Below are 72,089 nucleotides of genomic sequence, written 5' to 3' on the forward strand. Positions count from 1 at the left end.
CCATCAGAGCCTATCTTACATCTGATTCCCCATCAGAGCCCCCCTTACATCTGATTCCCCATCAGAGCCTCCCTTACATCGGATTCCCCATCAGAGTCCCCCTTACATCTGAGCCTCCCTTACATCGGATTCCCCATCAGAGCCTCCCTTACATCGGATTCCCCATCAGAGCCCCCCTTACATCGGATTCCCCATCAAAGCCTCTCTTACATTGGATTTCCCTAAGAGCCCCCCTTACATCGGATTCCCCATCAGAGCCTCCCTTACGTCTGATTCCCCATCAGAGCCTCCCTTACATCGGATTCCCCATCAGAGTCCCCCTTACATCTGAGCCCCCCTTACATCGGATTCCCCATCAGAGCCTCTCTTACATCGGATTCCCCATCAGAGCCCCCCTTACATCAGATTCCCCATCAAAGCCTCTCTTACATCGGATTCCCCATCAGAGCCCCCCTTACATCGGATTCCCCATCAGAGCCCCCCTTACATCTGAGCCCCCCTTACATCTGATTCCCCATCAGAGCCCCCCTTACATCTGAGCCCCCCTTACATCGGATTCCCCATCAGAGCCTCCCTTACATTGGATTCCCCATCAGAGCCCCCCTTACATCGGATTCCCAATCAAAGCCTCTCTTACATCGGATTCCCCATCAGAGCCCCCCTTACATCGGATTCCCCATCAGAGCCCCCCTTACATCGGATTCCCCATCAGAGCCCCCCTTACATCTGCGTTTTACTTACATAAGGGCAGCCTCCCTTCTATGTGTCACCCTGCAGTGGGAGGGGCAGACTCTCTTATGTCTGTTACCCTACAGTGGGAGGCACTGGCTCCATTCTGCCGGTCCCACACTGCCGTAAAATGGGCAGATTCTACCCTGCAGTGGGAGGGTCAGACTCTCTGTGTCACCCCAAAGTGGGAGGAGTCCATAAATCCCTTCTTGCTTTATTGCAGTAAGCAGGGTCGCTGTGTCATGTACATACCTGTAGTTGTGTTTTGGGCATCTGTGATTGGAGGAGAGAAGTGGAGGGGTCCAATTTCATTGGTCCAGATGATTTCATATGAGACAAATAAACAGAATATTAGGCACAGGAATAATATATACAGTATATTAAAGTAAATAAAACTTTACAATAACTCCCATTAATAAGCCAGAATGGACTATCCAATGGTAGATCTCAGAATTTAATAAATCTGAGCTCTGCTCAATAATATATTTTTATTTATAATAGAGATAAAAATTACTTCCAGTTCATCCCTGTCTTTGGATCTCCCCTATATAGAGGAAATATTGCGCCTCTTATCGTCAGAAAATGTAATAAGCCGAGGGGTTGTGACAAATTAAAATCAGTATTTTTATTATTAATTTATTAATGTCTACATTATATAAAATAATATATATTAAATATATAATAAAATCTATATCGAAATGTATATCTTTTATATTCAAAAGAATATAAAATAATATCATAATAATAATGAAAAAAAAGTAATATAAACCAAACTCAAAGAATGTAAACTAATGTTAAGGAATCTAAATATCAATAAAAATAATGAAACATAAACTAATATAAACTAATCTGAAATCAGCTAAGCTACATTAAACAAAATCCAAAACAATATATAAAATAATGAAACATAAAAAAATGTAAACAAATCCAAAAGAATATAAACTAATTTCAAAGAATCTAAAATAATAATATCATAAAAATAACGAAACATAAAAAAAACTAAACGAATCCAAAAGAATATATACTAATTTCAAAGAATCTAAAATAATATCATAAAAATAATAAAAACCAACCTCAAAGAATATAAACCAATTTTAAAGCATCTATATATATCATAAAAAATAGTAAAACACCAAGTAATATAAACTAATCTGAAATTGTCTAAACTAAACTAGTTTAAACAAAATCCAAAATAATATATAAAATAATGAAACATAAAATAATCCAAAGAGTATAAACTAATATAAAAAGAATACAAACTAATATCACAAAATAAAATAATGAAATATATATATATATATATATATATATATATATATATATATATATATATATATATATATAAAACGTGGGACACGTTCTCCAATGCAAAATTGTGTTTATATCAAATTCTCTTCAAGGAATAAAATAGTTACATGCTGTTTCTATTGAATATTGGTGGAATATTGGGAGTCAACCCTGACACTGATCTCTACGAAAACAATCAGAGGAGCAGAGGAAGTAACCCACCCTATTTTCTTGTATATATATATATATATATATATATATATATACACATATATATATATATATATATATATATATATATATATATATATATATATATATATATATAAAGATAATATAAAATAATGTGATATAAAATTATACCTTATAAAAATGTAATATAAACCAGTATAAAAAAATGTATGAAAAAAAAATATAAAATAATGTCTTCAAAAAGTTTATGTTTAATAGAGTTAAAAAAGTGAGGAAACTTTTTGAAGAACCCTCATAATATGAAATAATAATAAAATAATATAGTATCATACAATAAAAGAATGCAATATAATAAGTTCAACTGCTATAATAATATAGAAAATAATATTATTAAAAAAGTAATAGGAACTAATATAAAATAATATACTAGAAAAAAATATATTATGAAATAGAATATAAACTATTTTAAAAAGAATCCAAAATAATATCATACAATAAAAGAATGTAATATAAAAAGGTAAACTAATATAATGTTATATAAACGAATGTAATATATTATATTATATTTTACTATATATATATATATATATATATATATATATATATATATATATATATACTATATACTATATTTATACTATAAACTATATACTATATAATATATATATATATATATATATATATATATATATATATTATATTATACAAAAATGTAATTTAAACGAATAGAAAAGACAATAAGGGGAAAAAAATATATAAAATAATGTAATATGAAATGCAAAGGAGTATGATATAAAATATCATATAAAAATAAATATAAACTAATAGAAAAGAATATAGTATTATAGTATTATTTAAAAAAAAAGTAATACAATAATACAAACTTGCGTTAACTAATACAAAACAAAGTATGCAGTAGTCTCAATAGAGCTTGATCTTTTACTTTTTATATAGTTGTATAATTTGCCTCCCTCCTGCCCCAGGAACTGTCCTAGAACCCTCCTTACCCCAGGATTCTGCCCAACCCCCACCCCACCCTAAGAATCTTGCCAACCCCTGGAATGTGCCTTGGTACTCTCACCTGCCCCCTGCAGGCTCAGGAAGAGACACACAGCCAGCAGACACAGGCCAGCACTAGATTTGGTGCGTTGAGTCTCCATGGTTGAGGCTGGTACAGCTGTTGGTGCTCTTCTTACTCTGGGTGTTGATGGTTTGTAATCCAGGCTGACCTCCGTTTAATATATATACCCCCAGCCCTAGCACACTCACCCCGTTTACAGGCGATGAGCTGTATGGTCCCGGGTGACATATCCCCCGGTTATGAGGGACTAATAGAAGAATTAGTGTGTTAAGAGAGGAGGGGTGACATTTATGGAGACCGTCATACATCTTACAGAGGTTATTTAACCATAACAATCCTACCGGAGGACGGGACATGAAAGAGACGAGGATTATGACTTCAGCCTTAAATAAACTCATCCGACAATGACTCAGCCCCGCTCTGTAATCACTTCAATTGGCGCACAATGCCGGGAATACCTGAAGGTTTCGTCCAGTCTTCTACCTGAGAGAAAAGACTTCTGATCTTTTCTAAACAAAATGAATATTGACTTTATATATAAGACCCTGGGGAAGTGTGAGGCTTCAACCCAGGGGGTTTTAAACTAGTGGCCCTTCAGCTGTTGCAAAACCATAAGTCCCATAAGGCATTGCAAAGCTGATAGTTACAAGCATGGCTGCCCCAGGCAGAGGCATGATGGAACCTGAAGTTTGACAACATCTGGAGGGCCACCAGTTTGAGACCCTTGCTTCAACTGAACCAAAACAAGTCAGTGGTGTGGGGCCCTCAGGTAGCCAAATCTGGTAACAGCAATGAGCTTCAAAGGCCAACTCTGGTGGAAAATAATTGTAATGCCGCGTACACACGACCGGACGTTTTGACAGCAAAGGTCCGACGGAACGAGTCCGTCAGACAATTCGATCGTGTGTGGGCTCCATCGGACCTTTGCTTGCCAAAAATGTATGCTAGTCCGACGGACAAAAACCGGCGCGAGGGCAGCTATTGGCTACTGGCTATGAACTTCCTTATTCTAGTCCAGTCGTACGTCATCACGTTCGAATCCGTCTGACTTTGATGTGATTGTGTGTGGCCAAGTCCGTTCATTCGGAAAGTCCACCGGGAAGACCGTCGGACGTAGTCCATCGAAAAAGTCCGGTCGTGTGTACACGGCAATACTGTATGAGGTAATATATTCAATGATGTTCTTTATTATGCAAATTATTATTTTTTTATCACCAGCCTTCATATTTTTCTTCAAATTTACATTTGAAGAATCCAAACTGGTGACCAACCAAGGTGACAGTTACAGGGGTTGGAACAAACCATATAACACTCCTGGGGGTGCTTATAGTGGTCAGCTTTTATTCATTTGGTTTAATCCCATTATTTAAGAGAAAAGAAAAGGAAGATGTAACTGCCTAGTTTGCTAGGGTTAGGCTTTCATTTCTTTGCATTAGGTCCATTTAAGCACTTAATCCCCGGACCATTTGGCTGCCTTAAGACCAGAGCACTTTTTGCGATTCGGCACTGCGGCGATTTAACTGACAATTGTGCGGTCGTGAGATGTGGCACCCAATCAAAATTGATGTCCTTTTTTTCCCACAAATCGAGCTTTCTTTTGGTGGTATTTGATCACCCCTGCGTTTTTATTTTTTGCACTATAAACAAAAAAGGATCAACAATTAAAAAAAAAACGCATTATTTTTTACTTTCTGCTATAATAAATATCCCCCAAAATATATAAAAAGACATTTTTTCCCCTCAGTTGAGGCCGATACGTATTCTTTATTCTTCTACATATTTTTGGTAAAAAAAAAAATCGCAATAAGCGATTATTGATTGGTTGTCGAAAAAATTATAGCGTTTACAAAATAGGGGATAGTTTTATGGCATTTTTAGTAATAATTTTTTTTTACTAGTAATAGCAGCGTTCAGTGATTTTTATTGTGACTGCGACATTATGGCGGACACATCGGACATTTTTGGGACCATTGTCATTTATACAGCAATCAGTGCTATACAAATGCACTGATTCCTGTGTAAATGACACTGGCAGTGAAGAGGTTAACCAGGGGGGTAGCAGTGTAGGGGTTAAGTGTGTCCTAGGGGCGTGTTCATAACTGTGGGGGGCGTGGCTGTGATTTACAGAACACTGATCTCTGCTCCAATCACAGGGAGCAGAGATCAGTGTCACTTGTTGCTAGGCAGAACGGGGAGATGCTGTTTACATCGGCATCTCCCGTTCCCCCTACCCGTGAGACGATCGCGGGTATCCCCATAGCGATCAAGTCCGCGGGTCCAGCGGTCGGACTCACAGGGGTCCCGACCGGCACACGCCTGTGCCGCTGGCTGCGTACGCGCGATGGCACAGGGGCAATTTTAAATAGACGTACCTTACGCCAATTTGCCTGCCCGTACCATTCTGCCGACATACATCATTGTGTGCTGGTCGGGAAGCGGTTAAAGTAAAACTGAAATGAATATACCTTTTATTTGGAATTCCTCCTGACATAAAGCAGTGCCCTTCCTGTGCCTAGGCACTCCTGATATCAATGCATTTCCTGTGCCTAGGCAGGCCTGCTATCAGTGCACTTCCTGTTCCCAGGCACGCCTTATATCAATGCACTTCCTGTTCCCAGGCACATCCTATATCAGTGCACTTCCTGTGCCCATGTATGCCTTATATCTGTGCACTTCCTGTGCCCACGTACACCTTATATCTGTGCACCTCCTGTTCCTAAGCACCTCTTATATCAGTGCACTTCCTGTTCCCAAGAACGCCTTATATCAGTGAGCTTCCTGTTCCCAAGCACGCTTGATATCAGTGCACTTCCTGTTCCCAAGCGCGCCTTATATGTGTGCGCTTCCTGTTCCCAAGCATGCCTTATATCAGTGCACTCCCTGTTCCCAAGCATGCCTTATATCAGTGCGCTTCCTGTTCCCAACTACGCCTTATATCAGTGCGCTTCCTGTTCTCAGGCACGCCTTATATCAGTGCACTTCCTGTTCCCAGGCATGCCTTATATCAGCGCACTTCCTGTTCCCAGGCACACCTTATATCTGTGTACTTCCTGTTTCCAAGCACGCCTTATATCAGTGCGCTTCCTGTTCCCAAACACACCTTATATCATTGAGCTTCCTGTTCCCAGGCACGCCTTATATCAGTGCTCTTCCTGTTCCCAAGCATTCCTTATATCAGTGAGCTTCCTGTTCCCATGCATGCCTTATATCTGTGCGCTTCCTGTTCCCAAGCACGCCTTATATCAGTGCACTTCCTGTTCCCAGGCATGCCTTATATCAGTGCACTTCCTGTTCCCAAGCACGCCTTATATCTGTGTACTTCCTGTTCCCAAGCACGCCTTATATCAGTGCGCTTCCTGTTCCCAAACGCGCCTTATATCATTGAGCTTCCTGTTCCCATGCATGCCTTATATCTGTGCGCTTCCTGTTCCCAAGCACGCCTTATATCAGTGCACTTCCCGTTCCGCAGCATGCCTTATATCAGTGCCCTTTCTGTTCCCAAACACACCTTCTATCATTGAGCTTCCTGTTCCTAGGCATGCCTTATATCAGTGTGCTTCCTGTTCCCAAGCACGCTTTATATCAGTGCACTTCCTGTTCCCAGGCATGCCTTATATCAGTGAGCTTCCTGTTCCCAGGCATTCCTTATATCAGTGCACTTCCTGTTCCCCAGCATGCCTTATATCAGCGCGCTTCCTATTCCCAAGCGTGCCTTATATCAATGCACTTCCTGTTCCCCGGCACTTCTTATATCAGTGCCCTTCCTGTTCCAAGGCACACCTTATATCAGTGCACTTTCTGTTCCCAAGTACGCCTTATATCCGTGCACTTCCAATTCCTAAGCACGCCTTATATCATTGGGCTTCCTGTTCCTAGGCACGCCTTATATCAGTGCGCTTCCTGTTCCCAATCACGCCTTATATCAGTGAACGTCCTGTTCCCAAGTACGCCTTATATCAGTGCACTGCCTGTTCCCAAGCACGCCTTATATCAATGCACTTCCAGTTTCTAAGCATGCCTTATATAAGTGAGCTTCCTGTTCCCAAGCATGCCTTATATCAGTGCACTTCCTGTTCCCAAGCACGCCTTATATGAGTGTGCTTCCTGTTCCTAAGCACGCCTTATATCATTACAATTCCTGTTCCAAAGCACACCTTATATCAGTGTGCTGCCTGTTCCCAAGCACGCCTTATGTCAATGCACTTCCTGTTCCCAGGCACACCTTATATCAGTGCACGTCCTGTTCCCAAGTACGCCTTATATCTGTGCGCTTCCTGTTCCCAAGCACGCCTTATATCTGAGATTCCTGTTCCCAAGCACGCCTTATATCTGTGCGCTTCCTGTTCCCAAGCACGCCTTATATCAGTGTGCTTCTTGTACCCAGGCACACCTTATATCTGTGCACTTCCTGTTCCTGAGCACGCCTTATATCTCTGCGATTCCTGTTCCCAAACACGCCTTATATCTGTGCGCTTCCTGTTCCCAAGCACGCCTTATATCTGTGCGCTTCCTGTTCCCAAGCACGCCTTATAGCAGTGCGCATCCTGTTCCCAAGCACACCTTATATCAGTGCACTTCCTGTTCCCAAGCACGCCTTATATCTGTGCGCATCCTGTTCCCAAGCACGCCTTATATCAGTGTGCTTCTTGTACCCAGGCACGCCTTATATCTGTGCACTTCCTGTTCCCAAGCACGCCTTATATCGCTGCGATTCCTGTTCCCAAACACGCCTTATATCTGTGCGCTTCCTGTTCCCAAGCACGCCTTATATCAGTGCACTTCCTGTTCCCAAGCACGCCTTATATCTGTGCGCTTCCTGTTCCCAAGCACGCCTTATATCAGTGTGCTTCTTGTACCCAGGCACACCTTATATCTGTGCACTTCCTGTTCCCAAGCACGCCTTATATCTCTGCGATTCCTGTTCCCAAGCACGCCTTATATCTGTGCGCATCCTGTTCCCAAGCACGCCTTATATCAGTGTGCTTCCTGTTCCCAAGCACGCCTTATATCAGTGTGCTTCCTGTTCCCAAGCATGCCTTATATCGGTGTGCTTCCTGTTCCCAAGCACGCCTTATATCGGTGCACTTCCTGTTCCCAAGCACTCCTTATATCTCTGCGATTCCTGTTCCTAAGCACGCCTTATATCTGTGCGCATCCTGTTCCCAAGCACGTCTTATATCAGTGTGCTTCCTGTTCCCAAGCACGCCTTATATCAGTGTGCTTCCTGTTCCCAAGCACGCCTTATATCGGTGTGCTTCCTGTTCCCAAGCACGCCTTATATCGGTGCACTTCCTGTTCCCAAGCACGCCTTATAACAGTGCGCATCCTGTTCCCAAGCACGCCTTATATCGGTGTGCTTCCTGTTCCCAAGCACGCCTTATATCGGTGTGCTTCCTGTTCCCAAGCACGCCTTATATCGTGTGCTTCCTGTTCCCAAGCACGGCTTATATCAGTGCACTTCCTGTTCCCAAGCACGCCTTATAGCAGTGCGCATCCTGTTCCCAAGCACGCCTTATAGCATTGCACTTCCTGTTCCCAAGCACGCCTTATATCGGTGTGCTTCCTGTTCCCAAGCACGCCTTATATCGTGTGCTTCCTGTTCCCAAGCACGCCTTATATCAGTGCACTTCCTGTTCCCAAGCACGCCTTATAGCAGTGCGCATCCTGTTCCCAAGCACGCCTTATAGCAGTGCGCATCCTGTTCCCAAGCACGCCTTATATCAGTGAGTTTCCTGTTCCCAAGCACGCCTTATATCAATGCACTTCCTGTTACCAAGCATGCCTTATATCAATGAGCTTCCTGTTCCCAAGCACAACTTATATCAGTGCGCTTCCTGTTCCCAAGCATGCCTTATATCAGTGCACTTCCTGTTCCCAAGCATGCCTTATATCAGTGCACTTTCTGTTCCCAAGCATGCCTTATATCAGTGCACTTCCTATGCCTAGCTACACTTCAGGGGCGGCCCATCCATCAAGGGCGCCAACCCCCCCCTCCCATCGCTGCCGCCCCTATCCATGCTTCTGGCCCGTTTCAGGACACCAACTCATGGATTCCAAGGACTGTTTTTTTTGAGGCACCGATTAGAGCCAGAGGCCAGGTGGGCTCGGGTCGCAGAGAGTGCGCTCTGAGCCCACCCAAGTGTGTAACAAGAGCGAATCAATATGCACTGTTGTAACACTGATCCTACTCCCGGCCAGTCGGGAAGCGGGTTTTGACATTGGTCTCCTGGTTGGCTGAAAGGACAGGTGATCCTATTGGACGCCTAGGAGGAGTTAGAAGCCGCCATGGAAGAGAAGACTCAGAGCTGAGCCGCTGCACCACACTGCCTGCCGCTATGATGGGGTAAGTGCTGGACCGACTGGCAAACAGCAGGGTGGTGGGTGTCACTTGGGGGTTGATGGGTGGCTTTTTGACGCCCCCCCAAAAAAAAAAAAAAAAACACCAGCCGCCACTGGTACACTTCCTGTTCCCAATCATCCAGTTCCGAATGGCTATTATCTGGATGCAGTCAAAGTAAGCAAGTTCTTCAACATATTGACTTTGACACTAAGGCCGCGTACACACGGGCGGATTGTCTGCCCAACTTAGTCCGCTGAAACGTGTTTCAGCGGACAATCCGCTTGTGTGTGGGCTTCAGCTGACTTTTTCAGCGGACAGTCTGACGGACTTAGGCCGCGTACACACGGGCGGACTGTCTGGCCAACTAAGTTCATCAGACAATCCGACAGACAGTCCGTCCAAACTTTTGAATGAACGGACTTGCCCACACACGGCACTTTTTGAGCGGACTAATACGGCGGACTAAGTCCGCCATACAATCCGCTCTACTTTTGAAATGAACGGACTCGCCCACACAGCGGAGGAAAGTCCGCTCATTTCGAGCGCGTCTCCAGGTAGGCGGGGCCCACGAAGGAGACGTCGCTGGCCCCGCCGCCTGGAATGGACTTAAAGGGGAACCCCAACGCCGAAAAAAATCGGCGTGGGGGTGCCCCCCAAGTCCACAACAGACCCATGTCCGAGCATGCTACCCGGCCGGCCAGGAAAGGGGGGCGAGCGAGCGCCCCCCCCTCCTGAGCCGTACCAGGCCGTGTGCCCTCAACATGGGGGGTGCCTTGGGGAAGGGGGGGCCACACGGCCCCCCCACCCCAAAGCACCTTGTCCCCATGTTGATGAGGACAAGGGCCTCTTCCCGACAACCCTGGCCGTTGGTTGTCGGGGTCTGCGGGCAGGGGGCTTATCGGAATCCGGGAGCCCCCTTTAATAAGGGGGCCCCCGGATACCGGCCCCCCACCCTATGTGAATGAGTATGGGGTACAATGTACCCCTACCCATTCACCTGTAAAATAAAAGTACCAAAAAAAAACACAACACACGAGATAAAATAATTTATTGCACAGCTCCGGGGGTCTTCCGTCTTCGGGGGTCTTCTCGCCGGACTCCTCCGCTATCTTCTTGTAGCTCTTTTGCTAGCGGAGGAGTCCGGCTTTCTTCCTCCCCGCCGCCGGCCTCTTCTCCCGACTTCGGGGGTCTTGTCCCCCTCTTCGGTTCTTCTGCCGGGCCACCGCGCCTTCTTATAGCTCTTTTACAGGCGGTGGCCCGGTCTTCTGTCGCCGCCGCCGCCTTCCATTCTTCTTCTTCTCCAGGAGATGTTGCCTCGACGATCTCTCCGGCCGGAATGCCAGAGCCGCGCTGCGCGGCCACTTATATAGTGACAATGGGGCGGTGTCACATAGTATATGTCACATGGGCTGGTCACATGGGTTGATGTCACATGGGGACTATGACATCGTAAGGGGGCGGGGTCACCATGTGACACCAACCCATGTGACATATACCATGTGACACCGCCCCATTGTCACTATATAAGTGGCCGCGCAGCGCGGCTCTGGCATTCCGGCCGGAGAGATCGTCGAGGCAACATCTCCTGGAGAAGAAGAAGAAGAACGGAAGGCGGCGGCGACAGAAGACCGGGCCACCGCCTGTAAAAGAGCTATAAGAAGGCGCGGTGGCCCGGCAGAAGAACCGAAGAGGGGGACAAGACCCCCGAAGTCTGGAGAAGAGGCCGGCGGCGGGGAGGAAGAAAGCCGGACTCCTCCGCTAGCAAAAGAGCTACAAGAAGATAGCGGAGGAGTCCGGCGAGAAGACCCCCGAAGACGGAAGACCCCCGGAGCTGTGCAATAAATTATTTTATCTCGTGTGTTGTGTTTTTTTTTGGTACTTTTATTTTACAGGTGAATGGGTAGGGGTACATTGTACCCCATACTCATTCACATAGGGTGGGGGGCCGGTATCCGGGGGCCCCCTTATTAAAGGGGGCTCCCGGATTCCGATAAGCCCCCCGCCCGCAGACCCCGACAACCAACGGCCAGGGTTGTCGGGAAGAGGCCCTTGTCCTCATCAACATGGGGACAAGGTGCTTTGGGGTGGGGGGGCCGCGCGGCGCCCCCTTCCCCAAGGCACCCCCCATGTTGAGGGCACGCGGCCTGGTATGGCTCAGGAGGGGGGGGGGGCGCTCGCTCGCCCCCCTTTCCTGGCCGGCCGGGTAGCGTGCTCGGACAAGGGTCTGTTGTGGACTTGGGGGGCACCCCCACGCCGATTTTTTTTCGGCGTTGGGGTTCCCCTTTAAGTCCATACCAGGCGGCGGGGCCCGCGACGTCTCCGTCGCGTGCTCCGCCTACCTGGATACCCGCTCGAAATGAGCGGACTTTTCTCCGGGCGGGAAAAGTCCGCTCATTTCGAAAGTACAGCGGACTGGCACACACACGGGCGGACTGTCCGCTCAATCCAAGTTTGGACGGACAATCTTACGGAAATTCCGTAAGACTTTGTTCGTCAGACTGTCCACTGAAAAAGTCCGCTGAAGCCCACAGACGAGCGGACTGTCCGCTCAAATGTGTTTCGGCGGACTAAGTTGGGCAGACAGTCTGCCCGTGTGTACGCGGCCTTAGTCTTTCGGAATTTCCGTAATTTTGTCCGTCCAAACTTGGTTTCAGCGGACAGTCCGCTCGTGAGTAGGCAAGTTGGACGGACTAAGTATGGCGCATGCTCAGAAAGGACTTACACGCCGAAGGTTGCATTGCAGTGTATTGGACGTCGTATTTCTAGTCCCGTCGTACGTGCTGTACACGTCATCGCGCAAGCGTTCATCGTGTGTGGTCAAGTCCGTTCATTCAAAAGTTGAACGGACTGTCTGTCGGATTGTCTGACGAACTTAGTTGGGCAGACAATCCGCCCGTGTGTACGCGGCCTAAGAGTACCTGAACTTCCTTTCCAACCCTCTGATCCCAAGTTAAGAGACTGTTCATTGTCTACGTTTTTCAAATAAAATCCATTCAAGTGGATCTTTTGTCAGTCTTTCGAGTTGCTGGGCCCTTTATCACGGGACATCCCCTAGAAACAAGGAGAACAGAAGGTAACGGTAAGCCCAAATCTAACCAGCAGCTCCTTCGGGGGTTAGTGCTACCACATTTGCAGCAAAGTCCGCATTGCATGGCCTCAGATTAGCTTTCTTTGCAAACATTCTGCAAGTTCTGCTTCAGGTATATTGTGCAATATAGTCATCCCACCACAGGGGGGCACTGTGGCTGGATTTTCATGCTGAAGACTTGCAGAGCTCTTGCTGTAGACTCACTACTGCAACTTTGCTCTTGCTAGAGACTTACCGCGCAAATTTGCAACGAATTGGAAAAGTGTCATTGAGAATTTGTGCTTCAATTGCTCTGCAAGTGTGCAGCTTGCCAGTGAAAATGAGCAGCAAGTTAACAGGACTTACAATTCAACACTGTCAGAAAGTTATCCTTGCTATCTGGGAGGGAACTTCCTGGGATTCCCATTGATTTCAATGGCCCCTGTTCACACTGGAGGCATTTGTCTGACGCTTTAGCCACAGCTCCCAACTGTCCCTGATTTGGAGGGACTGTCCCTGATTTGGAGCAATGTCCCTCTGTCCCTCATTCCTCCTCATTTTGGTCTGATCTATATAGATGTATATAAAATGCACTTTTTATCTATCAAAAAGTGTTTCCCGGTGCTAAACCTTTCATCCGATTTCTAAATTCCATCATTTGTAAATTCCAAAAGCCAAAATAAAAGAAAAGAAGCGGTAAAAAAAAAGAACTTGTGGGTTTAATCTATCTTTTTTTTTGTTGTACAATTCTCCTTTAACCAGTTCAATACCAGGCACTTACACCCCCTTCCTGCCCAGGCCAATTTTCAGCTTTCAGCACTGTCGCACTTTGAATGACAACGCGGTCATATAACACTGTACCCAAACTAATTTTTTATAATTTTTTTCCCACAAATAGAGCTTTCTTTTAGTGGGATTTGATCACCTCTGCGGTTTTTATTTTTTGCGCAACAAATAAAAAAAGACCAAAATTTTGAAAAAAAACAAACAAGTTTTTCTTTGTTTTTGTTAAATTGTTTTGTAAATAAGTACGTTTTCTTCTTCAATGATGGGCAATGATATGGCTGCACTGACAGGCACTGATAAGGTGGTGCTGATGGGCACCGATGAGGTGGCACTGATGGGCACTGATAGGCAGAAAGGGTGGCACTGGTATGCGGCACTGATGGGCACTCATAGGTGGCACTGATAGGCACTTGTGGAGCAGCTCTCCACCCCTAATTTCCTCTCCCCCCATGCTTTCTATTCACATAGATTGGACTTGTGTCTTTTTTTCAACCTCCCCTACTATGTAACTATTGGCTAAACAAAAACGCCTGAAGCGGTCAAATGCGCTTCTAAAACGCTTGTAAAAAGCTACAAAAACGCTTTAAAAACACTTTAAAAATGTGTGTAAAAGGCTGCAAAAGCGCTTTAAAAACGTGTGTAAAAGGCTGCAAAAATGCTTTAAAAACACTTTAAAAATGCGTGTAAAAGGCTGCAAAAATGCTTTTAAAATGCTGCAAAAACGCTTGTAAAAAGCTGCAAAGACACCTGTAAAAGGCTGCAAAAATGCTTTAAAAATGCTTGTAAATGGCTGCAAAAATGCATGTAAAAGGCTGCAAAAACGCTTTCAAAATGCTTGTAAAAAGCTGCAAAAACACTTTAAAAACGTATGTAAAAGGCTGCAAAAACACTTGTAAAAAGCTGCAAAGATGCGTGTAAAAAGCTGCAAAAACACTTTAAAAACGCATGTAAAAGGCTGCAAAAATGCTTGTAAAAAGCTGCAAAGATGCATGTAAAAGGGTGCAAAACTGCTTTAAAAACTCTTGTGAAAAACTGCAAAGATGCTTGTAAAAGGCGGCAAAAACTCTTTAAAAACGCATGTAAAAACCTGCAAAAACTCATGTAAAAGGCTGCGAAAATGCTTGTAAAAAGCTGCAAAGACGCTTGTAAAAGGCAGCATAAAACTGTTTAAAAACGCTTGTAAAAAGCTGCAAAAATGCTTTAAAAACGCTTGTAAAAAGCTGCAAAACGCGTTAAAAACGCATGTAAAAACCTGCAAAAACTCATGTAAAAGGCTGCGAAAATGCTTGTAAAAAGCTGCAAAGACGCTTGTAAAAGGCAGCATAAAACTGTTTAAAAACGCTTGTAAAAAGCTGCAAAAATGCTTTAAAAACGCTCGTAAAAAGCTGCAAAACGCGTTAAAAATGCATGTAAAAGGCTGCAAAAACGCTTGTAGAAATCTGCAGAAATTCTTGTAAAAAGCTGCAAAGATGCGTGTAAAAGGGTGCAAAAATGCTTTAAAAACTCTTGTAAAAAGCTGCAAAGATGCTTGTAAAAGGCGGCAAAAACTCTTTAAAATCACATGTAAAAAGCTTCAAAAACGCATTTAAAAGGGTGAAAAAATGCTTTAAAAACGCTCGTAAAAAGCTGCAAAAACACATGTAAAAGGCTGCAAAAACGCTTTAAAAACCCTTGTAAAAAGCTGCCAAGAGGGTTGTAAAAGGCAACAAAAATGCTTTAAAAACGCTTGTAAAAAGCTGCAAAAATGCTTTAAAAACGCTCGTAAAAAGCTGCAAAAACACTTTAAAAACGCATGTAAAAGGCTGCAAAAACGCTTGTAGAAATCTGCAGAAATTCTTGTAAAAAGCTGCAAAGATGCGTGTAAAAGGGTGCAAAAATGCTTTAAAAACTCTTGTAAAAAGCTGCAAAGATGCTTGTAAAGGGCGGCAAAAACTCTTTAAAAACGCACGTAAAAAGCTGCAAAAACACATGTAAAAGGCTGCAAAAATGCTTGTAAAAAGCTGCAAAGACCCTTGTAAAAGGCAGCAAAAACGGTTTAAAAACGCTCGTAAAAAGCTGCAAAAATGCTTTAAAAACACTCATAAAAAGCTGCAAAAACACTTTAAAAATGCATGTGAAAGGCTGCAAAAATGCTTGTAGAAATCTGCAGAAATTCTTGTAAAAAGCTGCAAAAATGCGTGTAAAAAGGGTGCAAAAATGCTTTAAAAACTCTTGTAAAAAGCTGCAAAGATGCTTGTAAAAGGCGGCAAAAACTCTTTAAAAACGCATGTAAAAACTCTTTAAAAACGCATGTAAAAGGCTGCAAAAATGCTTGTAAAAAGCTGCAAAGACGCTTGTAAAAGGCAGCAAAAACGGTTTAAAAACGCTCGTAAAAAGCTGCAAAACACTTTAAAAACGCATATGAAAGGCTGCAAAAATGCTTGCAGAAATCTGCAGAAATTCTTGTAAAAAGCTGCAAAGATGCGTGTAGAAAGCGGCAAAAACTCTTTAAAAACGCATGTAAAAAGCTGCAAAAACGCATGTAAAGGATGAAAAAATGCTTGTAAAAAGCTGCAAAGACGTTTGTAAAAGGCAGCAAAAACGGTTTAAAACGCTTGTAAACAACTGCAAAAATGCTTTAAAAATGCTCGTAAAAGGCTGCAAAAACGCTTGTAGAAATCTTCAGAAATTCTTGTAAAAAGCTGCAAAGATGCATGTAAAAGGGTGCAAAAATGCTTTAAAAACTCTTGTAAAAAGCTGCAAAGACACTTGTAAAAGGCTGCAAAAATGCTTGTAAATGGCTGCAAAAATGCATGTAAAAGGCTGCAAAAACCCTTTCAAAACGCTTGTAAAAAGCTGCAAAAACACTTTAAAAACGCATGTAAAAGGCTGCAAAAACACTTGTAGAAATCTGCAAAAATGCTTGTAAAAAGCTGCAAAGATGTGTGTTAAAGGGTGCAAAAATGCTTTAAAAACTCTTGTAAAAAGCTGCAAAGATGCTTGTAAAAGGCGGCAAAAAACTCTTTAAAAACGCATGTAAAAAGCGGCAAAAACGCATGTAAAAGGGTGCAAAAATGCTTGTAAAAAGCTGCAAAGACGATTGTAAAAAGGCAGCAAAAACGGTTTAAAAACGCTTGTAAAAAACTGCAAAAATGCTTAAAAAACGCTCGTAAAAGGCTGCAAAAACACTTGTGGAAATCTGCAGAAATTCTTGTAAAAAGCTGCAAAGATGCATGTAAAAGGCGGCAAAAACTCTTTAAAAACGCATGTAAAAAGTGGCAAAAACGCATGCAAAAAGCGGCAAAAACGCATGTAAAAGGCTGCAAAAACGCTTGTAAAAGGCGGCAAAAACGCTTTAAGTCCCTTTCACAGTGGGGCGGGAGGTGCGTCGGCGGTATTTTTAGCAGCGCTTTACCGTCAGATTTGCGGTGCTATCCGGCTGCTGGCGTGGGGCGTCTTTTTTTCTTACCGTCCTGCCAGCGCACCGCTCCAGCTGTTTCAGGGCGCTTTGCAGGCGCTATTTTTAGCGCTGTATTGCTTGCAAAGCGCCTCAGTGTGAAAGGGGTCTAAAAACCCTTGTAAAAAGCTGCAAAAACGGAAAACGCTTTAAAAAAAATGCCAGCGAATCGCTGCGCTCGGTGTGAATGGAGACTATGAAAATATCATCGTGTCCTCCTCCTCTCCAGCGTCCCAACTATGAATGGCCTGCCCACCCCTTCCCATGTCACATGACTCCCAGCACAGCTGATGGCCAATGGAGCCAAGGACTACACCTCCCAGAATGCTTTGCGTAGGGGGGGGTGACATCACTTCCTGTGTTGGCAGCTGCTGGGTGAGTAACATGGAAAGTGTCACATTGTATTTGCAGATCTGGATATTATTTGCGGCAGGAGCGTGAACTCTGAACGCCCAATCAGGGGGTGGGGATCTAGAAGGTGAGGATTGTGTTCTGATTGGACAATTTAGGGTGATCACACCTTCTCTTCATTCATTCTACCACTTCATTGAGTTCCATTTGTACAGAGAGTTCATTGATTAAAGGGGGGAAGTTTAAAAGTGATGGGGGGTCGGCGATTAGAGCGTCGGACAAATGACAAAATATAGAGGAAGTTACGGACCCTCCCCGAGGGTTCGCCCTCCAAGGGCGAATGTTGGGATCCGAGCTGCGAATGTGGCCCAGAGAGGAGAGCCGGGGGAGACGCTCTTCTGAGTCATGAGTTTTCACATTGGGATTGTAACGTAGGTCATGTGATCGTGGGTGGAGTCAGGGCCTGAATGACCGAGTGGAGATGAAGGGGGCCCATTCACATTTGTGCAATGCACACATTGATATAACGCATCGCATTAACCATTTATTGTCAAAGGCGTCCTAACATGTTGTACTAGGGTTCCCACCTCATCCCTTTGAACCCGAACAAATTACACGGGTTCTGAGGCTGATTATGATGGTTATTAAACTCACTCAGTGCCTTATCTGCATTAAAGTGGAGGGCCACCCTAAAAAAAAAACAAAAAAAAAAAAAAAACAGCATTTATAATCATAAAAATAAAAATTGAAGAAAATTTTTTTTGGACCTTACCAGAAATCCCTGTTTCTAGGCAGTCTTCCTAATCTGCCTCCCCCTACTCCACGGTGATCTTCGGTCTTCTCTCCTCATCGCGTTGTCTTCTGGGTAATGGGGGGCGATTTGTTCTGGGAACTGAGTGTGTTTCCTAACACAGCGCGTCCCACGCATGCGCAGTAGGAAACGGGCAGTGAAGCTCCACTGCCTGTTTCCCTTAGTGCGGATGGCAAAGCTGGAACCTGAGAGCCGCCGGACGGCCCGGCCTCGGGCGCCATGGAAAGGTGAGTGTTCCTATTAAAAGTCAGCAGCTACTTTTTTTTTTTAGCTGCTGACTTTAAAAAAAAAATAAAAAATTCCCGCTGGAACACCCCTTTAAATTAGCCTCAGAACCCGTGTAATTCATATGTGTTTGGATTTAAAAGGATGAGGTGGTAACCCACCTGCTCTATGTGCGATTGTGAATGGTACCCCAATAGTAGTGCACTACGTTGTCATTCACTGTGACTGGTACCCCAATTGTAGAGCGCTACATTGATTGTGGATGGTACCCCCACAGTAGAGCACTACATTTCCATTGATTGTGAATGGCACCCCAACAGTGCAGTGTTAGATTGCCACTGATTATGAATGGTACCCCAATAGTAGTGCACGGTGCTGTCATTCACTGTGACTGGTACCCCAAATGTAGAGCACTACATTAATTGTGAATGGTACCCCCACAGTAGAGCACTACATTGCCATTAATTTTGAATGGTACCCCTACAGTAGAGCACTACATTAATTGTGAATGGTACCCCAATATTAGAGCACCACATTGCCATTGATTGTGAATGGTTCCCCCACAGTAGAATGCTACATTGCCATTGATTGTGAATAGCACCCCAACAGTACAGTCTTACATTGACGCTGATTATGAATGGTACCCCAATAGTAGAGCGCTACATTGCCATTGATTGTGACTGGCACCCCAACAGTAAAGTTTCAACTTGCAGTTGATTGTGAATGGTACCTCCACAGTAGTATCCCCCATGTTGCCCCCCTATGTTGCCATTGATAATGAATGGCACCCCAACAGTAGTTCACTATTTTGTCATTCACTGTGACTGGTACCCCAAATGTAGAGCGCTACATTGCCATTTATTGTGAATGGTACCCCAACAGTACAGTGTTACCTTGCCACTGATTATGAATGGTACCCCAATAGTAGTGCATGGTGCTGTCATTCTTTGTGAATGGTACCCCAATAGTAGAGTGCTACATTGCCACTGATTGTGAATGGCACCCCAACAGTACAGTCTTACATTGCCACTGACTATGAATGGTACTCCAATAGTAGAGCACTACATTGCCATTGATTGTGAATGGCACCCCAACAGTAAAGTTTAAACTTGAAGTTGATTGTGAATGGTACCCCCACAGTAGTATCCCCCATGGTGCCCCTTTATGTTGCCATTGATAGTGAATGACACCCCAACAGTAGTGCACTACGTTGTCATTTACTATGACTGGTATCCCAAATGTAGAGCACTACATTGCCAATTATTGTGAATGATACCCTAACAGTGCAGTGTTACATTGCCACTGATTATGAATGGTACCCCAGTAGTAGTACACAGTGCTCTCATTCACTGTGAATGGTATCCCAATTGTAGAGAACTACATTTTTGAGTGCCCCCCCCCCCCCGACAGTTGAGCTCTACATTACTGTTGGGATGCCATTCACAATCAATGGCGATGTAGCGCTCTACTGTTGGGGGGGCCACTCAAAATCAATGGAAATGTAGTGCTCTACTATTGGGGTACCATTCATAATCAGTGGCAATGTAACACTGTACTCTTGGGGTATTATTCACAATCAACGGCGATGTAGCGCTCTACTGTGGGGGTACCATTCACAATCAATGGTAATGTAATGCTGTACTGTTGGGTTGCCATTCGCAGTCAATGACAACATACTTCTCTACTTTTGGGGTGCCATTCACAATCAATTGCAACATAGCACTCTACTGTTGGGATGCCATTCACAATCAACAGCAGAGTGCTACGTTGCAATTGTGAATGGCACCCCAGAAGTAGAGCGGTATGTTATCATTGACTGTGAATGGCACCCCAACAGTACAGCATTACATTACCATTAAATGTAAATGGCACCCCACCAGTAGAGTGTTACATTCCAATTAATTGTGATTGGCACCCCAACAGTAGATTGATAAGTTGTCCTTGATTGTGAATGGCACCCTAACAGTAGACTGCTACGTTGCATTTGATTGTGATTGGCACCCTAACAGTAGAGCAGTATGTTATCATTGAATGTGAATGGCATCCCAAAAGTACAGAATTACATTAGCATTGATGGTGACTGATACCCCAATAGTAGAGCATTACATTGCCATTGATTGTGAATAGCACCCCAACAGTAGAAGACTACATTGTCATTCGTTTTGAATGCCACCCCAACAGTAGAGCGTTATATTAATATTGATTGTGAATGTCACCTCAACAGTAGAGTGATACATTGCCATTAAGTGTAAATGGCACCCCAACAGGAGAGCACTTGGTTGTCATTGATTGTGAATGGCACCCCAACAGTGGAGTGCTTTGTTGCAATTGATTGTGAACGGCGCCCCAGAAGTAGAGCGCTATTTTGTCATTGCTTGTGAATGGCACCCCAACAGTAGAGCGTTATGAAGTCATTGACTGTAAATGGCACCCTAACTGTAGAGCACTATGTTGTAATTTTTTGTGACTTATACCCCAACAGTAGATTTCTATGTTGTCATTGATTGTGAATGGCACCCCAACAGTAGAAGACTACACTATCATTGATTTTGAATGGCACCCCAATAGTAGAGTGCTACATCTGTGTTGATTGTGAATAGCACATTGATTGTGACACCCCAACAGTAGAGATTTACATTACTGTTGATTGTGAATGACACCCCAACAGTAGAGTGCAATGTTGACATTGATTTTGAAAGACAATCCAATAGTAAAGCTGTACATTGCTGTTGATTGTGCAATGGCACCCCAATAGTGATAAGTTGCCATTGATTGTGAATGGCACCCCAGAAGTAGAGCAGTATGTTATCATTGACTGTGAATGGCACCCCAACACTACAGCATTACATTACCATTGATTGTGAATGGTACCCCAACAGTAGAAGACTACATTGTCATTGATTTTGAATGGCACCCCAATAGTAGAGTGCTACATTTTGTGTTGATTGTGAATGGCACGACAACAGTGGAGTGTTATGTTGCCATTGATTGGGAGTGACACCCCAACAGTAAAGTGATACGTTGCCATTGATTGCAAATGACACCCCAACAGTAAAGCTTTACATTACTGTTGATTGTGAATGGCACCCCAACAGTAAAGTGATACGTTGCCATTGATTTTGAAAGACAATCCAACAGTAAAAGCCGTACATTGAATGAATTAATGAATGAATGAAATACTTATATATAGCGCACAATGCGAACTGAATCGCCTCTAGGCGCTGTGGCGAGCTTTGATCATCTGCTAAAAGAGGAAGGTCTTGAGTTTTTTCCTAAAAGCCAGGTGATTGCCGTTGCCGTTGATTGTGAATAGCACCCAAGGACGGACTGACCATTCGGGCACTCGGGCACTGCCCGAGGGCCCCATGCCACTAAGGGGCCCCATCAGGGTTGCCAGCCTCAATAAAACCAGGGACAGTATGTAAAAATCAGTGTTTTTTAAAAAAATCCCAAGATTATAGCTGCAGTACCTTTTCAGTGTGTGTGTATTCTGTGTGTGTGTATACTGTGTGTGTATATTGTGTGTCTGTGTGTGTATACTGTATGTGTGTGTATACTGTGTGGCCCCATAATCTATTGCCTGGGGTCCCCATAATCTCCTATTGCCCGGGGGCCCCATGAGTTGTCAGTCCGCCTCTGACAGCACCCCAACAGTAGAGCGCTGCTTTGCCATTTATTGTGGATGGTTCCCCAACAGCAGAGCACAATGTAGCACAGTACACTGTAATACATATACCATGCATTGTGGTGTGCTGCCTTACTAAAAAGGGTCAGGCGGATGTTTTCATTCCATTGTGGTGCGTTGACAGCCCTTTCATAATAAATGCATGCATTAATGCAGTGAAAGGCTTTAGTGTGAATGGGTCCTCATAGTGGACTGGGACATGATTAGTGGTGTGAAGGTGAACTGCCGACCTCTCTCATATAACCCCCATCATCCTCTCTGTGCAGGCGGTATGGCCGGGCTGTGGCGCGGGTACCAGAGGTTACTGGCTGCTCACCCCTGGAAGGTACAGATCATCACCGCAGGTCAGTCCCTCCTCCTCTGTACTCATCTTTATGTCTTCAAAACTAACCTCCAAAAAGTTTTATTTTGCAGAAAGAGTGGTGGATACCTGGAACAGACTTCCAGCAGAAGTGGTGAGCCGAGAGTAAATTTTAAACATGTTTGGGGCAATCGGATTATAAACAGCACAAAAAAAGTTTAAGGGCTGGTTCACGCCACGTTTCCCGCACCACTTTCAAAATGCATTGTCTTTGCTACGGGTGCCAATACGTTATGGTTGGCACCCTAACTTCAGTTCGCAAACCCCTGGGATAGAATACCTGACTAATATCTAACAACTAACTAGATACAATATACAATAGGGAACACAGAGGAGCAGATGGGAAGGGGGATCCCACACAGGGATCAGGAATAAGGGAGAGCAGGTACAAGGCAGCGGGGTGCAGGGCAGGAGCAAGAACAGAATCCATGGCAAACAGAATCCGACAGCAGCAAAACACTGGAGCGGGAGGCAGTGGCGGAACTACCAGGGTCGCAAAGGTTGCACTCGCCAACGGCTCCTGGTGTTCCGCCCCCTTCCCCCACTGAAAAGGTGCCAAATAACATCACCGTGTACCTGACCAGTGGAACACCCCGACTCCTCCTCCCCCCCCCCCCCCCCCCCGCACCCAAGCGGATTAGTAATCGACTGAGCTCTGCTCTGTCTCGGCTGGACTGGGCTCGGGCCGCTGGTCAGCTGAATTTGAAATCAACTGCAAAGAGGGGGTGCTGGGGGGGGAGGGGTAGAGGAGGGGGACCAAAAGACTTAAAGGAGGTCAATATGTGACAGCTCCAGGCCATGCAGTCTGTGGGGCAGTCGGTCACTCTGTGGGGGAGTCACTCACTGATGTAAGTGGGAGTAAAGACCCTAAGGTGGGGGGGTCACTGATGTAAGTGGGAGTAAAGACCCTAAGGTGGGGGGGTCACTGATGTCAGGGGGAGTGGAGACCCTAAGGTGGGGGGGGCCGCTGATGTAAGGGGGAGTGGAGACCCTAAGGTGGGGGGGCCGCTGATGTAAGGGGGAGTGGAGACCCTAAGGTGGGGGGGGCGCTGATGTAAGGGGGAGTGGAGACCCTAAGGTGGGGGGGCCGCTGATGTAAGGGGGAGTGGAGACCCTAAGGTGGGGGGGCCGCTGATGTAAGGGGGGGTGGAGACCCTAAGGTGCGTGGGTCGCTGATGTAAGGGGGAGTGGAGACCCTAAGGTGGGGGGGCCGCTGATGTAAGGGGGGGTGGAGACCCTAAGGTGCGTGGGTCGCTGATGTAAGGGGGAGTGGAGACCCTAAGGTGCGTGGGTCGCTGATGTAAGGGGGAGCGGAGACCCTGAGGTGGTGGGGGGCCACTGCCGTAAGGGGGAGTGGAGACCCTGAGGTGGTGGGGGCCACTGATGTAAGGGGGAGTGGAGACCCTAAGGTGGGGGGGCCACTGATGTAAGGGGTAGTGGAGACCCTAAGGTGAGGGGTGTCACTGATGTAAGGGGGAGTGGAGACCCAGAGGTGGGGGGGGTCACTGATGTAAGGGGGAGTGGAGACCCTAAGGTGGGGGGGTCACTGATGTAAGGGGGAGTGGAGACCCTAAGGTGGCGGGGTCACTGATGTAAGGGGGAGTGGAGACCCTAAGGTGAGGGGGGTCACTGATGTAAGGGGGAGTGGAGACCCAGAGGTGGGGAGGGGTCACTGATGTAAGTGGGAGTAAAGACCCTAAGGTGGGGGGTCACTGATGTAAGGGGGAGTGGAGACCCTAAGGTGGGGGGTCACTGATGTAAGGGAGAGTCTAGACCCTAAGGTGGGAGGGTCACTGATGTAAGGGGGAGTGGAGACCCTAAGGTGGAGTGGAAATTCTAAGGTAGGTGAGGGGGCACTAATATAAGGGTTCGCCCTTATACCAGTGTCCTCACTCCCCTCTTACAGCAGTGCAAGCCTTTACCTTTATGTATTCACTCTGGAGTCAAGGGGAAATCTAATATAAGTGGGGTCTTTGGTCACCAGAGCTACCCCCCCCCCCCCCCCCACATCAGCGTTCCCAGCATTCCCCCTAATTCAGAGTCAGCAGAAATCACCCTTACAGTGCAATGGGTAACTTTGCGTATTCAACTCTGAGGTAAAGGGAAACTCTGTTGTGAGGGGGAGGGGGACCAGAGAACCTCTTACATCAGAGCTGCCCTCTACATGGGGGTCAATAGAGTTTCCCTCTACATTGGGGCCCACAGATTTGCCCTCTACATCGGGGCCCCCGGGGTTGCCCTCTACATCGAGGTTGCCCTCTACATCAGGGCTCACAGATTTTCCCTATACCTCGGGGGAGGCCCGGGGTTGCCCGCTACATCAGGGGGGGGCCCCCAGGGTTGCCCGCTACATCAGGGGGGCCCCCGGGGTTGCCCGCTACATTGGGGGGCCCCCGGGGTTGCCGCTCGCATTGTAAAGGGGAACCCTGTGCACTTCTGATGTAAGAGGGGCTCTAAGAATGTTGGGAACTCTGGTGTAAAGGGGAACTCTATGGATTCTGATGTTAGGGAGAACTCTGTAAAGGGCCCCGGGATGAATGGGAACGGCCCCAGGCTCGGGTCATGGGGGCACCTTTATGGTTTCTTGCACCGGGGGTCCTGAGGGGTCTAGTAATGGCTTTGGGGGAGGCACAAATAGGTGAAGACCTAAATACCCTCCCAGCAGCCAGCATCAGGTGGAAACTGATTAGTGGAATCTGCTGGTTGCTGAGACACCCGCTGGTGGACACTGGAATTCCCTCCACCCAGGCAACCACAGTGCCACCAGCTGGTGATCCAGGTCCTGACACAACCAATGTGACCAACCAGAGCATCGGGATATAGACTTGTGTAACGATAATAGGTGTTCACAAACTAAATAAAGCGCTTGTTACTGTGGTGATCTCCATCCTCCTCTCTGACTGCTGGCAGTATAAGTGTGAGGATACAGAGATCAGAGATGATTGCACCTATCTTTTAGAGAGAGAAGACTGAGGATGGAGGTGAGCGGAGAGTATAAAATATTGTATACAGTCTTTGTGCTGCACAGTGATCACTTATCTTCACAGGCTTTTAGTCTTTAGGTTGATAGCATTTTTAACTTTTAGGCATCCTTCTAATGTGGCACTGAGCCCCTCCCTCCAGGAACCTCTTTCCCCTCCCATCTTCTCTCTTTCGGTCCCTCCCCTGCAGAACTCTTACCAATCCTGTCTTGTCTGCAGGGTCTCTGATGGGGGTGGGAGATGTCATTTCCCAGCAGCTGGTGGAGCGGAGAGGAGTGCAGGGTCACAGTGTGGAGAGGACGCTGAAGATGATGGGGGTCGGACTCTGCTTTGTGGTAAGAACAACTCGTAATGGCTAAATATTTCCCTCTTCACTCCAGTGTTACCTGACATCGTGGTAAGATGTGCAAAGGAGAGACGAAGGAAGAGGGCCAAATGGTGGAGTAAGGGCAGGAGACCAGGGGGGTGGTGTAGGGAGTGGGGGGAAGAGGCAGAAGTGGTGTTGGTGGGGGGGGGGGGGGGGGGAGACAGACATACAGTGCCTTGAAAAAGTATTCATACCCCTTGATATTTTCCACATTTTCTCAGGTTACAACCAAAAATGTAAATGTCTTTTATTGGGATTTTATGTGATAGACCAACACAAAGTGGCACATAATTGTGAAGTGGAAGGAAGATGATAAATGGCTTTCAACATTTTTTACAAATAAATATGTGAATAGTGTGGGGTACATTTGTATGGCACCTCCTTTCACTGCAAGTCTTTTTGGGGATGTCTCTACCAGCTTTGCACATCTAGAGAGGGCCATTTTTGCCCATTCTTCTTTGCAAAATATCTCAAGCTCTGTCAGATTGGATGGAGAGCGTCTGTGAACAGCAATTTTCAAGTCTTGCCACAGATTCTCAATTGGATTTAGGTCTGGACTTTGACTGGGCCATTCTAACACATGAATATGCTTTGATGTAAACCATTCCATTGTAGCTCTGGCTGTATGTTTGGGGTCGTTGTCCTGCTGGAAGGTGAACCTCCGCCCCAGTCTCAAGTCTTTTGCAGACTCTAACAGGTTTTCTTCTAAGATTACCCTGTATTTGGCTCCATCCATCTTCCCATCAACTCTGATCAGCTTCCCTGTCCCTGTTGAAGAAAAGCATCCCCACAACATGATGCTGCCACCACCATGTTTCACAGTGTGGATGGTGTGTTCAGGGTGATGTGCAGTGTTAGTTTTCCGCCACACATAGCATTTTGCTTTTAGGCCAAAAAGTTCAATTTTGGTCTCATCTGACCAGTGAACCTTCTTCCACATGTTTGCTGTGTCCTCCACATGGCTTCTTGCAAACTGCAAAATGGACTTCTTATGGCTTTCTTTCAACAATGGCTTTCTTCTTGTCACTCTTCCATAAAGACCAGATTTGTGGAGAGCACGACTAATAGTTGTCCTGTGGACAGATTCTCCCACCTGAGCTGTGGCTCTCTGCAGCTCCTCCAGAGATACCATGGACCTCTTGGCTGCTTCTCTGATGAATGGTCTCCTTGCCCGGCCTGTCAGTTTAGGTGGACGGCCATGTCTTGGTAGGTTTGCAGTTGTGCCATATTCTTTCCATTTTCGGATGATGGGTTGAACAGTGCTCTGTGAGATGTTCAGAGCTTGGGATGTTTTTTGATAACCTGACCCTGCTTTATACATCTCCACAACTTTATCCCAGACCTTTCTGGTGTGTTCCTTGGCCTTCATGATGCTCTTAGTTCACTAAGATTCTCTAACAAACCTCTGAGGGCTTTACAGAAGATCTGTATTCACACTGAGACTAAATTACACACAGGTGGACTCCATTTACTAATTAGGTGACTTCTGAAGGCAATTGGTTCCACTAGATTTTAGTTAGGGGTGTCAGAGTAAAGGGGGGCTGAATACAAATGCAACCCACAGTTTTCAGATATTGATTTTTAAAAAATGTGAAAAACATTTATTATTTTCCTTCCATTTCACAATTATGTGCCACTTTTGTGTTGATCTATCACATAAAATCCCAATAAAATACATTTACATTTTTGGTTGTAACATGACAAAATGTGAAACATTTCAAGGGGTATGAATACTTTTTCAAGGGACTGTAGTATATGTAATGGGGGGGGGGGGGGCAGATGTGGTGTAGGGGGAAGAAACACACATTGTAGGGAGTGGGGGGTAGGCGAGAGACACATTGTAGAGAGTGGGGGAGGGGAGACACGTTGTAGGGAGTATTGGGAGGAGACAGACATGTTGTAGGGAGTTTTGGGAGGAGACAGACATGTTGTAGAAACTATTGTTGGTCTATCACATAAAATCCCAATAAAATACAATTACGTTTTTATTTGTAATATCACAAAATGTGAAACATTTCAAGGGGTATGAATACTTTTTCAAGGGACTGTAGTATATGTAGTGGGGTGGGGGGGGAGAACAGTTGTGGTGTAGGGGGAAGAAACACACATTGTAGTGAGTGGGGGTTAGGAGAGAGACATTGTAGGGAGTGGGGGAGGGAAGACACGTTTTAGAGACTATTGGGAGGAGACGGACACGTTGTAGAGAGTGGGGGAGGGGAGACACGTTGTAGGTACTATTGGGTGGAGACAGACACGTTGTAGAGAGTGGGGGAGGGGAGACACGTTGTAGGGAGTATTGGGAGGAGACGGACGTGTTGTAGGGAGTATTGGGAGGAGACAGACATGTTGTAGAGACTATTGTTGGTCTATCACATAAAATCCCAATAATATACATTTACGTTTTTATTTGTAATATGACAAAATGTGAAACATTTCAAGGGTTATGAATACTTTTTCAAGGGACTGTAGTATATGTAGTGGGGGGAGGACAGTTGTGGTGTAGGGGGAAGAAACACACATTGTAGTGAGTGGGGGTTAGGAGAGAGACATTGTAGGGAGTGGGGGAGGGAAGACACGTTTTAGAGACTATTGGTAGGAGACGGACACGTTGTGGAGACTATTTGGAGGAGATGGACATGTTATAGGGACGACTGGGAGGAGACGGACACTTTGTAGGGACTATTGGGAGGAGACGGACACGTTGTAGGGACGAATGGGAGGAGACGGACACGTTGTAGGGACGAATGGGAGGAGACGGACACGTTGTAGGGACGAATGGGAGGAGACGGACACGTTGTAGGGACGAATGGGAGGAGACGGACACGTTGTAGGGACGAATGGGAGGAGACGGACACGTTGTAGGGACGAATGGGAGGAGACGGACACGTTGTAGGGACGAATGGGAGGAGACGGACACGTTGTAGAGACTATTGGGAGGAGACGGACACGTTGTAGAGACTATTGGGAGGAGACGGACACGTTGTAGCGACGATTGGGAGGAGACGGACGCGTTGTAGCGACGATTGGGAGGAGACGGACACGTTGTAGCGACGATTGGGAGGAGACGGACGCGTTGTAGCGACGATTGGGAGGAGACGGACGCGTTGTAGCGACGATTGGGAGGAGACGGACGCTTTGTAGCGAAGATTGGGAGGAGACGACACGATGTAGGGACGATTGGGAGGAGACGACACGATGTAGGGACGATTGGGAGGAGACGACACGATGTAGGGACGATTGGGAGGAGACGACACGATGTAGGGACGATTGGGAGGAGACGACACGATGTAGGGACGATTGGGAGGAGACGACACGATGTAGGGACGATTGGGAGGAGACGACACGATGTAGGGACGATTGGGAGGAGACGACGCGATGTAGGGACGATTGGGAGGAGACGACGCGATGTAGGGACGATTGGGAGGAGACGACGCGATGTAGGGACGATTGGGAGGAGACGACGCGATGTAGGGACGATTGGGAGGAGACGACGCGATGTAGGGACGATTGGGAGGAGAGGACGCGATGTAGGGACGATTGGGAGGAGAGGACGCGATGTAGGGACGATTGGGAGGAGACGGCGCGATGTAGGGACGATTGGGAGGAGACGGCGCGATGTAGGGACGATTGGGAGGAGACGGCGCGATGTAGGGACGATTGGGAGGAGACGGCGCGATGTAGGGACGATTGGGAGGAGACGGCGCGATGTAGGGACGATTGGGAGGAGACGGCGCGATGTAGGGACGATTGGGAGGAGACGGCGCGATGTAGGGACGATTGGGAGGAGACGGCGCGATGTAGGGACGATTGGGAGGAGACGGCGCGATGTAGGGACGATTGGGAGGAGACGGCGCGATGTAGGGACGATTGGGAGGAGACGGCGCGATGTAGGGACGATTGGGAGGAGACGGCGCGATGTAGGGACGATTGGGAGGAGACGGCGCGATGTAGGGACGATTGGGAGGAGACGGCGCGATGTAGGGACGATTGGGAGGAGACGGCGCGATGTAGGGACGATTGGGAGGAGACGGCGCGATGTAGGGACGATTGGGAGGAGACGGCGCGATGTAGGGACGATTGGGAGGAGACGGCGCGATGTAGGGACGATTGGGAGGAGACGGCGCGATGTAGGGACGATTGGGAGGAGACGGCGCGATGTAGGGACGATTGGGAGGAGACGGCGCGATGTAGGGACGATTGGGAGGAGACGGCGCGATGTAGGGACGATTGGGAGGAGACGGCGCGATGTAGGGACGATTGGGAGGAGACGGCGCGATGTAGGGACGATTGGGAGGAGACGGCGCGATGTAGGGACGATTGGGAGGAGACGGCGCGATGTAGGGACGATTGGGAGGAGACGGCGCGATGTAGGGACGATTGGGAGGAGACGGCGCGATGTAGGGACGATTGGGAGGAGACGGCGCGATGTAGGGACGATTGGGAGGAGACGGCGCGATGTAGGGACGATTGGGAGGAGACGGCGCGATGTAGGGACGATTGGGAGGAGACGGCGCGATGTAGGGACGATTGGGAGGAGACGGCGCGATGTAGGGACGATTGGGAGGAGACGGCGCGATGTAGGGACGATTGGGAGGAGACGGCGCGATGTAGGGCCGATTGGGAGGAGACGGCGCGATGTAGGGCCGATTGGGAGGAGACGGCGCGATGTAGGGCCGATTGGGAGGAGACGGCGCGATGTAGGGCCGATTGGGAGGAGACGGCGCGATGTAGGGCCGATTGGGAGGAGACGGCGCGATGTAGGGCCGATTGGGAGGAGACGGCGCGATGTAGGGCCGATTGGGAGGAGACGGCGCGATGTAGGGCCGATTGGGAGGAGACGGCGCGATGTAGGGCCGATTGGGAGGAGACGGCGCGATGTAGGGCCGATTGGGAGGAGACGGCGCGATGTAGGGACGATTGGGAGGAGACGACGCGATGTAGGGACGATTGGGAGGAGACGACGCGATGTAGGGACGATTGGGAGGAGACGACGCGATGTAGGGACGATTGGGAGGAGATATGGTATTGGATGTGGGGGACAGCCTCAGTCATTATTTGTGGTGGGAGGTTGCAGAGATGACTGTCCATTATCAATATTGGGACTATCAGATTCTAGGTGGAGCAGTCTGGTCATCCTTATGATCCCCTCCCGTCTCTCCTCACAGGGCCCCGTGGTCGGTAGTTGGTATAATGTCTTGGACCGTCTGGTTCCTGGGAGCACCAAGTCCGTAGCCTTAAAGAAGATGCTGCTGGACCAGGTGAGGGGGATCATCTGGGACAGGAACCATAGCCTGGAGATTGGAGAGCCACCCGCTCATAGTCCTCCTCCTCTGTATGTTCACAGGGGGGATTCGCCCCGTGCTTCCTTGGGTGTTTCCTGACCATCGTCAGCACACTGAACGGACTGTCTAAGGAGGAGATCTGGACCAAGCTGAAACGGGTGAGCAGAATGACTTGATATGAAGCCGCCATACACATTCCAGCCAGACGGCACAGTCTGTGGAGCTTAGGGATCGTAGAGAGATCATGTATGACATCATAGGAGGCCCAATCCAATCATATCTATTTATTATTGGTTGTACAAGTCCACCAAGTTCCAAAAATGGGACCTGTTGCCTCCAGTTTTGGTCCAGAGAAGGTAAAAGTCCCACCAACTAAGGCATTTTTGGCCAGTTTTGCCTCTTCTTTTTTTTTTTCCATTCTTTTATTTTTATCTGTTTAATTGTTGTATTATTATCTTTATAAATAATATATATATATATATATATATATATATATATATATATATATATTTGTTATTTTTATATATTAACCACTTAAGGACTGCCGTATTGCCATTGTACGTCATTACAATGGCACAGGCAGGCACAAGCACGTACATGTACGTGCCTGCCTTCCAGCGGGTGGGGGGTCCGATCGGACCCCCTCCCGCTGGATACGGCGGTCCGTTTCCCTCCAGGAGCAATCCGTGATGAGGGGATGGCCGTTGGTTTCTGGCCACCCCCTCTGAATCGCTCCTGGCCAATGACGAACTTCCTCCCACTGTGTATTGTTTACACAGGAAGGAGGAAGTGATGTCATTCTCCTCGGGGCGGTCTTTTTGACCGGACTACGAGGAGAAGACTAATAGTAAGTGTGCACCAACACTACACTGACATGTAGGTACACACAGGCACACAAACCCCCCCCAGTCACAGTGTCACTGATTGCAGTGATCATTTCTTTACTGATCACTGTATTCAGTGTCAGTTGTGACAGTAAAAACTGTCAGGGCAGTTAGTGTTAGGTCCAGGGTAGCCCCCTATCACCCCCCAATAAAGATTTAACCCCCTGATTGCCCCTAGAGTTAACCCTTTCACCCCCTTTTGCCAGTGTCACTAAGCGATCATTTTTCTGATCGCTGCATCAGTTTCGCTAGTGTCGCTAGGTAGCTAGTTATTTTTTTAGGTTCACCGCCAGGTTTTTCATAGCGCTAGGTACCCCAATATACTACCCAATAATGGTTTTAACCCCCTGATTGCCGCTAGTTAACCCTTTCACCCCCTTTTGCCAGTGTCACTAAGCGATAATTTTTCTGATCGCTGCATTAGTGTCGCTAGTGTCGCTAGGTAGCTAGTTATTTTTTTAGGTTCACCGCCAGGTTTTTATAGCGCTAGGTACCCCGATATACTACCCAATAATGGTTTTAACCCCCTGATTGCCCCTAGTTAACCCTTTCACCCCCTTTTGCCAGTGTCACTAGGCAATCGTTTTTCTGATCGCTGCATTAGTGTCGCTAGTGTCGTTAGGTAGCTAGTTATTTTTTTAGGTTCACCGCCAGGTTTTTATAGCGTTAGGTACCCCCATGTACTACCCGATAATGGTTTTAACCCCCTGATTCCCCCTAGTTAACCCTTTCACCAGCGATCACAGTATAAGTGTCACTGGTGACGCTGGTTAGCCAGTTAGTTATTTAGGTTCCCTGTCAGGTATTTATATAGCGCCAGGGACCCCCATATACTACCTAATAAAAATTTGAACCCCCTGATTGCCCCTAGTTAACCCTTTCATCACTGATCACTGTATAAGTGTTACGGGTGACTCTGGTTAGTTTGTTTTTTATAGCATCAGGGCACCCACCATTTATTACCCAATAAAGGTTTAACCCCCTGATCACCCGGCGGGTGATATCAATTAGGTTTTAGGGTCAGGGTCTGCGTCGCCCCAGGCAGCGCTAGGTTAGTGCCAGTACCGCTAACACCCACACGCAAAGCATAAACCTCCCGTAGTGGTATAGAATCTGAACAGATCAATATCTGATCTGATCAGATCTATACTAGCATCCCCAGCAGTTTAGGGTTCCAAAAAAACGCATTGTTAGTGGGATCAGCCCAGATACCTGCTAGCACCTGCGTTTTGCCCCTCCGCCCAGCCCACCCAAGTGCAGTATCGATCGATCACTGTCACTTACAAAACACTAAACACATAACTGCAGCGATCGCAGAGTCAGGCCTGATCCCTGCGATCGCTAACAGTTTTTTTGGTAGCATTTTATATTTAAATCCGGTAGGCAGTGCTTGGTTTTCGGGGTCCCGTACGTGGCTAGGCTCCCAAAAAGTCCCCCACATGTGGTATCCCTGTACTCGGGAGAAGCAGCAGAATTTATTTTGGGGTGTAATTTGACTTATGCCCATAGCATGTGTGAGCAATATATCATTTAGTGACAACTTTGTGCAAAAAAAAAAAAGTTTGTAATATTCCCGCAACTTGTGGCAAAATATAAAATATTCCATGGACTCAACATGCCTCTCAGTAAATAGCTTGGGGTGTCTACTTTCCAAAATGGGGTAATTTTGGGGGGTTTTGTGCTATTTTGGCATTTTATGGCCTTCGAAACTGTGATAGGTAGTGAGGAGTGTGAAATCAAAAATTTGCACCCTTAGAAATCCTGAAGGTGGTGATTGGTTTTCGGGGTGCCGTGCACGACTAGACTCCCAAAAAGTCCCACATATGTGGTATCCCCGTACTCGGGAGAAGTAGCGGAATATATTTTGGGGTGCAATTCCACATATAACTATGGCATGTGTGAGCAATATATCATTTAGTGACAACTTTTTGTAAAAAAAAATTTTTTTTTTATTTTTTGTCATTATTCAATCCCTTGGGACAAAAAAAAAAAATATTCAATGGTCTCAACATGGCCCTCAGCAAATAGCTTGGGGTGTCTACTTTCCAAAATGGGGTCATTTGGGGGGGTTTTGCGCCATCTTGGCATTTTATGGCCTTCAAAACTGTGATAGGTAGTGATAGGTAGTGAGGAGTAAAATAAAAAAATTATGCCCTTAGAAATCCTGAAGGCGGTGCTTGGATTTTGGGGTCCCGTACGCGGCTAGGCTCCCAAAAAGTCCCACACATGTGGTATCCCTGTACTCAGGAGAAGCAGCAGAATGTATTTTGGGGTGTCATTTCACATATGCCCATAGCATGTGTGAGCAATATATCATTTAGTGACAACTTTGTGCAAAAAAAAAAAAGTTTGTAATATTCCCGCAACTTGTGGCAAAATATAAAATATTCCATGGACTCAACATGCCTCTCAGTAAATAGCTTGGGGTGTCTACTTTCCAAAATGGGGTCATTTTGGGGGGTTTTGTGCTATTTTGGCATTTTATGGCCTTCGAAAACTGTGATAGGTAGTGAGGGGTAAAATCAAAAATTTGCACCCTTAGAAATCCTGAAGGTGGTGATTGGTTTTCGGGGTGCCGTGCGCGACTAGACTCCCAAAAAGTCCCACACATGTGGTATCCCCATACTCGGGAGAAGTAGCGGAATATATTTTGGGGTGCAATTCCACATATAACTATGGCATGTGTGAGCAATATATCATTTAGTGACAACTTTTTGTAAAATATTTTTTTTTTTTGTGTCATTATTCAATCCCTTAGGACAAAAAAAATAAATATTCAATGGGCTCAACATACCCATCAGCAGTATCCTTGGGGTGTCTACTTTCCAAAATTGGGTCATTTGGGGGGGGGGTTTGTACTGCCCTGCCATTTTAGCACCTCAAGAAATGAGATAGGCAGTCGTAAATTAAAAGCTGTGTAAATTCCAGAAAATGTACTCTAGTTTGTAGACGCTATAACTTTTGCGCAAACCAAAAAATATACGCTTATTGACATTTTTTTTTACTAAAGACATGTGGCTGAATAAATTTTGCCCTCAATGTATGACTAAAATGTAGTTTATTTGATTTTTCTTATAACAAAAAGAAGAAAATATCTTTTTTTTTCAAAATTTTCGCTCTTTTTCCATTTATATCGCAAAAAATAAAAATCGCAGAGGCAATCAAATACCATCAAAAGAAAGCTCTATTTGTGGGAAGAAAAGGACGCAAATTTCGTTTGGGTGCAATATTGCATGACCGCGCAATTACCAGTTAAAGCAGCGCAGTGCGAAATTGGAAAAAGACCTCTGGTCCTTAAGGTGTTTATTGGTCCGGGGCTGTAGTGGTTAAACACATACATAAAAATAACATACAACAATTAAAAAAATTAAAAAAACATACACAAATATTTTTTCTGCACCACCTCTTGAAATATTTCACATTTCTACTTTTTTTTAATTTTTTTACATTATTTGATATTTGTTTGTAGAATAGGCTACAAATACACTATATTGCCAGAAGTATTGGGACGCCTGCCTTTACATGCACGTGAACTTTAATGGCATCCCAGTCTTAGTCTGTAGGGTTCAATATTGAGTTGGTCCACCCTTTACAGCTAGAACAGCTTCAACTCTTCTGGGAAGGCCGTCCACAAGGTTTAGGAGTGTGTCTATGGGAATGTTTGACCATTCTTCCATAAGCGCATTTGTGAGGTCAGGCACTGATGTTGGACAAGAAAGTCTGGCTCACTGTCACCGCTCTAATTCAACCCAAAGGTCTTCTATCGGGTTGAGGTCAGGACTCTGTGCAGGCCAGTGAAGGTCCTCCACCCCAAACGCGCTCATCCATGTCTTTGTAACCTTGTTTTGTGCACTGGTCCAAATCATTTGGTGGAGGGGGATTAAGGTTTGGGGTTGTTTTTCAGGGGTTGGGCTTGGCTCCAGGACCATTTAATTCTCCCAACTTTTTTTTTTAATGTTTATCTTTTTAAATAATAACAGTAATACTAATAACAGTAATAATGATATTATTATTAAAGGTGTTATTATTTCTATATTAATAAATTCTATATATATATATATATATAATATAATTTTTTTTTTTTTTTTTTTTTTTAATTATATATATATTTATTTAAATATTTGAATTCATGTATTTGATATATTTTAACACATAATAAAAAAGGGGAAAAAACACACACAAATTCTAATGCACCACCTCTTTTTTATTTTTATTTTTTTTACATTTTTTTCACGTTTTTACTCTCCTGTCCGTATTTCCTCTTGCCCAGAACACATTAAATGTCAACAAAATACACTCAAAGAATGCAGAGCAAGTGCAGGGACATAGAAAATTTTTTATATTTTTGTTTTTCTTTTAATCAACGATCGTAAAAAAATAAAAATAAATAAAGTAAAATTGCAGAGGAACTGCTCACATAATTTGTAATATAAAAACATCTTTGCCATTCTGAAGCTTCCCTCCAACCACTTTGCATATTATTTTGTATATACTGTGATTCTATACTTGCCAAATATGCTGCAGAAATCTCCCTCCACTGAGTCGGGCTGCAGCCGTTTTAACTGTGGGCAGCTGAAGCTGCTGTCTGTTCACTTCCTGGATTTACACAGACACACAAAGGCACACCTCCAGCCCTGCAGCTCTCATTGGCCTTCTTATGACTCCCCCCCCCCCCCCACCCCTCTCTTCCTTGCAAACTCTCAAAAGAGTGAGAGGGAGAGCAGTGCATGATGTCATAAGCCTAGGCTGATGACCAGACAAGAAACAGGAAGTGGGCTGTATAAGGTATTTACTGGCAGAAAAAAAAAATGTTTTAAGTTAAAGCAACAAGGGCAGAAGATTTAATAGATGGAAAGATTAAAAAAAAAAAGACTGACGTTCCGCTTTAATTACCTCTCAATATAAGTGTTTAAAAAAAAAAAAAAAAATCATCCTTTCCTGTGTGTTTTATTTACTGTTATTTATTTTATTTTTGTAATTTATTTATTTTATTTTACAAAATTTGCCTTTCAGTGCTGCAAATTTAGAAAGCAGCTTCTGCAAAATTTGACATTTTGCAAAATCAAGTTTGGCTCAATTTAGTGCTGACAATAAGTAAATTAAATATATATAAAAAATTAAATAAAAAAAAATATTTTAAGCTAAATTCATCTCCCAGTGCCGCAAGGTAAAATTTAATATGGCAATTCTGTCAAAATTTGTGGAAATTAGAAATTAGCAAATTCGTATCAAAATCTGCTGCTCCTTTGCATTATTGCTCTTAGCTGGTACACAATGGGTTAACCTCCCCCACCTTGGGTGCCTCTGTCAGGGTCACCCTCTCTGGGATCTCATTTGCGGTGAGGGAATAGCACCGGCCGCTCAGAGATCCCCCAATGACGTCACAGTGACAGAAGTAGAACAGGCGTTAGCTCCATTGTAGGAAGTTATTAGTAAAGTAAACGTTGCAGGGCGTCTGGGTGACCCCGGGGGTCCCGGTTATGTCGCCTTGTTACCGCCTGCCGAGACGAATAGACTGTGTACACAGAAAGATTGTCACACCGCTGAGGCCCGTGTACAAATAACCAGCCTTGTATCTATTAATACGGAGATGTCGCTCGCCCCCCCTAGGCCAACCACCCTCCCCCCTCATCTGTGGCTTCTGACGGAGATCCCGATCTGGAGAAACAATACATGTAAAATGTCAGCTTCTAGGCCGAATCCATTGCTGCACAGTGCCGGAGAGGTACTCCATGCTCTCCCCTGGAGGCTATTCTAAGTAACCAACTTCTTATAGAGGCTGTCATATGGGATTGTCCTTCGTTGGAGGCTATCCTATATAACTGACCTCCAATAGAGGTGGTCCTATGTGACTGTGCTCCATCAGAGGCTATCCTATGTAACTGACCTCCAATAGAGGCTGTCCTATGTGACTGTGCTCCATCAGAGGCTATCCTATATAACTGACATCCAATAGAGGTGGTCCTATGTGACTGTGCTCCATCAGAGGCTATCCTATGTAACTGACCTCCAATAGAGGCTGTCCTATGTGACTGTGCTCCATCAGAGGCTATCCTATATAACTGACATCCAATAGAGGTGGTCCTATGTGACTGTGCTCCATCAGAGGCTATCCTATGTAACTGACCTCCAATAGAGGCTGTCCTATGTGGTTGTGCTCCATCAGAGGCTGTTCTATGTAACTGACCTCCAATAGAGGTTGTCCTATGTGACTCTACTCCATCAGAGGCTATACTAAGGACAACCTCTATTGGAGGTCAGTTACATAGGATAGCCTCTGATGGAGCACAGTCACATAGGACAACCTCTATTGGAGGTCATTTACAATGTGACTGTACTCCATCAGAGGCTACCCTATGTAACTGACCTCCAATAGAGGTTGTCCTATGTGACTGTGCTCCATCAGAGGCTATCCTATGTAAATGACCTCCTGTGGAGTTGTCCTATGTGACTGTGCTCCATCAGAGGCTATCCTATGTAAATGACCTCCAGTGGAGTTGTCCTATGTGACTGTGCTCCATCAGAGGCTATCCTATGTAACTGACCTCCAATAGAGGTTGTCCTATGTGACTGTGCTCCATCAGAGGCTGTCCTATGTAACTGACCTCCAATAGAGGTTGTCATATGTGACTGTGCTCCATCAGAGGCTATCCTATGTAACTGACCTCCAATAGAGGTTGTCCTATGTGACTGTGCTCCATCAGAGGCTATCCTATGTAACTGACCTCCAGAGAAGGTCAGCCACATAGGACAGCCGCTATTGTAGGTCAGTCACACAGGACAACCTCAATGAGGGTCTCTTACACAGGACATTTTCTCTCAGAGATATTCTGCATCAGAGATCAGGCACATAGGACAGCCTCTATTGGAGGTCAGTTACATAGGATAGTCTCTACTGGAGCACAGTCACATATCGGACAACCTCTATTGGAGGTCGGTTACATAGCATAGCCTCTAGTGGAGGACAGTCACATAGGACAGCCTCCATCAGAGGTAATTTACATAGGATAGCCTCCAGAGAAGGCCAGTCACATAGGACAGCCACTATTGGAGGTCAATCACACAGGACAACCTTAATGAGCATCTCTTACACAGCCTCTTTCAGGGTTCAGTCATATAGAATAATCTCCATCAGAGTTCAAACACACAGAAAAGCCTCTATTGGAGGTCAATTACATGGGATATGTGACTGTGCTCCAGTAGAGACTATCCTATGTAACTGACCTCCAATAGAGGCTGTCCTATGTGCCTGATCTCTGATGCAGAATATTTTATGTGACTGAACTCTGAGAGAAAATGTCCTGTGTAAGAGACCCTCATTGAGGTTGTCCTGTGTGACTGACCTACAATAGCGGCTGTCCTATGTGGCTGACCTTCTCTGAAGGCTATCCTATGTAAATGACCTCTGATAGAGGCTGTCCTATGTACCTGACCTGTGATGGTGATTATTTTATGTGACTGACCTCCACTAGAGTTTGTCCTATATGACTGTCCTCCCCTGGAGGCTATGCGAAGTAACCAACCTCTGATAGAGGCCATTGTATGGAACTGTCCTCTGATGGAGGCTATCCTATGTAACTGACCTTTGATAAAGGCTGTCCTATGTGAATGTCCTCTGCTAGAGGCTCTTCTATATAACCGACCTCCAGTAGAGACTGTCCTTGAGATAGATATTATCCTATGTGACTGGCCTCCAAACAAAGCTTCCTGAGTAAGCGACCCTCATAGAGGTCATCCTGTGTGACTGATCTCCAAAAGAGGCTGTCCTATATGAGAGGCCCTGATAGCAACTATTTTGTGTAATAGGCCAGGATACAGGCTGCTCTGTGTGGAAGGCCCTTTTAGAGGCCGTCTAGTCACTGTTACTTCACATGCCATATAGGGCTACACAGTAAAAGTTTCTTCACATTCTGTTGGTGCTTCCCAATGATTGCTCTGCCCAATTCAATGAGTTCTGGGTGGACCCTTCAAGGGGAGGTGGAGCTGGCAGTGCAGTGCAGGGGTGGGGCTGGCAGCACAGGGGAGGTGCAATGCTGAGAAGATGGTTGGGCAGTGCCTCCGTCATACCAGGTCTAAAGATGGACGGGGTCGGCCATGGCCTTTACTGCTTGTAGTCCCATACTATGTGGTGGGACCAACACAAAAATCATGGTGGAGTGAGGTCAGCAGGGTTTTCAAAGAGAGTAGGAGGGTAGAGTGAGGCCACCCAAATCTCATACTTTGATAGATCTCAGGCATCTCAGTCACGCCCAACTGGATGAATTTTAGATGATATAAACCCTGACTGGAGATATGTATTTTACAAAATCACGGTAGGGTTAGGGTTATAAGCATTAGGATAAGCTCCATGTGCAGGGCCTCCTATTCCTTCTGTATTGAAATGTTTTGTAATTGTACTGTCCCCCCCTCTACATTGTAAAGTTCTGCATACCCTGTTGATGCTATATACATCTTGTATAATAATAATTAGTGTTAGAGGGTTAAGGTAAAAATTAGAGGGCTAGAGTTGGGGTTGGAGGGTTGGGGTTGGGGGGTTGAGGTTGAAGTTGAAGTGGTAGGGTTGGGGTAAGAATTGGAGGGTTAGGGTGAGAGTTGGGGTTAGAGTTGGAGGGTGAGGGTTGGGTTTAGACATGTGCATTTCGTTTCGTTCCGATTCGAAATTCGGACGAATTTTCATTATTCATTATTTTCATTATTCGGACATTCGGATGCATCCGAATTACCGAATTACAATGCTAACGGATTCAACCGAATTCGGCCAAAATTCGACTCAATACCGGATTCGAAATGATTTCAACATGATTCGACATTATTTCGACCGCATTCGAAAGACTTTAGGGCCATGTATCTCGGGGTCACTTGGTGCTAGAAACTCCAAATTTGGATATGTTGTAGTGCTGGTACTATTGTGTTTGCATACCAAAATCACCAAGTGATCCCGAGATATGTGGCCCCAAATTTGGGTCACAAAATGTCAAGCACTTTTCTGCAGCAGAGAATGACATTTTGCGACCCAATTTTGGGGCCACATATCTCGGGGTCACTTATAGCTAGAAACCCCAAATTTGGTATGCAAACACAATAGTACTAGCACTACAACATACACCAAGTGACCCCGAGATACATGGCCCTAACGTCGGGTCACAAAATATTTTCGAATGCGGTTGAAATAATGTCGAATGCGGTTGAAATAATTTCGAATGCGGTTGAAATAATGTCGAATGCGGTTGAAATAATGTCGAATGCGGTTGAAATAATGTCGAATGCGGTTGAAATAATGTCGAATGCGGTTGAAATAATGTCGAATGCGGTTGAAATAATTTTGAATGCGGTTGAAATAATTTTGAATGCGGTTGAAATAATTTTGAATGCGGTTGAAATAATTTTGAATGCGGTTGAAATAATTTTGAATGCGGTTGAAATAATTTTGAATGCGGTTGAAATAATTTCGAATCCGGTAGAAATATTTTCGAATTTGGTTGAAATATTTTCGAATGTGGCTGATTTTTCGAATTCGGTAGAAAACTAAACGAAATCTGAAAACGAATTTAAGGAAGTTAACGAATATAACTAAACAAAATTAATGAATTAACGAATTAAAACGAAACTAAACTAAACAAATTTTTTCCTTTTGCACATGTCTAGTTGGGTTTAGAGTGTTGGGATAAGAGATAGAGGGTTGTGGTTAAAGTTAGAGGGTTAGGGTAAGAGTTAACGTTATAGGGTAGGAGTTGGAGTTAGAGATGTAGCACCCTGGGATCTAGTCAGGGAGCTCGTCACCAAATTCCTTGTCGAGTTGCTACCATAGTTAAATTGTTAGAGATGAATTGATTTCTCCCTAAGTTTGGATTTGTACTTTTCTCTTCTACCACTAGGTGGTCGGGCACTTGGTGGTACTAGATATGAGAAGGACAACTCAAGGTCAGGTTATGGCTATATGGGGTATCTCAGCCAATGGGCAGGGATTTTGTTGAATCCCTTGGCCTGCTGGGAGAGCCTATATATATTTGAGTGGAGTCAGGTGATCTATGTTCTGTGCCACCCAGACTGCCATCTGGGTGGATGTGTGTCATCAGTCCCGGGCTTCTAGGCCGGAGATTGGGCCTATCCCGCGGGCATCTGACTGCCAGGCTGCGTGAGGGCCTATCCAGAAGTATGAGGGCAGTCCAACCAAAAGTGACTGTTCTATCATTAGACTGGAAGAGGTTAGAGATTCTGCTACAGAGGGTGAGGGTTGGGGGTAAGAGTTAGAGGGCTGGGGTTAGAGTTCTCATTCGATGTCTCTGACCTCTTATTGCATGACCTCTTTGGTAACCGATGCCAAGTTGATGCTTCATTATTCATCTTTCTCCATTTTGTGTGTTATTACAGGATTATAAGGACGCCTTAATCACAAACTACTATGTAAGTGTATATATATATATAGAGGAGTGTGATCCATGGTACAACCAAAGCTCCATCCATCTCTAATCTCACCCCTATGTCTTCTTTGTGGTTCAGTCCAATCCCCTCTTCTGTTTCTCACCCCACCCGTACTTCTTCTATATGGTATAATCCAATCCTCTCTTCTGTTTCAAACCCAACCCCTGCGTTTCCTTTATGAAACAGTTTGAGCCCTTTCGTTGTTTCTACTCCAAGTTTACCTCTCTTAAATGGTCTGATCCCCTCTTCTGCCTCTAACCCCACACTTGCTTTTCCTATACAGAACAGTCTAATCTCCCCTTCTGTTTGTAACCCCACCTCAGCGTTTCCTATACAGAACAGTCTGCTCCCGTTTTCTACCTTTAACTCAACCTCTGCATTTCCTATACAGAACAGTCTGATCCCATCTGTTGCCTCTAACCCCACCCCAGCATTCCCTATACAGAACAGCATGATCCCCTTTTCTGCCTCTAACCCCAGCCCAGCGTTTCCTATACAGAACAGTATGATCCCCTTTTCGGCCTCTAACTCCACCCCTGTGTTTCCTATACAGAACAGTATGGTCCCCGTTTCTGCCTCTAACCCCACTCCTGTGCTTTCCTATTTGGTAAAGTCCAGCCTGCTCTCCTGCCTCTGGTTTCTTCTCTATCTCTTTTCTAGGAAAGAGCTCAAACTGATTCCTGGCTTACACTGTTGTTTCCTGTATTGAACAGTGCCATCTCTTCTCCCCTGTCTCCAAGATGGCACAGTCCACCCTATTTTCCTTTGTGCGTCTCCACACCTGTACCTCCCCTTTATTTCCACTTCTTTATTTGAGTCGTTTATCTTTCTTTTTTCTGTTTTCCTCAGATTTGGCCCGCCGTACAAATTGCAAATTTCTACTTTATCCCTCTATATCACAGGTACGTATAATGGGTCATGGTCCTAAGTGGGAGAACATTGTGAGGTTATGTGACACAAGGGTTATAAGGACAGTGTGAGCTGTATGGGGCACGGTATGAGGACTGTGTGAGCTGTATGGGGCACGGTATGAGGACTGTGTGAGGGGTATGGGGCACGGTATGAGGACTCTGTAAGGGATATAAGGACTGCGTAAACTGTATGGGGCATGGTATGAGGACTGTGTGAGGGGTATGAGGACTGTGTGAGCTATATGGGACACAGTATGAGGACTGTGTGAGGGGTATGAGGACTGTGTAAGCTGTAAGGGGCATGGTATGAGGACTGTGTGAGGGGTATATGGGCTGTGTGAGCTGTATGGGGCACAGTATGAGGACTGTGTGAGGGGTATGGGGCACGGTATGAGGACTGTGTGAGCTGTATGAGGACTGTGTGAGCGGTATGGGGCATGGTATGAGGACTGTGTGAGGGGTATATGGACTGTATGAGCTGTATGGAGCACAGTATGAGGACTGTGTGAGGGGCATGAGGACTGTGTGGGCTGTATGGGGCGGGGTATGAGGACTGTGAGAGCTGTATGGGGCACAGTATGAGGACTGTGTGAGCTGTATGGGGCACAGTATGAGGACTGTGTGAGGGGTATGGGGCACGGTATGAGGACTGTGTGAGCTGTATGGAGCACAGTATGAGGACTGTGTGAGCGGTATGGGGCACGGTATGAGGACTGTGTGAGCTGTATGGAGCACAGTATGAGGACTGTGTGAGCTGTATGGGGCATGGTATGAGAACTGTGTGAGCTGTATGGGGCATGGTATGAGGACTGTGTGAGCTGTATGGAGCACAGTATGAGGACTGTGTGAGGGGTATGGGGCACGGTATGAGGACTGTGTGAGCTGTATGGAGCACAGTATGAGGACTGTGTGAGCGGTATGGGGCACGGTATGAGGACTGTGTGAGCTGTATGGGGCACAGTATGAGGACTGTGTGAGGGGTATGGGGCACAGTATGAGGACTGTGAGAGCTGTATGGGGCACAGTATGAGGACTGTGTGAGCTGTATGGGGCACAGTATGAGGACTGTGTGAGCGGTATGGGGCATGGCATGAGGACTGTGTGAGGGGTATATGGACTGTATGAGCTGTATGGGGCATAGTATGAGGACTTTGTGAGGGGCATGAGGACTGTGTGGGCTGTATGGGGCAAGGTATGAGGACTGTGTGAGGGGTATGAGGACTGTGAGAGCTGTATGGGGCACAGTATGAGGACTGTGAGAGCTGTATGGGGCACGGTATGAGGACTGTGTGAGCTGTATGAAGCATGGTATGAGGACTGTGTGAGCTGTATGAAGCATGGTATGAGGACTGTGTGAGCTGTATGAAGCATGGTATGAGGACTGTGTGAGCTGTATGGGGCATGGTATGAGGACTGTGTGAGCTGTATGGGGCATGGTATGAGGACTGTGTGAGCTGTATGGGGCATGGTATGAGGACTGTGTGAGGGGTATATGGAATGTGCGAGCTGTATGGGGGGAAAGTATGAGGACTGTGAGCTGTATGGGGGAAAGTATGAGGACTGTGAGCTGTATGGGGCATGGTATGAGGACTGTGTGAGCTGTATGGGGCACGGTATGAGGACTGTGTGAGGGGTATGAGGACTGTGTGAGCTGTATGGGGCACGGTATGAGGACTGTGTGAGCTGTATGGGGCACGGTATGAGGACTGTGTGAGGGGTATGAGGACTGGTCGTGTATCTCAGGTTCAGGGTCTTGGCCATCTTCTTATAGCCTAGGGCCTAGGCCAGTGACGGTGAACCTTGGCACCCCAGATGTTTTGGAACTACATTTCCCATGATGCTCATGCACCCTGCAGTGTAGTTGAGCATCATGGGAAATGTAGTTCCAAAACATCTGGGGTGCCAAGGTTCACTATCACTGGCCTAGGCCATCTTTATGTAGAGCTACAATTCGTGAGGCACTGTGTGTGAGGCGCTGTGTGAGGCGCTGTGTGTGAGGCGCTGTGTGTGAGGCGCTGTGTGTGAGGCGCTGTGTGTGAGGCGCTGTGTGTGAGGCACTGTGTGTGAGCTGTGTGTGAGGCACTGTGTATGAGCTGTGTGTGAGGCACTGTGTGTGAGGCACTGTGTGTGAGGCACTGTGTGTGAGGCACTGTGTGTGAGGCACTGTGTGTGAGCTGTGTGTGAGGCACTGTGTGTGAGGCACTGTGTGTGAGCTGTGTGTGAGGCACTGTGTGTGAGCTGTGTGTGAGGCACTGTGTGTGAGCTGTGTGTGAGGCACTGTGTATGAGCTGTGTGTGAGGCACTGTGTATGAGCTGTGTGTGAGGCACTGTGTGACTGTGCTCTGCATTGGATTTGTCACTGTGTCTCTTTCTGTGTTGGGCTCCATGACAGCTGAAGCCAGCAGGATTGGTTGCAATCAAACCACATGTGACAACCAAGATCAGAATCAGGACGATCACATAATTAGTAAGCGCATTGATTTTTTTCCTAATCAAGTAAACCAGTAGCTGTCAGCCCAGCCTTAGGATTAGGAGCGTGCACAGTCGCATGCTCCTGGTTCTACATTAGAAGTTAGATGAACATCCTCTCAGCATGAAGCTCTGTGCTGAGGAGTCAATCTCTGGATTGTGGTTGAGAACTGGTTGACTGTTTCCCGTACAAGTCCAACGTGATTTGCTTGTAGGTGTTGCACCTCCTCGTAACTTTTGTTTTCTCTGAACCTTTCCAGACGCAGTTTGATAAACGGGAATTATGACAATGATGCCTATGTTTTGTTGTGTTTTTTTTTTTTTTTTATGTGAGAATTTTATGTGTGCACATAAATTTTAAATGGAGGTGTAGAATCATAAACCTCTCTCAGGGGCCCATATATCAGAGGTGGGGATATGATTTCAATATACAAATACCATACTGGTGACCCCACAATAGGGATAAAACTTTTTCGCAGAAGGCAGTTTAACAAGACTCGTGGCCTCTCATTAAAATTAGAAGAAAAGAGGTTTAACCTTAAACTACGTAGAGGGTTCTTTACTGTAAGAGCGGCAAGGATGTGGAATTCCCTTCCACAGGCGGTGGTCTCAGCGGGGGGAATTGATAGTTTCAAGAAACTATTAGATAAGCACCTGAACAACCGCGATATACAGGGATATACAATGTAATACTGACATATAATCACACACATGGGTTGGACTTGATGGACTTGTGTCTTTTTTTTTCAACCTCCCCTACTATCCAACCATAGACATCTGTATTTATTGTACCATTTCTGTCCTTTCTCCTCTGCCAGGCTGGCTGTTGTCCAATGCGTTGCCATCGTCTGGAACTCCTACCTCTCCTGGAAAGCCAACAAGGCCTGATCGCTTCCGTCTGGCCACCGGACAAGTCTGGGGCCCAACTCTCTTCTCAGGGGTCTTCAGCATATTCATGATCCGGGTCTTCCACTAATTCTCCTCTCACTACCGTGAATTGTGAATGAAGGATACAACCTGTGACCTCCTATTGGTTCATTTTATTGAAGAGTCGGACCACCCCGAAAATTATATTCCGGCCATGGGTGGCATCTGAGTGCCTTGTGTCATTGATCTTGTCTCTGTATCTGTCCAATCTGGGGGTGTCCCCACTTTTCTTATTTTCTCCTTATGGCATGGTGGGGCAGGCACAGCAGGTGCATAGCTGCCAACAGTCCTGCATCTTGGGCCTTAGTCCTGATGATGATGTGTCCCGGGCAATGTCCTGGGATCACAGTGTCACCCTTATTTGAATTACTGTACATGCACATTACCTTTATAGGGTATTTATGTGTGTGATCGGGGGGCTTCAAGTGGGCAGTCCCTGAATAATTAGAGGTGGGGTTTGGGTGCAGCACTCCAACAAATGGGTGGGGTTTCGGTGGCACCACACAGTCCCTCAAGGTGGACTGTGGATGGGGTTACCTGTTCTGGGGATTGGGACTGAAAAGTTGGTAAGTATGCAGATTAACAGACTGGGGACTTAGTACAAAGATACACTATATTGCCAAAAGTATTGGGACACCTGTCTTTACACGCACATGAGCTTTAATGTCAGTCTTAGGCCATATGGTTCTATATTGAGTTGGCTCTCCCTTTACAGCTATAACAGCTTCAACTCTTCTGGGAAGGTTGTCCACAAGGAGTGTGTCTATGAGAATGTTTGACCATTTTTACAGAAGTGCATTTGTGAGGTCAGGCACTGATGTTGGATGAGAAGGCCCGGCTCGTAGTCTCCACTCTAATTCGGCCCAAAGGTGTTCTATTGGGTTGAGGTCAGGACTCTGTGCAGGTCAGTCAAGTTCCTCAACCCCAAACTCACTCATCTGTGTTTTTATGGACCTTGCTTTGTGCACTGGTGGACAGTCATGTTGGAACAGGAAGGGTTCCTCCCCAAACTGTTCCCACAAAGTTGGGAGCATGAAATCGTCCAAAATGTCTTGGTATGCTGATGCCTTAAAGCCTCATACACACGAACGGACTTTGTGCAAACTTTCCCGTGGACTTTTGTACAAAGAGCGTTGGCCGTGAATTTGTATTGCATACACACAATCGGACTTTTTAGGCAACAAACGCGAACGTAGTGACGTTTCAACGTACTTGGCGACACTTCAAAAGAGGACGTTCAATTACTCCGGCGCCACCCTTTGGTCAACTTCTGTATTGTTGTCTGATTTTTTGCATCGGTTCTGAGCATGTGTGTTTGTACTTTGTACAAAAGTCCTATGGTTTTGTGTACACACGATCGGACTTTGCTCCATCGGACTTATGTTGTCAAAAAGTTTGTCCGTTCGCACAGCCAACAAAAGTCAGATGAAAACCGAAAAAGTTGGTCCGATAGAGCGTACACACGGTCAGATGTTGCCTTAAAACAGCTCATTTGTATGTTTGTTGTCAAAAAGTCAGATTGTGTGTACGGGCCTTAAGAGTTCCCTTCACTGGAACTAAGGGGCCAAGCCCAACCCCTGAAAAACAACCGCACACCATAATCCCCCCTCTACCAAATGATTTGGACCAGTACACAAAGCAAGGTCCATAAAGACAAGTCCTAATCATTTGATGGAGGGGGTTATGGTGTTGGGTTGTTTTTCAGGGGTTGGGCTTGGCCCCTTAGTTCCAGTGAAGGGAACTCTTAAGGCGTCAGCATACCAAGACATTTTGGACATTGGGAACAGTTTTGGGGATGGCCCCTTCCTGTTCCACCATGACTTCGCACCAGTGCACAAAGCAAGGTCCATAAAGACAAGTCCTAATCATTTGGTGGAGGGGGGATTATGGTGTGGGGTTGTTTTCAGGGGTTGGGCTTGGCCCCTTAGTTCCAGTGAAGGAAACTCTTAAGGCGTCGGCATACCAAGACATTTTGGACATTGGGAACAGTTTTGGGGATGGGCCCTTCCTGTTCCACCATGACTACGCACCAGTGCACAAAGCAAGGTCCATAAAGACACGGATGAACAAGTTTGGGGTGGAGGAACTTGACTGGCCTGCACAGAGTCCAGACTTCAACCTGATAGAACACCTTTTGCGTTGAATTAGGAGACTGCGAGCCAGGTCTTCCAGTCCAACATCATTGCCTGACCTCACAAATGTTCTTCTGGAAGAATGATCAAATATTCCCATAGACACATGCCGAAACCTTGTGGACGGCCTTCCCGGAAGAGTTGCGGCAGTTATAGCCGCAAACGGTGGGCCAACTCAATATTGAACCCTACGGACTAAGACTGGGGAATGTCATTAAAGTTCATGTGCGTGCAAAGGCAGGTGTCCCAATACTTTTGGTAATATAGTGTATACGATGCTGTTGGGCGAGTCAACTCTCCAGCATCTGTTGCACATGGTATTATCAGTTATGGGTGGAGCGCCCCTTCATTTCTGGTCAATTAGGAACTCCGTCTTCACGATTCAGCACTGAAAAAATGAGGATATCTGTGAGGACTTGTCCACCATCAGTATTATCAGGGATATTCCGTGCACTGTGAATCTTCTTTCCATCTCTGCTGACCGAGGCCCACAGCATTGTTATAAAGTCACACAATGTAATTGCTGCACAAGATGTTTTAGAATTTTCACGTTATTAAAAGGACTTGTCTGCAGCCGCTATGATCATTTAATACTGCGGAAAACAAGACTTCTTCTCAGAAGCCTCAACCCCCCCCCCCCCCCCCTGTTCTGTACCTGGATTCCCGGCTCTGTCAGAAGAATGCACAGAGCTTGACATCACATTACAGCAAGCCTGTTGCAGGAAATATTATATTATTATGCCTTGTAGCAGGAGTTTCACCTAAGAAAACGTGGTCTGTGGGCCTGACCATGTGAGTATAGGCTAGACCAGCCATTCTCAACCAGGGTTCCTCCAGAGGTGGCTAGGTGTTCCTTGAGCTGTGGCTGATGAACCACCTATTTGATGATGGCTACAGAGCAGGGGCGGACTGACAACTCATGGGGCCCCCGGGGAATAGGAGATTATGGGGGGCCCCCAGGCAATAGGAGATTATGGGGGGCCCCCGGGGAATAGGAGATTATGGGGGGCCCCCGGGCAATAGGAGATTATGGGGGGCCCCCGGGGAATAGGAGATTATGGGGGGCCCCCAGGCAATAGGAGATTATGGGGGGCCCCCGGGCAATAGGAGATTATGGGGGGCCCCCGGGCAATAGGAGATTATGGGGGGCCCCCGGGCAATAGGAGATTATGGGGGGCCCCCGGGCAATAGGAGATTATGGGGGGCCTCCAGGCAATAGGAGATTATGGGGGGCCTCCAGGCAATAGGAGATTATAGGGGGCCCCCAGGCAATAGGAGATTATGGGGGGCCCCCAGGCAATAGGAGATTATGGGGGGCCCCCAGGCAATAGTTTATGGGGCCACACTGTATACGTACGCACACATACAGTATACACACACAGAATACACATACACACAACAAGGTACTGGAGAGGCGGGGCAGCTATAATCTTGGGATTTTTTTTTAAAAAAACACAGATTTTTGCATACTGTCCCTTGTTTTATTGAGGCTGGCAACCCTTTTGGGGCCCCTTAGTTGCATGGGGCCCTCGGGCAGTGCCCGAGTTCCCGAATGGTCAGTCCGCCCCCTGCTACAGAGTATAACCACTTAAAGACCAAGCCTCTTTCTGAGATTTGTTGTTTACAAGTTGTTGTTTTTTGCTAGAAAATGACTTAGAACCCCCAAACATTATACATTTTTTTTCCTAACACCTTAGAGAATAAAATGGCGGTCATCGCAATACTTTTTGTCACGCCGTTTTTGCGCAGCGGTCTTACAAGCGCACTTTTTTTTTTTTTTTAAATCTACTTTTTTTAATTAAAAAATAAGACAGCAGTAAAGTTAGCCCATTTTTTTTTTTTTTTCGTGAAAGATAATGTTACGCTGTGTAAATTGTTACCCAACATGTCACGCTTCAAAATTGTGCCCGCTAGTGGAATGGTGATAAACTTTTACCCTTAAAAATCTCCATAGGCGACATTTAAAAAATTCTACAGGTTGCATGTTTTGCGTTACAGAGGAGGGTCTAGGGCTAGAATTATTGCTCTCGCTCTACCGATCGCGGCGATACCTCACATGTGTGGTTTGAACACAGTTTTCATATGCAGGCGCTACTCACGTATGCATTCGCTTCTGCACGCGAGCTCGGTGGGACGGGGCGTGTTTACAATTATTTTATTTTTTTTCTTATTTGTTTTACCTTTTACTTTTTATTTTTACACTGTTTAAAAAAAAAAAGAAAAAAAATGTCACTTTTATTCCTATTACAAGGGATGTAAACATCCCTTGTAATAGAAAAAGCTCTTAAATATGAGACCTGGGGTCAAAAAGACCTCAGATCTCATATTTGGACTTAAATGCAGTAAAATAAAATAAAAAAAATAGCTCTTTAAGAGCTATGGGAGGGAATTGACATTTTAGCTTCTGCCCTGCAGTGTCATGGAGACGGGTGGGGGCCATCTTCCCCTCACTCATCTCCATGTCAGCCTAGGGGATAGAAGCGATCGCCTCCGCGGCTGCCGACAGCTCCGGTAAGCTGCGGAGGGCACCTGATCGCGGCGGGATGGGGGGGCCCCTCTCCCGCCACTGATAAAAGTGATCTTGCGGCGAATCCACCGCAGAGACCACTTTTATCTTGTAGCCGACCGCCCGACACGGGGATACCGGCGTTATGGCAGCTAGCAACGATATCTGTCCCCAAAGTAGGGACGTACATTGGCATGCGGTGGTTGGCAAGTTCAGCATCACTTAGCAGAGCCAGCAGCATAACGCCAAATATCTTTTTAGCTGACTTTATGGGTGGCATTCTGAACAGAACTTTAAGGGGGACATTCTTCCTACTGACCACCAATATCAGGAGCATTGTTCCTATTGAGCCCTGATGATTTGGTTTTAGGGTTCCTCGAGACCTGAAAAATATTTTTGGGGTTCCTCTAGGGTTGAGAAAGCCTGGGCTAGACACAACCAGCTAGCACAAGTACATTGGGTTGGCCCGTCTCTGTATTTACAGGATAGAAGCAGGTGAGACCTGCTATAACATTTTGCTAACATTCTTGCAGTGTACAGAAGTGATCTGGGTGGGGTTGCTTTTCACTTTAAAAGGGGTCTCTGCTGGATAAAGAGAACTTTTCATGCTGTTTTATTTCTCTGTCCAGGAAGGCAGGAGGAGGAATTCCCCAGCAGGTGGCGTCATTGTTACTGTCATTTTCTATACATTTAGCCAGTTTTAGATTGTTCACAGCAGTTTGTCTACCTTTCAGTATTTTGTAGGATGGGTGTACAGCAGCAATTGAAAAAGTTGATTGTGTGATTTTTATTTATCCGGGATTGGGAATAGGGGAAGGAAGAGTGGTGGGGACAAGGGAAGGAAGAGTGGTGATGGGGACGGGGGAAGGAAGAGTGGTGGGGAAGGACGGGTGGTGGGGATGGGGGGAGAAAGAGGGGTGGGGAAGGAAGAGTGATGGGGACGGGGGAAGGAAGAGTGGTGATGGGGACGGGGGGAGGAAGAGTGGTGGGAAAGGACGGGTGATGGGGACGGGGGGAGGAAGAGTGGTGGGGACAGGGGGAAGGAGGAGTGGTGGGGACAGGGGGAAGGAGGAGTGGTGGGGACGGGGGGGGAGGAAGAGCGGTGCGGAAAGGAAGGACAGGGGGGAGGGTGGTGGGGATGGGGGGGAGGAAGGGTGGTGGGGACGGGGGGAGGAAGGGTGATGGGGACAGGTGAAGGAAGCGTGGTGAAGAAGGAAGAGTGGATGGGGACGGGGGGGAGGAAGAGTGGATGGGGACAGGGGGGAGGAAGAGTGGATGGGGACGGGGGGGAGGAAGAGTGGATGGGGACGGGGGGAGAGGAAGAGTGGATGGGGACGGGGGGAGAGGAAGAGTGGATGGGGACGGGGGGAGAGGAAGAGTGGATGGGGACGGGGGGAGAGGAAGAGTGGATGGGGACGGGGGGAGAGGAAGAGTGGATGGGGACGGGGGGAGAGGAAGAGTGGATGGGGACAGGGGGGAGGAAGAGTGGATGGGGACGGGGGGAGAGGAAGAGTGGATGGGGACGGGGGGAGAGGAAGAGTGGATGGGGACGGGGGGAGAGGAAGAGTGGATGGGGACGGGGGGAGAGGAAGAGTGGATGGGGACGGGGGGAGAGGAAGAGTGGATGGGGACGGGGGGAGAGGAAGAGTGGATGGGGACGGGGGGAGAGGAAGAGTGGATGGGGACGGGGGGAGAGGAAGAGTGGATGGGGACGGGGGGAGAGGAAGAGTGGATGGGGACGGGGGGAGAGGAAGAGTGGATGGGGACGGGGGGGGGAGGAAGAGTGGATGGGGATGGGGGGAAGGAAGGGTGGTGGGGACGGGGGGAAGGAAGGGTGTTGAGGAAGGAAGAGCAGTGGGGACGGGGGAAGGAAAGGTGATGGGGATGGGGGAAGGAAGAGTGGTGGGGACAGGGTGAAGAAGAGTGGTGCGGCCGGGGGGGGGGGAGGAAGAGTGGTGGGGAAGGACGGGTGGTGGGGACGGGGGAAGGAAGAACAGTGGGAACAGGGGAAGGGAGAGCGGTGGAGACGGGGGAAGGGAGAGCGGTGGGGACGGGGGAAGGAAAGGGGATGGGGGAAGGAAGAGTGGTGGGGACAGGGGGAAGAAGAGTGGTGCGGCCGGGGGGAGGAAGAGTGGTGGGGAAGGACGGGTGGTGGGGACGGGGGAAGGAAGAACAGTGGGAACAGGGGAAGGGAGGGCGGTGGAGACGGGGGAAGGGAGAGCGGTGGGGACGGGGTAAGGGAGAGCGGTGGGGACGGGGTAAGGGAGAGCGGTGGGGACGGGGGAAGGGAGAGCGGTGGGGACGGGGGAAAGGAAGAGCGGTGTGGACGGGGGAAAGGAAGAGCGGTGTGGACGGGGAAAGGAAGAGCGGTGTGGACGGGGAAAGGAAGAGTGTCGGGGGGGGGGGGAGATAGGAGAGTGTCTGGGATTAGGAGAGTGGGATAGGGAAAAGGACAATTATAAATTTTAGGGGTAGGGGAGGGAGTCCCAACAGTGGAGATTCATCTCCTCCGTCGGCCCTGTGTCCATTGACCAGGACTGAAAGTGAGAAATGATGGAAATGTTTGAGTTTGGGTGACTTCCCCTCAGTTTGTAGACATTTCCTATTTAGGGACAGGAAGTGAAGGGAAGTCTCTCCCACACAACGCACATAACACAATGTAAGCTGACACAGGTTACAAAGCAGAAGTAAAGCCCACCAATGCTCCAGTGATGAGACCCCTGTGGGCTTCTTTACCAGCACCAATATCTTCTGCCAGCTTTGGGGTCTTGGGGCCCCTTTTGGACTGGTGCGGGATGATGTAACGTGGGCTTTTGCCATAATTGTACACTGAGCTGCATATGTTCTTATTTTAGATGAGGATTTTAAAGAGAGAGATTGGAATTTTTGGGTGATCTGTGTTGATGGGTAACACAGAGAGATGGGGAATCTTTGTGTGTGACCGTGTATCCTTAGAATGGCCCAATCACAGTAGGCAGATCCTAAACTGAGGTTTTATTAGTTCCGCAAGTCTGCACAAGTGCATTTCCGACACGTCGGTATAATGCAACACTATCTTTTTTTTTCATGGAAGCCTGACTTTTTATCATTAAAAAAAAATAGTCCTTGGGCTCCAGTCCAATGACGTTGCCTAGGCTGAGATGATGTCATCGGTCTGCTGCAGAAAGGAGGAAGCATTTCCTCAGTCTCCTCTCCTCCAGTGATCAATTTGTGAACATGGCCAAGAACTGCACAGGCACCAGGATTTACATGATTGTGTCATCTCTGAGCCGTTATTCTCATTCAGGAGGTAGATAGTGATCCTGGATGATGCCTGAATAAATACGGCACCATCCTCCTGGAGGGAAAAGCAAAAAATAGGCATTGTCAGGGGGAATACTGTGATCCCGGGAAGCATTAAATTGTGTTACAGTGCCTTGAAAAAGTATTCATACCCCTTGACATTTTCCACATTTTGTCAGGTTACATCCAAAAAGGTAAATGTATTTTATTGGGATTTTATGTGATGGACCAACACAAAGTGGCACATAATTGTGAAGTGGAAGGAAAATGATAAATGGTTTTCAACATTTTTTACAAATAAATATGTAAAAAGTGTGGTGTGCATTTGTATGGCGCCCCCCGGAGTCAATACTTTGTAGAACAACCTTTCTCTGTAATTACAGCTGAAAGTCTTTTTGGGGATGTCTCTACCAGCTTTGCACATCTGGACATTTTTGCCCATTCTTCTCTGCAAAATATCTCCAAGCTCTGTCAGATTGGATGGAGAGTGTCTGTGAACAGAGATTTTCATCTCTTGCCACAGATTCTTAATTGGATTTAGGTCTGGACTTTGACTGGGCCATTCTAACCCATGAATATGCTTTGATCTAAACCATTCCATTGTAGCTCTGGCTGTATCTTTGGGGTCGTTGTCCTGCTGGAAGGTGAACCTCCACCCCAGTCTCAAGTCTTTTGCAGACTCCAACAGGTTTTCTTCTAAGATTGCCCTGTATTTGGCTCCATCCATCTTCCCATCAACTCTGACCAGCTTCCCTGTCCCTGCTGAAGAAAAACATCCCCACAACATGATGCTGCCACCACCATGTTTCACGGTGGGGATGGTGTGTTCAGAGTGATGTGCAGTGTTAGTTTTCCTCCACACATAGCGTTTTGCTTTTAGGTCAAAATGTTCAATTTTGGTCTCATCTGACCAGAGCACCTTCTTCCACATGTTTGCCGTGTCCCCCACATGGCTTCTCACAAACTGCAAACGGGTCTTCTTATGTCTTTCTTTCAACAATGTCTTTCTTCTTGCCGCTCTTCCATGAAGGCCAGATTTGTGGAGAGCATGACTAATAATTGTCCTGTGGACAGATTCTCCCCCCTGAGCTGTAGATCTCTGCAGCTCCTCCAGAGTTACCATGAGCCTCTTGGCTGCTTCTCTGATGAATGGTCTCCTTGCCCGGCCTGTCAGTTTAGGTGGAAGGCCATGTCTTGGTAGGTTTGCAGTTGTGCCATACTCTTTCCATTTTGGGATGATGGATTGAACAGTGTGCCATGAGATGTTCAAAGCTTGGGATATTTTTTTTTTATAACCTAACCCTGCTTTAAACTTCTCCTCAACTTTATCCCTGACCTTTCTGGTGTGTTCCTTGGCCTTCATGATGCTGTTTGTTCACTAAGGTTCTCTAACAAACCTCAGAGGGATTCACAGAACAGCTGTATTTATATAGTTCAATTACACATAAGTGGACACTGTCTACTAATTTGGTGACTTCTGAAGGAAATTGGTTCCACTAGATTTTAGTTAGGGGTATCAGAGTAAAGGGGGGCTGAATACAAATGCACGCCACACTTTTCACATATTTATGTGTAAAAAATAAATAAATTGAAAACTGTTTATCATTTTCCTTCCACTTCACAATTATGTGCCACTTTGTGTTGGTCCATCACATAAAATCCCAATAAAATACATTTACATGACAAAAATGTGGAAAACTGAATATGAACACTTTTTCAAGGCACTTTATATGCAGTTAACATGAAAAAGACTATCTGATGCTGGATCACAAAATGGCCCAAAAGATCTCCAGGTAGCCATTTATGAGTTTTCCGATGATGTTTATTGTTCCTCTCTGTGGTTACTAACATGTTTTGCATCTTTCGGGGGTAATACTTTAGTTTGATTAATATCATTGTCTCTCAATGTTCTTCTGACAAGGACTTGCTGGAGGCTCGGAGCTCACACACCGCGTTGTAGACTCCTCAGGCATGAACAATGGCGTGCCGTCGTTCCCACCAGAGCAATCCCATTATTAGATAAGACAGGGTAAAATGGGCAAATTCCCAAGTGTAAAGCATGATGCAGATCCGGTGACCTCAGAGGTGACACTAGAAATGATATGTGTGAATTGGCCACCTAAGTCATGAGTGCAGGCTACGCAAACGCTGGGCAATGTGCTTTTTAATTTAAAGGTGTTAAAGTGATACTAAAGGGAAAAAAAACTAACATATACTTACCTGCTGTATGCATTGCACAGAGCAGCTCTGATCCTCCCCTTCTCAAGTCGCCGCCATCGCTCTTGGCTCCCCCCCCCCCAGCTAAGTGAGTGCACCCATAGCAAGCGGCTTGTGGGCACTCTTGTGTGCTCAGTCCTGAGCCCCTGCTCTTGTGCGCATAGCTGGATTGAGATTGGGCTCAGGTAAGTATTAAGAGAAGTTGGGGGGTGGGGGGGGGGCTGTACACAGAATTTTTTTTTAACTCCTCATCATGGGATCAAGACCAAAGAGCTGTCAAAGGACATCAGGGACACGATTGTAGACCTGCGCAAGGCTGGAATGGGCTACAAGACCACCAGCAAGAAGCTTGGTGAGAAGTGAAGGGAATGTAGATTGTAGATGGGGGGGGCTGTACACAGAAGTTTTTTTTTTTAACTCCTCATCATGGACAAGACCAAAGAGCTGTCAAAGGACATCAGGGACACAATTGTAGACCTGCACAAGGCTGGAATGGACTACAAGACCACCAGCAAGAAGCTTGGTGAGAAGTGAAGGGAATGTAGATTGTCTAGAGGTGGTTTATAACCCCTTCGATGTCTGTTAAAGTGTGATGTCCAAATCCCCCACACAGGCCTGGGAGATTAGCCCATTGAGACAATGACACAAAACAGCAAAGTCTCTCCGAGCAAATCTAATCTTTATTCTTTGGTGTGAATATTATAAAGGGGGCTTTCAGAAAGTACCGCCCTTTGAACGCGTCATACAGATTATCCAATCATATACAAGTACAGCCTACAACAAAACTAGTGATTCCTCAAAATCATGTGATTTCCAAGAAACAAAACAACTGAAAGAAGATAACGGCAACATGGGAAACGAAACTAGATTATCAAACCTTGAGCATGTCTATTTGTTAAGTGGATGTTAGAGAGACACAAAATGGAAACCGAATTTCTTAAAGAATGAAAGCAGTTAAGCTAAATATCCCTTCAAGAAGGAGACGACTGTTGGAGCGATTATTTGCAAGTGGAAGAAATACAAAATAACCATCAATCGCCCTTGATCTGAAGATCCATGCAAGATTTCGCCTCATGTGGTAAGGTTGATCATGAGAAAAGTGAGGGATCAGCCCAGAACTACACGGGAGGAGCTTGTGAAGGATCTCAAGGCAGTTGGGACCACAGTCACCAAACAAACCATTGGTAACGCAATACGCCACCGTGGATTGAAATCCTGCAGAGCCCACAAGGTACCTCTCCTCAAGAAGGCACATGTGCAGGCCAGTCTGGAGTTTGCCAATGAACATCTGAATGATTCAGAGAAGGACTGGGAGAAAGTGCTGTGGTCAGATGAGACCAAAATGTTGCTCTTTGGCATTAACTCGACTCACCGGGTTTTGGAGTATGCTGACTATGACCCAAAGAACACCAACCCTACAGTCAACCTTGGAGGTGGAAACATGATGCTTTGTTGCTGTTTCTCTGCTAAAGGTTCAATTGGTGCCTCAATGCGACTTTGCCACATTGAGGGGCCAATAGACTAGGCCAGTGATGGCGAACCTTGGCACTCCAGATGTTTTGGAACTACATTTCCCATGATGCTCATGAACTCTGCAGTGTAGTTGAGCATCATGGGAAATTTAGTTTCAAAACATCTGGGGTGCCAAGGTTTGCCATCACTGGACTAGGCCATGTATTGTAAAATCTTGGATGAGAACCTTCTTCTCTCAGCCAGAACACTGAAGATGGCCCGTGGATGGGTCTTCCAGCATGATCATGACCCAAAGCATACAGCCAAGGCAACAAAGGTGTGGCAGAACCATCACTTTTGGTTGGACTGCAAGCAGCTGTCCCAACCCTGTGCTGCTCTCTTGCTTCTGGATAGGTCCTCAGACAGCCTAGCAGCCAGATGCCCCAGTCTCCGGCTCAGCAGCCCGGGGCAGATGACACACGTCCACCCTGATGGCAATCCGGGTGGCACAGAACATAGATCACCTGACTCCACCCAAATATATAGGCGCTCCCAGCAGGCCAAGGGATTCAAGAAAACCCCTGCCCATTGGCTGAGATACCCCATATACACAAAACCTCACCTTGGGTTGCCCTTCTCATATCGAATACCACCAAGTACCGGCCACCTAGTGGTAGAGGAGAAAAGTGCAACAAGGCCAAACTTAGGGAGAAATCAATGGATCTCTATCAATCAACCAGGATAACTACTCCTGGCAAGTAAATTTGTGAGGAGCTCCCTGTCTAAACTCCAAGGTGCGGAAACTTTGTGCTGCTAAGCGACAGCCAAGAAACCTTAAGGATTTAGAGAAGATCTGTAAAGAAGAGTGGACCAAAATCCCTCCTAAGATGTGTACAAAACTGGTAACCAACTACAAGAAACGTCTTATCTCTGTGCTTACCAACAAGGGTTTCTCCACCAAGTACTAAGTCAGGTTTGGGGATCAAATACTTATTTTGCTCACTGAACTGCAACTCAAATTATAACATTTGTATCATATGTATTTTTCTGGATTTTTGGTTGATATTCTGTCTCTATCAGTGGCGGATGGTGCTCCAAATTTTGGGGAGGGGGGGGGGGGGGGCGCAAACAAACTGAAATTCTGAAAAAAAAAAACCATCAATTGCGGTCTCACTGTGCCCATCAAACGCAGCCTCTGTCCTCCTCAATTGCAGCCACTGCGTCCATCAAACGCGGCCACTGTGCCCATCAAACACTGCCACTGCGTCCATCAAACTCTGCTACTGTGCCCATCAAACGCAGCCACTGTGCCCATCAAACGCAGCCACTATGCCCATCAAACGCAGCCACTGTGCCCATCAAATGCCACTGTGCCCATCGAATGTTGCCACTGTGACCCCTCCTTCCCACTTGCCATCTGCCCGGCACTTATCCCTGTCTTGGTGGGGCAGCGGGTGACGGCGGTGAGAAGTGTCCTTCATGCGTTTCCTCCCATCCTCTCCTCCTGATAGGCGTCCAATAACAGCGCCTGCCGTTTCAATCAGGTGATGGGTAACAGACCCGGGCACCTGATTTATGGGGAGGCAGTTCAGGAAAGCCAATATTCCTTCGCTTTTCTAACACACCTGGGTGGACTGTGAGCCTTGGCGCTTGTAGTTCACCTATTCTGGCTCTAACCAGGTGCTTCAAAAACACCCCCCAACGCTGTTATTCAGGCGCACTGGCGCCTGAAAAGGGGCCAGGCGCCTGAAAAGCGGGTGGCAGTGGTGGCAATGGACAGGCCCATGCTATGCATAAATCTATCCATTGGTCATAGAGGGGGGTGGTTGGAGAACGGGGGGTGGTGCTGTAGCGGTCAGAGGTATAGGAGACCGCAATGCAGGTTTCAAGTACGGGACAGCAGACAAGGAGGCTGAAACAAAGACCGGCTTTATTAAACAGTAAGATATAATGGCCGGAGGAGGAGGATAACAGTATTAACAATTCACAGTAGTTTACAGTAAGGCTAACTGGAATGTGGTACACAAAATGGCTTTCCCGCCAACACATGCACAGTGATACAGGCTACCCTCTTCTAATATGTCCTGCCTGATTCCCGCTTATCGGGACACGTTTCTACAACGTACTATCTCAGTAGGGACTGTACTATTCCCTATCACAGTCCAGCACCGGTGCTCACTCACAGTTTGTTAGACAGCTGGAGGGTCCCTTGTCTTGGCCTCCTTCATGAGGCAGGTGAAGTCCAGTTCCTAGTGCTGCAGCTTGCCCGTCTGGGACGGATGGATGAACACAGATGCGGCCCAAAATCACCACAGCTCTCTCTCTCTGCCCGAGGTGCCCGATCTTTAGCTGGATACTGCGACTCTTTATCCACACAAAGTCTCCCTCTCCTCAGGGCAGACTTGACTTTTCCTCAGCTCCGCACAGGAATTCCTCAGCTGCCCACACACTCCTCACAGTTCTCTCTCACTGCCACTTCCTGTTTCCTCTCCTCTGAAGGGTGGGCAGCAACAGTGACATCTTGTGGCTAAACTGGAAATAGCAGGCTGTATATATTATAGATGGAACACAGTGCAATATAGTTCAGTAATCCTAGGGGCTGACCCCTACATGCCTCCCCGCTTAAAGGTGGCCGTCCTCGGCCTTGCTATATAGTCCATGGGGAAGAAAAGGGTTAAATCAATCTTTAACGGCAGCACAACATTGTTCATAATACATACAGTTAGACCAAATAAACTGATCAGCATTGTACCTGTTTGGTGGAACCCCTGCAGTAGACCTACTAGATCTCCGAAGGTCTTGTCTTTCTGTTAGGACTTGTCCTTCCTCCCTTGGAGCTGGTACTGGTTCTATAACAGGGGCTTCATCACGTGCAGAGTCAGGAACAATCCACCAGTCTTCAATATTATTCCCATCGGAAATGACAAATTCTGAGGAAGGGGCAGGGAGTGGTGTCCTCTGTGCAGGTATCCGATCTTCTGACCGACATGGCCGTAGCATATTCCTATGTAGAACCCTTGAAGCCGACTCCCCATTCTCAACACGAACTTCGTAAACTGGACCATTGGGATACACTCTCTTGATCACTTTGTACGGCTGTACCTCCCAACGCTCACTCAACTTGCCTCTGGGCCGTTTCTCTCGAACCAGCACCCGGTCTCCAGGTTGCAACGGAATCTCTTGGATGGGAGGACGGTCAGTATAAGTCTTTTCTTGCAATCTCTGGCCTACTAACCGGCAGATGGTCTGGAGTCGCTTGCGGTGTTCTTTCACCCATGAGGTGGTTGATCGCTCTATCACATCTTCTGGCTGTTCCAAATTCAATTCGACAATTTCTCGTCCGGCTCTACCGAACAGTAGCATGTATGGGGTATAGCCGGTGGTAGTGTGGACACGATTATTGTAGGCCCAGACTAATTCAGGCAGATAGTCTGGCCAGTGTGTCTTTTTGTCCTCCTCTAAGGTCCTCAGCATCTGAAGCAAAGTCCGATTAAAGCGCTCACAGGCCCCATTCCCTTGGGGATGATATGGAGTTGTCCTGGATTTTCCAATGCCATACAGTCGGTGTAACTCCTCCATCACTTTCCCTTGAAAGCATGCTCCTTGATCTGAGTGAATCCGTTTCGGGCATCCATAGACCCGGATGAAATCTTGACAGATGGCCCGAGCTGCAGACTCAGCCGTCTGGTCCCGAGTTGGAGTGACCACTGCAAACTTGGAGAAGTGGTCAATCATGACCAGGCAGTATTGTGGGCCTCTGGCTGACTGTCCCACGAGGAGATAATCTATCAGCAATACCTCCAGCGGTTCCTTGGTCTGTATGGGCTGTATGGGTGCCCTCTGCTCTGTGCTTTTAGTAAGCTCACACACTCTACACTGTCGGCAGACTTCTTCAACTACGACCTCCAGTCGTGGACAATACACATAACGCTGCAGCCACTGGTAAGTTTTGACTGGCCCGAAATGAGCTCCAAATTCATGAGCTTCCCTGGCTATCTCTAGTGCCAGACTCCTTGGTATGACAACCTGCCATCTTGCCTCCAGATCGGCAGGCTGCTGCCACTTGCGGTATAGAACAGCTCCATGAACCTCTAGTCTGTCCCATTGATGTAGAATTGACTTCATCTCAGCATCAAGATCAGCCCTTTCCTCTCTGTCTGGTTTTCTTTGCCGAGCCACCCAACCTTTTATCTGTCGCAGTCCAATGTCTTCATCTTGTATTCGCCCCCATTCCTCATTAGTTCTTGCTAATGCCTTAGGCAGGGACCGGGCCTCCCCGCTTGTCTGTGCTGCGACTGCTGGAGGTGTAAACTTGCGGAAGTCTGGAATTTCATCCTCTTCCTTTTGTTCATCAAGCTCTCCCAATGGAGTTTCAAAAGTAACCCTCGACAGACCATCAGCATTGGTATTCTCTGTAGCAGAGCGATAGCGAATTGAGAAGTCATACTTTGCAAGGCGAGCTGCCCAACGTTGCTCCAGGGCTCCCAGTCTAGCAGTATCCAGATGGGCCAGGGGATTGTTATCAGTCCGTACAAAGATTTTAGCCCCTGTAAGGTAACCGGCAAACTTCTCTGTCATGGCCCACACCAGGGCAAGGAGCTCTAGCCGGAAGGAACTATAGTTATGAGGGTTTCGCTCCGTATCCCGCAGGGACCTACTGGCATAGGCAATCACTCTTTCGTGTCCGTCCTGCATCTGTGACAACACTGCCCCGAGTCCGTAGAGACTACCGTCAGTAAATAAGAAGAATGGTTTGTCAAAATCAGCATAAGCCAAGATGGGGGCCGATGTCAGAGCCTCTTTCAAGGTCAGGAAGGCCTCCTCTTGCTTCTGTCCCCAGGGAACACTTTGACTCTTGGATTGCCCAGCAGTTCCTCTCAAAATCTCATTCAGAGGGCCCGCTATCTTTGCATAGTCTTTGATGAACCGCCGGTAGTAACCAGTCAGACCAAGGAAGGCCTTCAACTCACGCAGCGTTCTAGGCTCCGGCCATTGTTGAATGGCAGCCACTTTATTTTGGGATGGCAGCACCCCGTCTTTGGACACCGTATGGCCTAAGTACTCGATCTCCTTCTTGAAGAGATGACACTTCTTTGGCTTTATCTTCAGGCCATGGGCCCGCAGTCGCTCAAGTACCTGTCCTAATCGGGCCAAGTGTTCTTCAAAAGTAGCAGAGTACACTATAATATCATCCAAGTATATCAGGGTAGCTTCAAAATTTAGATCTCCCAGACATTTTTCCATCAGCCTCTGAAAGGTTCCTGGGGCATTAGACAGCCCAAATGGCATCCTATTAAATTCAAACAGACCCATGGGAAGTATGAATGCTGTCTTTTCCTTGTCTTGTTCAGCCACCGGTACCTGCCAGTATCCACTTGCTAAATCCAAGGTGGAGAAGTATTTAGCCCGCCCTAGGGCTGTTAGGGACTCTTCGATGCGAGGCAGAGGATATGAGTCCCGCACTGTGCACGCATTCAATCTCCGGTAATCCACACAAAATCGAATGGTGCCATCCTTCTTCTTGACAAGCACCACTGGGGCTGCCCAGGGACTTTGACTACCCCGAACCACTCCTGAATCGATCATCTGTTTCAGCAATGTCTTCACCTCTTGATACAACTTGGGTGGAATCTGTCGATATCTCTCTCGGCTTGGGGGAGTGTCCCCCGTCGGTATCTCATGTGTGATAGCATCTGTGCAACCAAAGTCATTGGCATTGCGGGCAAACGCAGCTTGATTCTCCCACAGCATGGTTTCAACTGCTCGTAAATGATCCGGACTTAGAGCTTTCACATCTATCTCCATTTGTTCCAAGATGACTGTCCCATTCCATTCTGGGGTCGGTGCCTCTGCAGGCTTTGCAGTAACTGCCAAGGTCCAAGCAGAATTGCCTATCGGAGCTAGAGTCACTTCTCCCTGACTCAGCACTTCTCCCCGATGTAGGTACACGCGAGCCAGTTCCACTCCTGGCACCAGAGAGACTTCCCGTTGTCCAACGTTTACAGCTCTTATGGGTACTCGTCCATTTTGGACTACTGCCAGTGTCCGGGCCACTAGGACATCCTGACCTAACTCTCCCAGGCCTGCAGGCTCAATGATCACCTCCATACCTTCAAGGTTGCGGGAGGTTCCCACGGGCAAAGTCAGTATAGTCTCCCGATCAGGAGGGAGGGTAAGGGTAGCCCTTCCCGGCACTCGAATATTTCCTACAGACTGATGTACTGGGACACTCTTCTGTGTCCCACAAAACCGGATTAACCGTTGAAATGCCTTTTGCGTTGGTTTGTGTGGAGTGGCATTCTTCCAATAGCCCGGCCCCCTTTTAGTGAACATAATTTGATCCAACTCTCGCAGGATATTCATGCCCATTATCACCGGTACATCTTCTTTGAAGGTTTCAGGGACCAGCAGGATACCTTTTTTTCCAACTTCCTGTCCACACAGCCGTACATTCATCCATACGACACCTGTGACAGGGATTTGTTGCTGGTTAGCTGCTGTGACCCGGATCAATGTCCCCTGTTCTGGCTTGGCCAGTGCTTGAAAGTAACGGTTGAAATATGACTCAGGCATGGTCGTTACCTGTGATCCGGTGTCCACTAAACAGTTGACTGGAATGCCTTCAAACTCGGCTCTTATGGTGGGACATCCTGCAACCAGGTGTTCGGAGCTGTGCTGAGTGGCCTGACACTCTACCTCCCCCGCAGTGCGCCTCATTACTGCGGGGGCCTGAAGTTTAACGCCGGCTCTGGGCGTCTAGGCAGGTCCCTCTGGCATTCTCTAGCGAAGTGTCCTTTTTCTCCACACCGCCAGCACTGAGCCTCTCTGCGTTGTTCTCTCTGTCTGTGTGCGGGAGGCGCCCGTAGGCCTGGACTGGCCGAGCTCACTGGAGGATATTGAGGGACTCGGTAGGTGGGAATACGTGGGTAAGGATGCTCTGGTGCAGGAACCATCGAGGCAGTCTGATAAGGTTGTTGTTGCCCCAGATATGCAACCTCAGGGGGGTAGCTCAAATCCATCCGTCTCTCTATTTGCGTCAACTTCTCATGCATGAGACCCAGGGAGCTTTGTAGGTCCTGCACCACTCTAACCAGGACCTCTTCATTCTTCGCAACCCCGAGGGAGGCGGTCTGGGTCCGTATCACTCCAGAGGCATAAATTTCTTCTTTACTTCGCTCCACGGCCTCAGCCAATATTTGCCGAAAATTCAGTGTAGGGTCCACTCTGACTCGTTCCCGTAGGGCTTGTCTCAGGTGAGAGCTGTAGAGTCCCAGGATCAATTGTTCCCTCAGTATCCGGTCTGCGGATCCCATGGCGGTTATCCCGTCTGCCTCTTTTTTCTGTATCTCAGCCAGTACTTCCTGTAGAGCCGTTGCATATTGTGAGACCCCTTCATTTTCCTGCTGTACCCGGTAGAAGAACTTTGCCCGGAGGTGGCCCGCACTAGCTGTTTCACCGTATATTTCTTCTAGAAAGCGCACAATCTCTTTCAAGGTACTGCGCGTAGCTTCCGGTTGTAAGCAAACAGTTTTCCGCGCTTCACCCTCCAGGGCAGCCAAAGCAATTTCCACCTGTAGCTCTGGGCTGACATTGTAAATTCTAGCAACGCTCTGTAATCTCGTCACCCAGTCTGACAGTGACATGTTCTGGCCATCAAATTTTGGCAACAAGTTAAAAAGCATGCCCATAGGGAGGGTCCTTGTAGGGGTTCCACCATTACCTAAGGCATTCACATCAACATCAGGTACGTTGCCTTCAGCCGCCTCCATCTCTGTAACCGTACCCTGCTCGCAGCGCCACTTGTAGCGGTCAGAGGTATAGGAGACCGCAATGCAGGTTTCAAGTACGGGACAGCAGACAAGGAGGCTGAAACAAAGACCGGCTTTATTAAACAGTAAGATATAATGGCCGGAGGAGGAGGATAACAGTATTAACAATTCACAGTAGTTTACAGTAAGGCTAACTGGAATGTGGTACACAAAATGGCTTTCCCGCCAACACATGCACAGTGATACAGGCTACCCTCTTCTAATATGTCCTGCCTAATTCCCGCTTATCGGGACACGTTTCTACAACGTACTATCTCAGTAGGGACTGTACTATTCCCTATCACAATCCAGCACCGGTGCTCACTCACAGTTCGTTAGACAGCTGGAGGGTCCCTTGTCTTGGCCTCCTTCATGAGGCAGGTGAAGTCCAGTTCCTAGTGCTGCAGCTTGCCCGTCTGGGACGGATGGATGAACACAGATGCGGCCCAAAATCACCACAGCTCTCTCTCTCTGCCCGAGGTGCCCGATCTTTAGCTGGATACTGCGACTCTTTATCCACACAAAGTCTCCCTCTCCTCAGGGCAGACTTGACTTTTCCTCAGCTCCGCACAGGAATTCCTCAGCTGCCCACACACTCCTCACAGTTCTCTCTCACTGCCACTTCCTGTTTCCTCTCCTCTGAAGGGTGGGCAGCAACAGTGACATCTTGTGGCTAAACTGGAAATAGCAGGCTGTATATATTATAGATGGAACACAGTGCAATATAGTTCAGTAATCCTAGGGGCTGACCCCTACAGTGCCTTTAATGGACACACCGCCACTGGTCCCTATCGTTTAACCACTTCAGCCCCGGAAGATTTGGCTGCACAATGACCAGGCCATTTTTTGTGATTCGGCACGGCGTCGCTTTAACTGACAATTGCGCGGTCGTGCGATGCTGTTCCCAGACAAAACTGACGTCCTTTTTTCCCACAAATAGAGCTTTCTTTTCCGGTGTTATTTGATCACCTCTGCGGTTTTTATTTTTTGCGTTATGAACAAAAGAAGAGCGTCAATTTTGAAAAAAACACAATATTGGTTATTTACGGAAGGCAAATGCACTTTGCACTGCAAGTGCACTTGGAAGTGCAGTCGCTGTAAATCTAAGGGGTAGATCTGAAATTAGGGGAAGCTCTGCTGATTTTATCATCCAATCACGTGCAAGCTAAAATGCTGTTTTTTATTTTCCTTGCATGTCCCCCTCGGATCTACAGCGACTTTACTGCCAAGTGCACTGCAAGTGCAAAGTGTATTTGCCTTTTGTAAATAACCCCCAATATCTTTTACTTTTTGCTATAATACACCACATTTAAAAAAAAAAAAAAAATAATAATACTTTTTTACTTAGCTTAGGCCGATATGTATTCTTCTACATATTTTTGGTAAAAAATAAATCACAATAAGCATGTATTGATGGGTTTGCGCAAAAGTTATAGCGTCTACAAAATAGGGGATAGATTTATGGCATTTTTATTATTGTTATTTTTTTTACTAGTAATGGCGGTGATCTGCGATTTTTAATCGGGACTGCGATATTGCGGCGGACAAATTGGAGACTTTTGACACGTTTTTGGGACCATTGACAATTATACATCGATCGGTGCTATAAAAATGCATTGATTACTGTATAAATGTCCATGGCAGGAAAGGCGTTAACACTAGGGGGCGATCAAGGGCATAACTGTGTTCCCTTTCTGTGTTCTAACTGTAGGAGTGATGGGACTGTCTAGGACAGCTATTCTCAACCAGGGTTCCTCCACAGGTTGCGAAGGGGTTCCTTGATCTGTGGCTGATGAACCACCTATTTGATGGTGCCTACAGAGTTCAAGGTTCAGCATCACTTAGCAAAGCCAGCAGCATGACACCAAATATTTTTTTTTGCTGTTTTTAAGGGTGGCATTCTGAGCACCACTTTAAGTGGGACACATTCTTCATATTGGCCACCAGTATAAGGGGCATTGTTCCTATTGACCCCTGATAAAAGGGTTCCCTCGAGACCTGAGAATTATTTTTGGGGTTCCTCTAGTGTTAAAAGGTTGAGAAAGGCTGGTCTAGGAGGAGAGAGAGAGATTGGTGTTCCTACTTAGTAGGAACACACGATCTGTCTCCTCTCCCCTGAAAGAACCGGGATTTGTATGTTTACACACACAGGTTCTCGTTCTGTCGATGCGATCGCGGGTGAGCGGTGGTCATGGCGCCTGCCGGGAACACACTATGTGCGCCCCTAGGGTTAAAAGGCTGAGAAAGGCTGGTCTAGGAGGAGAGAGAGAGAGACTGGTGTTCCTACTTAGTAGGAATACATGATCTGTCTCCTCTCCCCTGAAAGAACCGGGATTTGTGTGTTTACACACACAGATCCCGGTTTTCATTCTGTCACGAGCGATCGCGGGTGCGCAGTGGTCATGGCGTCCGCCAGGCACACACTGTGGGCGTGTGCGCCCCTAGGGTTAAAGGGTTGAGAAAGGTTGGTCTAGGAGGAGAGAGAGTGATTGGTGTTCCTACTTTTTTTGGGTTAATTCTCCTTTAAGGGGGTGTGGCAGGGGGGCCGTGTCTTATGCCTACATACATTTGCTAGTAGGTGTCCCTCATTCTCATCTCAAACTGTTGGGAGGTAGGCCGGCTTGTAACTGTCAGCCTTGCAATGCCTCATGGGACTTGTAGTTTCACAACAGCTGGAGGGCCACCTGTTTGAGACCACCTGGTGTAGGAGGAGAGAGAGAGAGATCGGTGTTCCTACTTAGTAGGAACACACGATCTGTCTCCTCTCCCCTGAAAGAACCGGGATTTGTATGTTTACACACACAGGTTCTCGTTCTGTCACGGGCGATCGTGGGTGCGCGGCGGTCATCGCGCCCGCCGGGCACACGCTGTGGGCGAGTGCGCCTCTAGGGTTAAAAGGTTGAGAAAGGCTGGTCTAGGAGGAGAGAGAGAGACCACTGTTCCTACTTAGTAGGAACACACGATCTGTCTCCTCTCCCCTGAAAGAAACGGGATTTGTATGTTTACACACACAGGTTCTCATTCTGTCACGAGGGATCGTGAGTGCGCGGCGGTTGTCGCGCCCGCCGGGCACACGCTGCGGGTGCGCGCCCCTAGTGGCCAAAAGGAAAAGCGACGTAAGGGAACGCCGATTGGCCCAGCCGAGCCAACCTGCCACAGTAAAAGTGCGGCGACTGGTCCAGAAGTGGTGATGGACCCTTCATTTCTTTGTAAGTGGGCAAACTTACAAAAAATCTGCAGGGGATGAAATTATTATTTGCCCCCCACTGTGTAGAACAAGGACAGACAGACAGAAAGGACCCTGGAAGGGTTGATGAGTATGGGGAGTCTGATTCTTGGAGAACACAAGTATTATGTGTGCTTGGCGGGGACGTTCTCCACGTGTGATGTCTCAGGTGTTACACCAATCAGCCCCATAATTGTACAATTAAAGCCACTTACTGAGAGCCAGTTGTGCCGTCATCGGAGTCGCGATTTGTTTCCGTCTGTCACCCACAGGTAATTTTCTGTCTGTTCTGTTCCCTGCCAGCCGCCGCGCAGAGCCTGCCAGCTGGGCCGCTGACTGGAGAACTGGAGACGATCGCTCAGAAGTATCGTCACATGTTCCGTGCGAGCCCCGCGTGCGGATGGGTAACAAACAACCACCGCGTAACCTCCTCGCCGCCCTTCATTAGTATGCCGCGAGTCTCTTTCTTGGCACTTTAAGGGCTTTTCGTATCATTGCCACAGAAAAGAATTATTGCGGTGAATTAGGAACGATCAGGGTTCTGAGAATTCGTTCGTAATGAGTGTTTGCAGTTTTAAAATATCGAGTGAGCGCAAATCAGCTGAATACATTCCAGGTCCCTTAAAGCAGCCACAGTCTGATCGGAAAAGCCTCTCCCCCTGCCAGCGGGCTGCAGAGAAGGACCGTTGCCCTCTGTGTGGAAGCAGTGGCCTCTCTGTGGAGGTCTAATGCCGCGTACACACGACTGGACTTTGCGATCCGATCGTGTGTGGGCTAATCCGATGCTTCCCGAATTTTCGGAAATTCGTAAGGACTTTAGATTCGTACAAAACGAACCGCACATCTCTATGGTCTAGGAGGAGTGTGGGATCGGTGTTCCTACTTAGTAGGAACACACTATCTGTCTCCTCTCCCCTGACGGAATCGTGATTTGTGAGTTTACACACACACACCCAGATCCCGGTTCGCGCTCTGCCACGAGTGATCGCGGGAGCCCGGCGGGTGCAATGACCCTCTTACAAAGAATTGAAGGGTCCATCACCACTTACGGACCAGCCGCCGCAGTTTAACTGCAGCAGGGCAAATCGTCCTTCCCTTACGTCACTTTTCCATTTGGCCACTAGGAGCGTGCACCCGCAGCGTGGGCCCGGCGGGCGCCATGACCACCGCACACCCGCAATCGCTTGTGGCAGAGCGAGAACCCGGGATCTGTGCGTGTAAACTCACAAATCCCGATTCCGTCAGAGGAGAGGAGACAGATCGGGTGTTCCTACTAAGTAGGAGAGCTAAGTAGGAACACCGATCTCTCTCTCTCCTCCTAGACCATGGGTCTCAAACAGGCAGCCCTCCAGCTGTTGTGAAACTACAAGTCCCATGAGGCATTGCAGGGCTGACAGTTACAAGCATGACTACCTCCCAACAGTTTGAGATGGGAATGAGGGACACCTACTAGCAAATGTATGTAGGCATAAGACACGCCCCCTGCCACACCCCCTTAAAGGAGAATTAACCAAAAATTAAATCCACAAGGGCTTTTTTTTACCACTACTATTCCTTTATATTGGCTTTTAAAATTTACAAATGCAGCGATTTAGAAATTGGATGAAAGGTTTAGCGCTGGGAAACCCTTTTTGAAAGATAAAAAGTGCATTTTATATACATCTATATAGATCAGACCAAAATGAGGGACACCAGAGGGACATTCATTGCTCCAAATCAGGGACAGTCCCTCGAAATCAGGGACAGAGGGACATTGCTCCAAATCAGGGACAGTCCCTCGAAATCAGGGACAGAGCTCCAAATCAGAGACAGTCCCTCGAAATCAGGGACAGAGGGACATTGCTCCAAATCAGGGACAGTTCCCCGAATTCAGGGACAGAGCTCCAAATCATGTAAAGTCCCTCAAAATCAGGGATAGAGCTCCAAATCAGGGACAGTCCCTCAAAATCAGGGACAGGGGGACATTGCTCCAAATCAGGGACAGTCCCTCGAAATCAGGGACAGAGCTCCAAATCAGGGACAGTCACTCAAAATCAGGGACAGAGCTCCAAATCAGGGACAGTTCCTCGAAATCAGGGACAGAGCTCCAAATCAGGGACAGTCCCTCAAAATCAGGGACAGAGCTCCAAATAAGGGACAGTCCCTCAAAATCAGGGACAGAGCTCTAAATCAGGGAAAGTCCCTCGAAATCAGGGACAGAGGGACATTGCTCCAAATCAGGGACAGTCCCTCGAAGTCAGGGACAGAGCTCCAAATCAGGGACAGTCCCTCGAAATCAGGGACAGAGGGACATTGCTCCAAATCAGGGACAGTCCCTCAAAATCAGGGACAGAGCTCCAAATCAGGGACAGTCCCTCCAAATCAGGGACAGAGGGACATTGCTCCAAATCAGGGACAGTCCCTCGAAATCAGGGACAGATGGGAGCTATGAGCATGACTCCCACAGGCAGAGGCATGATGGGATATGTAGTTTCACAACAGCTGGAGGGCCACCAGTTTGAGACCCCTGTCCTAGACAGTCCCACCACCACCCCCCCCCCCCCCTCCTCACAGTTAGAACACACAGTCAGGGAACACATTTAACCCCTTGAGCGCCCCCTAGTGTTAACCCCTTCCCTGCCAGTGACATTTATACAGTAATCAGTGCATTTTTATAGCACTGATCGCTGTATAATTGTCAATCGACCCAAAAATGTGTCAAAAGAGTCTGATCTGTCTGCCGCAATATTGCAGTCCCAATGAAAAAAATAAATAAACAATCACAGATCTTCGCCATTACTAGTACAAAAAAATTAAATAAAATAAAAAAAAATGCCATAAATCTATCCCTTTTGTAGAAGCTATAACTTTTGCACAAACCAATCAATATAAG

At 47.0% G+C, this 72,089-nt stretch overlaps 1 protein-coding gene and 1 long non-coding RNA gene across 4 annotated transcripts in view; one reads left to right on the plus strand and one right to left on the minus strand.

The window, feature by feature from the left end:
• Positions 1-3,435, minus strand: part of LOC143989306 (uncharacterized) — a 7,356-nt gene extending 3,921 nt beyond the window's left edge. Inside the window, exons 1-2 of the long non-coding RNA XR_013277011.1 lie at positions 3,290-3,435; positions 982-1,002 (exon numbers count right to left, since the gene is read on the minus strand). This is a non-coding gene — a long non-coding RNA (uncharacterized LOC143989306). The remainder of the gene's footprint in view (positions 1-981; positions 1,003-3,289) is intronic.
• Positions 3,436-17,230: 13,795 nt separating this feature from the next.
• On the plus strand, positions 17,231-46,763 carry MPV17 (mitochondrial inner membrane protein MPV17). 3 transcript variants are annotated; one of them, XM_077489393.1, is made up of 8 exons: positions 17,231-17,293; positions 22,257-22,334; positions 25,552-25,667; positions 30,865-30,957; positions 31,044-31,139; positions 42,237-42,269; positions 43,137-43,189; positions 46,486-46,763. In XM_077489393.1, the coding sequence occupies exons 2-8, from the start codon at positions 22,262-22,264 to the stop codon at positions 46,553-46,555; spliced, it is 534 nt and encodes a 177-aa protein (XP_077345519.1). In that variant the 5' UTR covers positions 17,231-17,293; positions 22,257-22,261; the 3' UTR covers positions 46,556-46,763. The 3 variants fall into 3 exon arrangements, with proteins under 3 accessions (XP_077345519.1, XP_077345517.1, XP_077345518.1); XM_077489391.1 differs by having other exon boundaries at positions 17,259-17,293; positions 22,257-22,445; XM_077489392.1 differs by lacking the exon at positions 17,231-17,293 and adding an exon at positions 17,295-17,396.
• The last annotated feature ends 25,326 nt before the right edge of the window (positions 46,764-72,089 follow it).

Source organism: Lithobates pipiens, unplaced genomic scaffold (genome assembly GCF_037356315.1).
Source record: "Lithobates pipiens isolate NorthernLeopardFrog02 unplaced genomic scaffold, aLitPip1_a1.2 Scaffold_18, whole genome shotgun sequence".
Classification (NCBI taxonomy): Eukaryota; Metazoa; Chordata; class Amphibia; order Anura; family Ranidae; genus Lithobates; species Lithobates pipiens.

Bases quoted from the DNA above. Each gene is read 5' to 3' on its own strand.
- MPV17 (XM_077489391.1), top strand. From the start codon at position 22,262: ATGGCCGGGCTGTGGCGCGGGTACCAGAGGTTACTGGCTGCTCACCCC. The intron at 25,668-30,864 runs GTAAGAACAACT...CTCTCCTCACAG, and splicing joins GGGTCGGACTCTGCTTTGTG to GGCCCCGTGGTCGGTAGTTG. The intron at 31,140-42,236 runs GTGAGCAGAATG...GTGTTATTACAG, and splicing joins TCTGGACCAAGCTGAAACGG to GATTATAAGGACGCCTTAAT.